The 72,089-nt window shown below is 34.9% G+C and overlaps 4 protein-coding genes across 6 annotated transcripts; 1 reads left to right on the forward strand and 3 right to left on the reverse strand.

Moving 5' to 3' along the window:
• Window positions 1-23,241: 23,241 nt before the first annotated feature.
• LOC112283507 (uncharacterized) lies at window positions 23,242-26,211 on the forward strand. Of its 2 annotated transcripts, XM_024522255.3 has the most exons (4): window positions 23,242-24,056; window positions 24,352-24,557; window positions 24,738-24,882; window positions 25,152-26,211. In XM_024522255.3, the coding sequence occupies exons 1-4, from the start codon at window positions 23,958-23,960 to the stop codon at window positions 25,185-25,187; spliced, it is 486 nt and encodes a 161-aa protein (XP_024378023.1). In that variant the 5' UTR covers window positions 23,242-23,957; the 3' UTR covers window positions 25,188-26,211. The 2 variants fall into 2 exon arrangements, with proteins under 2 accessions (XP_024378023.1, XP_024378022.1); XM_024522254.3 differs by having other exon boundaries at window positions 24,738-25,170.
• An 854-nt stretch (window positions 26,212-27,065) lies between these two features.
• On the reverse strand, window positions 27,066-28,439 carry LOC112283508 (uncharacterized). The gene is made up of 2 exons (XM_024522256.2): window positions 27,551-28,439; window positions 27,066-27,426 (listed from the first exon to the last, which is right to left on the reverse strand). The coding sequence occupies exon 1, from the start codon at window positions 28,100-28,102 to the stop codon at window positions 27,596-27,598; it is 507 nt and encodes a 168-aa protein (XP_024378024.1). The 5' UTR covers window positions 28,103-28,439; the 3' UTR covers window positions 27,066-27,426; window positions 27,551-27,595.
• A 1,572-nt stretch (window positions 28,440-30,011) lies between these two features.
• On the reverse strand, window positions 30,012-35,022 carry LOC112283506 (uncharacterized). Its single transcript, XM_024522252.3, has 10 exons — window positions 34,475-35,022; window positions 33,898-34,086; window positions 33,230-33,283; window positions 32,949-33,059; window positions 32,427-32,489; window positions 31,948-32,202; window positions 31,596-31,742; window positions 30,906-31,004; window positions 30,708-30,767; window positions 30,012-30,557 (listed from the first exon to the last, which is right to left on the reverse strand). The coding sequence occupies exons 1-10, from the start codon at window positions 34,775-34,777 to the stop codon at window positions 30,489-30,491; spliced, it is 1,350 nt and encodes a 449-aa protein (XP_024378020.1). The 5' UTR covers window positions 34,778-35,022; the 3' UTR covers window positions 30,012-30,488.
• A 5,193-nt stretch (window positions 35,023-40,215) lies between these two features.
• On the reverse strand, window positions 40,216-44,372 carry LOC112283138 (syntaxin-22). 2 transcript variants are annotated; one of them, XM_024521497.3, is made up of 8 exons: window positions 44,266-44,372; window positions 43,579-43,842; window positions 42,934-43,027; window positions 42,387-42,526; window positions 41,826-41,900; window positions 41,070-41,227; window positions 40,816-40,916; window positions 40,216-40,465 (listed from the first exon to the last, which is right to left on the reverse strand). In XM_024521497.3, exons 2-8 carry the CDS (start codon window positions 43,749-43,751, stop codon window positions 40,400-40,402), a joined length of 807 nt encoding a protein of 268 aa, XP_024377265.1. In that variant the 5' UTR covers window positions 43,752-43,842; window positions 44,266-44,372; the 3' UTR covers window positions 40,216-40,399. The 2 variants fall into 2 exon arrangements, with proteins under 2 accessions (XP_024377265.1, XP_024377266.1); XM_024521498.3 differs by having other exon boundaries at window positions 44,051-44,372.
• Window positions 44,373-72,089: the final 27,717 nt, after the last annotated feature.

The following is a 72,089-nucleotide window of genomic DNA, read 5'->3' on the forward strand; positions in this document are numbered from 1 at the left end:
GCTTTGAAAAAAACCTTTATTTTTGCACCAATCTTGTATTACATCAACTTTTTTAGGCCATTTTTTTTATGAAAAAAGACTCATTAGACTTTTCTTTGAATGATATATTGTCACAAATAGGAACAAATGATAAGCTTCACTTAGTAGCTTTTCATTTAAGAAATGTTTTAGTAGCTGATGTTGAATTATATAAAGTCTTGCTTGAGAATACACTAAGCAGGTAGCTATAGAAGGTAGAAATGAAATTGCAACAACAAGATCTTAAAAAATCTAATGGAATCCTAAATAAAATATAATTAAAGATAAATAATTCTAATTAAGATTTAATCAAATCTTTAAAAAATATAAGAGAAATTACAAAATAAACACAAAAAATCCTAAAAAAATATTAAAAAAATCTTTAAAAATTCTTAAATAAATCCTAATCAAATCTTATTTTTATTCTAATTGAAATCTTAATAAATCTTAAGTAAATCCTAAATTTTAAATCTTAAATAAAACCTTAGAAAAATCCTAATACCTAAACAAATTCTAAATCTTAAACCAAATTATAGACAAATTCTAAATTCTAAGTCCTAAACAAATTTTAAATAAATTTTAAGCCCTAAATTGAATCCTAGACAAATTTTAAACTTTAAACTAAATCTTAGACAAATCTTAAGCCTTAAATAAATCCTAAATTTCAAACCAAACTTTAGATAAATTCTTAATTATAAATCAAATCCTAGATAAATTTTAAATCTTAAACAAAGTCAATCTAATCCTACTGTGTCATGTTGTAATATGACTATATGGTGAAAATATAAATGAAAAGGATTTTATTAATATTAAGTCATCTTGGATATTAGAAATAATGGCCAATTCCAGTGCCAATATTCAAAGGCCAGTTAATATCACCCCATTGCAAGCTATACCACCGTACGTGACATCAACAATATGTTCTACCGGTGTCGTGTTGTAACATGAGTATACAGTGAAAAAAAAAAAGAAAGGGGAATTTTATTAATATTCAGTTACCTCGAATATTGGGAGCATCGACCAACTCCAGTGCAAATACTGAGTGGTCAGGTTCAGTCGCTCCGTTACAGTCAGCCGAGCATACTGAAATGTTCCATTCGATTCCAATAACGGGAGTCAGCAGGAAGAGAAGGGCCAATTCACACGACGGGTTCGAAGAGCCAATTGGATCCAATTTCGAGAATCCAATCCGGGTCCTCTTATCCAATATGAGACCTAAATTGGCCGGTCAACCCAATGCAGTTTAATTACGGGAAATCCAGGTCTTACTACGGGTCTTAGCCAATCTGACGCGAGGACCAATTTGACCCAATTACGGGAACATTCAGGTTGCTATGGGCATCTTTTCAAATATGGGACCTGAATTGGTCAGGCGACTCAATGTGGTCCCGATTACGGGGTTCGATTCTGTTTCAGGATGTCCTGTTCTCTATGCCGTTTCAGGGAACGTTGTTTTCGATAATGGATTTTTTAAAGGTAAAAACGGAGGAGAAAGCTCTGACGGCGAGAGCCAATTTTGGATCCAAGCTTGACGGTGGGAGCCAATTCCGGATCTAAGATGGAAGATTGAAGAAATTCAGAGGATAAGGTTAGGGGGGATATAGTTTTGAAGGGGGGGTTTTTTTTTTTCTCTGGGAATCGGAGGGGAGCTAGTTTTCAAGCTTTTGCAAGGTTACTAGTTCGGTTTTTCATTAGAGGGTTTTGAAGATCAAGGAGATTAGATAGGAGAGCTTCATGCTTCGGGTCGGTGAAGGAAAGACATAGAATTTGGATTTTTCTTCTTCGTAGAGTTTTGGGAAGACTGAGGCAATCGTTGCTGAAGTCAGTATTGTAATGGTGAATCGGGATTTTTAATGAAGTGGATTTGAATACTCTTGACTGTTTTGTGAAATCGAGTTACGTCTGTGATTGAAGGATTAAAAGGGCATCTATAGGATTGAGTATGCGGAGTGAATGAAATTTATTGGGTTAATCTAACAAGACAGTCAGTGGATACAAGATCGTAAGTACAAAGCGGTATTGAAGATTAACAGTTTGGGTTGTTCGAGGTTCTCTGTAACGTCTAGGGACCTACCGGCTGGGGCAAAAAGGACTTCGACAAGCAGTCGAAGAGCATCCGTATAGATTTACGATACATTGTTGCAGTCGTTTATATTCCAGCAGACAAAACTGATAGACTGCTTGACTATCGACGAATCTCCATACTACCTTCTACAGCCAGACGCCCGACGCGTTCTCGAGCAGGAAAGCACGTAATATGACAAAAGTGGTGAACCCGACGTGAAAGCTTGAGGTGGAAGGTATTGGATTTTGGTTGATTTTATCTTTATTTTTATAGAAAACGAAAATAAAAATTTTGAAGGATTCTTGGGAGGATTTTCTGGTGGTGAGTCTTCTAAAGGACAAAGTATGCACATGGATCAGTCTATTGCTAGTTTGTTTCAAGCCTTCTCATTGTCAATGCAGCAACAGCAAAGCAATGATCGAAAGGAAGCTTTGGCAACCAAAGCATTGCAAGCAGTGGTCAATAAAATTGATCAATTTGATGGGAGGAATATTTCAAGGTATTTAAGATATTATGTTCGTGAAATGGAATTAAATCGGGTTTCTGAGAAGAAAATGGTTGCACTATTTGGACTTGCCACGATACCGGAGATAAGGGACCACATTACATCGATTACGGATCGTTATGGAAATTCATGGGAGGATTTCTCACATGCATTGAAAGACGAATATTTCTTGCAAGATGCTGATCGCGTTACTAAGAAGCTGTTTCTGGAATGGATTGAACGGCCCAATAAGAATTTGCAAGCAACAGAGCTACTAAGGGAATTTGAGAGGCAGTACTCTCAATTATCGAAGGTAGAAAAATTGACATTGGAGTCGAACAAAGTTGATCTATTTCTTTAAGCTGCTGATGGAGAATTGCAAGAGAAATTAGAACCCCTTCTTGAAGACAAAGAAGAAGATGAAGGATTGACAACGAAGTAGAAGAACGTTGAAGATGCGGTGGGGTTGTTTACAAAAAAAGAAAGGAGGAAGGATAGGAGCAATATTCCGAAAACAGTACAAGCACCCAAAGCTCCAGTGCGTACAACACCACCAACAATGCCTACAGTTCAACCTTCGACATCCTTGTCAAAGAAAGCAGATATGGATATGGAAGAAATTATACGAAGAATGCGAGATCTTCAAATCAAATTGGCAAGACTTGAAGAGAATACTTCTATAAACAATTCGAAGAATGTTTCAAAACAAGGATATGTACAAAGATGCATTTGGTGTGATGATGCTTCACACACTAGAAAAGATTGCAATAAATTTAATAATATGATATGGCAGGGAATTATTTACTGGAAAGATGGAAAGATAGCATTGAAAGATAGGGCTGATCTTCTTCAAACCAATTTTGGCAAGGAAGGAATGAGAGCATTGGTTCAAGATTACCTAAAAGAGCATGAAACAGCAACACGAGAAAGTGCAAGTTATGGTGCTAGAGTAGATGATGAAATTGGTGGAAGTACGGAAACTAGTGAGTTTTGGGCTTCTACCGTTTCTACAATGCAAGAAGGGAAATTACCTCGAGAAGCGTTATTGAGAACTGCAGCTACAATACGAGGTAGAACAGGTTGGGAGGATCCTGTTGAATCTCTTTCAGTTCATGCATATATTGCTAAGAGCCAACATGAAGCTTTGATGGAAGAAAAGAGACGAAGAAATTTTGATGATACGAGAGAAGGAAATTCTTCTAAGAGGCAAACTTGAGGAGACAAGGCTCGAGAGGCAGCTTCACAAGAATTGCCTGTAAACGATACCTCAGCATCATTGGGAGAAAAAACAAAGGAGACAAAAGATAAAGGCAAATCAATTGCTTATAAGCTACTTTCTGACATTGAAGCGGCAACAAATTTGAAAAGGGTGTTGGAAGAATGTATATTAAATGCTAAGGTGGAATTCACATTAAAAGAAGTCTTGGGAATTGCAAAGAAGGAGTTTCATGATGTTATCATTGACAGCATTAAGCGAAAGAGGCAATTAATGGGTGAAACTGGAATGAGTCATGCTATTGATGCAAGAATATGTAGAGATGAAGAAGAGGTTGATATTGGTTACAAGCAACCAACAAATGAAAAAAATGGGTATAATCAGCGAGTACGTTTCGAAGATTCTAGTGACAAGGAAATGGAAACTTTGAGCCATTATACTCGAAAGCATTGGGCAAGGGCAACTACTGAGGTATTGGTGAAGGTAGGAGTTATAGAAGAACCAATAGTTGCTTTGGTCGACCATGGTTCTGAAATAAATCTCATGTCTAAAGATCTTTATAAGAAGCAAAAATAGCCAATTGATATGGAACATGGATGGGTAATACGAGCAGCTAATAACACACGGGGCGAATTATATGGAGCTTGTCCAGATGTCAAAATTCAGATTGAGGATGTTGCGACGGAGCAACATTTCTTTGTTCAAGATACAACGTCTTATCCGTTGATTTTAGGACAACCTTATATCACGGCAACACGGATGGAAACAAAAGTACTTGACGATGGTTCTGCTTATGCAAGGGTATGTAGCGAGGATAGAAGGAAAGCTATACAATTTCTAACAGTACCTCCTAACCATGAACGGAATTGAGATAGGTTGAGGGAGAAACCATTGCCAAAGTTTGTTGAAGGATTTAAGGATTTTGGGGAGGTACCACTGTAAAGCGAGATTATGGAGGTACAAAAGAGGAGGTACTCTCGCGAGATGAAGGTGCCTTTGATGCGAGTTTTATTTGTATATTGGAGAATAGAAATATTATGTATAAGAAAGTTGATGATTTTAAAAGAAAAGAAAGAAAAAGATTATATGATATTGAAGGACAATTACGTAAGTTAGGTACATTGCAAGATGATGAGAGGATTTTGGGTGTTTATGAAGAAAATAGACTGGAAGATTCATTGGAATTGATCACATCTATTGGGTTAGGGGATAATGATAAGATTGTTGAGATTCATTCAAGAGAGGTTTATACCATACTTGAATCTTTTCAAGCACCTGAAGTCACTGTAGAGACGAGATATAAACGGCAAATAAGAAGGTAAAGCCTGTTGCCAGACCATAATCAGAAAATTCTAAAGATCAAATGGGAGAAGCATCAAAAGAAGCAAGTTTAAGAGATCCAATGAGTATTGGACACCAGTTTACTAAAGAGACTTTTGAAGAATTGAAGATTGGTTCTGATGGTTCTTTATTGTCGGAGGAAATTACTTGCTTCAAAAAGATGTTGGCTAAACAAGGTAGATCGTTTGCCTTCGAATCTCATGAAATTGGGTGTGTGGATCCAAATATTATAACACCTATGGTTATCTTCACTGTACCACACGTATCTTAGAATCTAAGACCGATTCCAGTACCGAGGGCACATTTACCTAAATTGATGGAACTATTGAAAGAAAAGATAAAGATGAAAATATTGGAACCTTCATTTGCGCCATATTCTAGTCGATGGTTTACGGTACCTAAGAAGAATGGGTCACTACGGTTTATTCAAGATATGCAGCCGATGAATGCTGTAACTGTCAGGAATGCAAGAATTGGACCTATTGTGGATGAATTTGCTGAGGCGTTTGCTGGAAGGGCGATCTATTCAATGGGTGATTTGTATTCAGGTTATGATCAATTTCAACTTGCCGAAGGAAGTAGAGATATGACAACGATGAGGACACCACTTGGATTGGTTAGAATGTGCACTCTTCCTCAATGCGCGACCAACTCAGTTGCGCATATGATGAATGGGATGAATAAGGTATTGAGAGATTTTATTCCGGAAAAGACTATGCCTTTTTTGGATGATGTTCCTATAAAAGGGTGCAGAGAAGGAGACAAGGATGAAACTTTAGATACGAGGGGGTGTCGCAGATATGTTGTTGATCATATACAAGATTGTGAAAAGATTTTAACTCGGCTTGGAGAAGTTCATCTTACATTATCGGGTATGAAGTCCGTATTTGGAGTACGAGAGGTTGTAATTATTGGATATTTATGTGGATCTTACGGAAGAAAACCAGATCCGACTAAAGTTGATGCAATTGGAAGGATGAAAGAGGATTGTAATTCTTTAACAGAGGTTCGCAGGTTTTTGGGGGCATGTGTATTTTATCGAATCTGGATCCCTCATTTTGCTCACATAGCGGATCCATTATATAAACTGTTATGCAAGGGTTACCGATTTAAATGGGAAGAAAGGCATATTCAGGCAATGCAAAGATTGAAGAATTTATTGATGTCACCTCCAATATTGAGGAAGGTTGATTATAAGTGCAATAGACCAGTGATTCTTACTGTGGACGCTAGTCCAATTGCCATTGGATGGGCTGTGGGTCAAGATGATTCGAATGGGAGTAGATTTGCAGTTCGATTTGGGGCTAAAGTTTTAAGTATTCGTCAGCATGCATATTCGCAAGTCAAAAGAGAACTTTGGGAAGTCATTTCAACTATGAAAGCTGAAAAGGACTATTTGATTGGGATAGTAGTAGTAATTAAAACAGATTGCTTGCCATTGCTTGGAATGATTATTAACTGTTCAACGCCAGATATTGCAATGTTGAGATGGATTGCTTATATTAAGTCACTAAATCTAGAATTTAAGCATATCACTGGGAAGGACAATTTAGTAGCAGACATGCTATCTCGAGCAAGATACGAGAGGGAGGATGAAATGGTTGAAGACATTGATGATGTCGGATTCAAATTCTATTCAATATCAAATCTCAACAAAGAAGACAAGCTATTTCTTGAAGAATCTTATGAAGGAGAATTATTGGATATTGGTCATTATTTGAATACCTTGACTAAGCAGGGGAATTGGTCTATAGAAAAATTCAAACAAATAAGAAAAAAAGCATATGGATTTTTACTTCGAGATGGATTCTTATGGAAGAGACCGAAGAAAAGAATTGGGATGCCACAACGAGTGATAGGCAAAAGGGAAGAAAAACTAAAATTATTAAAGGAGTTTCATGATAGTTTATGGGCAGGGCATAGAGGAATCTGGGCTACTTTTGCTAAACTCAAGGAATGATATTGGTGGAAAAATATGTATCGAGATGTGCTCTCATTTGTAGAGTCATGTGAAATCTGTCAATCGTATTCTAATATCCGACACCGAGATGGTCTTCATCCTACGTATCCTTTAGCTATTCATTTTAAATAGGTTGTTGATTTGGTTATTATGCCGGTTGGGTTATGGCAGATGAGATATTTGGTTTTAGCTCGTGAAGATTTATCAAATCAAGTAGAAGGAAGAGCATTGAGGACAAAATCTACAGTGGAGATTTGTAGGTTTTTGCTTGAAGATGTCATTTGCCGTTACGGGTGCGTAGGAAAAATCACTGCAGATCATGGAGAATTAAATGCACAAGAAGCTCGTAAGTTCTTTGAAAGATGTGGAGTTAAACTATCACTAACTACTGCTTATAATCTAGAAGGGAATGCAAAAAACGAACGTGGTCACCCACCGATTGTGAAAGCATTGGTTAAAGCTTGTAATGGGAAAGTTAAAGAGTGGCCACGGCTTTTGTCATTTGCATTATGGGTTAATCGAAAAACACATAGCTCGGTGATAGGATATATGCCAGTAGAACTTATGACAGGTCGAAAACCAATTATGTCGATTGAAGAAAAGATACTTACTTGGAGTATGCTACCATGGGAAGATGGATTGATAAGAGAAGAACTTCTGGCTATTAGGATTCGACAATTGGAGCAAAGAACGGTAGATGTCCAGATAGCATTGGAAAGGTTAAAAAGAGCAAGGTTACAAAATAAGGCACGATTCGATAAGCAACATCGATTGAGACCAAAAGCAATCGAGGAAGGTGACTGGATACTTGTTTATGACAATAGTCTGGATAATCAACATAGTACTTTGCGGAAATTCTCAAAACGTTGATTTGGACCATATGTGGTAACAACTGTTCATGATAATGCGACTTACTCATTACGGGAGTTAGATGGTACAAAATTGAAAATACCAATTGCAGGGAAGCGAGTAAAAATATTTAAACGAAGACACGCAGAGATGAATATGGAAGATCTTAATGAAGGTATAGAGATTCCGCAGCAAGAAGATGAAAGTGATTTGGATAATGAAGGTGACAAAGACAAACTGGACAAAGACATAGAGGATATATTCTGAATCAAACAGCAATTGGGTAAATTGGTGCATACCGGAGGATGCACAGGTTCAGAGGGGGTGGATGTCGTGTTGTAACACGAGTATACAGTGAAAATAAAAAGAAAGGGGAATTTTATTAATGTTCAGTTACCTCGAATATTGGGAGCATCGACCAACTCCAGTGCAAATACTGAGTGGTCAGGTTCAGTCGCTCCATTACTGTCAGCCGGGGCATACTGAAATATTCCATTCGATTTCAATAACGGGAGTCAGCAGGAAGAGAAGGACCAATTCACACGACGGGTTCGAAGAGCCAATTGGATCCAATTTCGAGAATCCAATCCGGGTCCTCTTATCCAATATGAGTCCTGAATTGGCCGGTCAACCTAATGCAATCTAATTACGGGAAATCCAGGTCTTACTACGGGTCTTAGCCAATCTGACGCGAGGACCAATTTGACCCAATTACGGGAACATCCAGGTTGCTACGGGCATCTTTCCAAATATGGGACTTGAATTGGTCGGGCGACTCAATGTGGTCCCGATTACGGGGTTTGATTCTGTTTCAGGCTGTCTTGTTCTCTGTGCCATTTCAGGAAACGTTGTTTTCGATAAATGGATTTCTTAAAGGTAAAAACGGAGGAGAAAGCTCTGACGGCGAGAGCCAATTTTGGATCCAAGCTTGACGGTGGGAGCCAATTCCAGATCTAAGACGGAAGATTGAAGAAATTCAGAGGATAAGGTTAGGGGGGATATAGTTTTGAAGGGGGGGTTTTTTTTTTTCTCTGGGAATCAGAGGGGAGCTATTTTTCAAGCTTTTGCAAGGTTACTAGTTCGGTTTTTCATTGGAGGGTTTTGAAGATCAAGGGGATTAGATAGGGGAGCTTCATGCTTCGGGTCGGTGAAGGAAAGACATAGAATTTGGGTTTTTCTTCTTCGTAGAGTTTTGGGAAGACTGAGGCAATCGTTGTTGAAGTCAATATTATAATGGTGTATCGAGATTTTTAATGAAGTGGGTTTGAATACTCTTGACTGTTTTGTGAAATCGAGTTATGTCTGTGATTGAAGGATTAAAAGGGTGTCTATAGGATTGAGTATGCGGAGTGAATGAAATTTATTGGGTTAATCTAACAAGACAGTCAGTGGATACAAGATCGTAAGTACAAAGCGGTATTGAAGATTAACAGTTTGGGTTGTTCGGGGTTCTCTGTAACGTCTAGGGACCTACCGGCTGGGGCAAAAAAGACTTCGACAAGCAGTCGAAGAGCATCCGTATAGATTTACGGTAAATTGTAGCAGCCGTTTATATTCCAACAGTCAAAACTGATAGACTACTTGACTATCGACGAATCTCCATACTACCTTCTACAGCCAGACGCCCGACGCGTTCTCGAGCAGGAAAGCACGTAATACGACACCGGCGTCATCGAACCAAATACCCTCCATACCAACGAGACAACCAGGATCATTTTCTAACCCTATATGGAACAAGCTTAGTAGGTATGTATCGATGGACACATCCAATATGCTTGATGGGGGTGCAAGAAGACCACTTCATTGTTTTTGTTGCAAAAGTAGATTGATCATTATGCTAGTGAATGTTCCAATCCCAGAGTCAGTGACAATTACGCCCCAATGTGTGGGAATTGCAAGCAATCGAGGCATACTTAACAGCAATGTAATGCTCCGTTCAATTTCAATAATCAAAATCAGCAAATCTAAAGCCAAGAAAAAAATTGAAGAGATAAATCAAGGTACTCAAGATTCTCCAATAAATTAGGTGGAATGTGTCGAAGCTGTTCTTACTAAGAGTTGGTAAAAGAAGAAAGGACCAATTCAATATTTGGGTAAGCTTGATGCAAAGGGCCAATTTGACCCAATTACGGGGACATCCAATCCAGGTCTTGTTACGGGCCTCTTACCCAGTATGAAACCTGACTCGATTGGGCAATCCAATGAGGTCTCAATTACAGAGGCTTCAATTCTATTTCAAGCCGTTTTGTTCTCTATGTCATTTCGAGGAAACACCTATTCTATGGAAAGATCCTCTTAGAGGTGGAAATTCCATCGAAGCGTAGTCTGCTGTTCCAATTCCAAGTCCAGGACGGAAGAATAAGGGACCTCACGGAGTTAAAGAAAAGAGAGGAAAAGGAAGAGGGCATTCAGAGATCAGGATTTTTGAGGTCGGAGAGCTAGCTTCAAGCTCCTTCAAAAGGTATAAGACTTGGTTTTTATAGGGTTTGGTAGGACTTTTGCAATCGTCGTTCAAAGTCAGTGTTTGTATTGGTGATTTGGATTTTTTGTAATAAAGTTAAAACTAGTACTCTTGACTGTTTTGTGAAATTAGAGAAACATCTGCAGTTGAAATTTTAGAGATGTCTAGATGGTTGAGTATGCTAAGTGCATGCAAAAATTTGTATTAATCTAATAGTACGGATAGAAGATATTTGATCATTAGTGTAAAGAGGTATTAGAAGTTGGCATATTGAGGTTGTTTAGGGTTTCTATAATATCTGAAGATCTATCAACTAAAATAAGGTGAATTTTGACATGGTAAGTTGGGGACTTAAAGGCAGAGCTGCACACAAAGTTGAATGAGAATTAACAGTTGGAGAAGGAGAAATTGCAATTCAAAGTTCATCATCAACTTTTCAGGCGGCGGTCAAGGGACATCAGTGTGGATTTACGACGTTTTCTTGTAATTTGTAAGTTGGATTGGATTGAAACTTCTTGAGCATTTAGAAAACTTACAAAGACACTATTGGTAGAAGTTTTACAACAATCAAATAGTTAGATTGAGAATTACAGCTTGCTGAAGCTTGCTGTCTAGGATTAGGATTTAAAAATTTAAAAATTAAAAATTAAAAAAATAAATGAATAAAAATAAATAAAATAAATAAATAAATAAATAAATAATACTAATAAAAATTAAATTAAATTAAATTAAACTAACAAATAACAAAAAAATTTGTGCTTATAATATCTTGAAGTTATTAAAAATAGTATTTTTAAGCACTTTGTATTGAGATTAAGCTTTTACATTGAAATCCGAAATAGTTTGTATTTAGATGGTTGAAATCCACTAGACTACTTGGATACTTACAAAACATCATTTTATCTTCCACAGCCAGATATGCGGTGTCCTCTTAAACAAAATAATACGTAATATGACAACGACAGATTAGAATTTCAATATCTATTGCTTAAACTATTGATCTTGCTTAAAATTTATACATCTTTTAACCTCTTAATTATAAAAATTATAAAAATTTTAAAATAATCACATTTATCAAATAGAAGAAAAATCCTAAAATTTGCTTGCATATTAGCCAACTTCCTATTCTTATCTGAATGTTGAACTTCTAGTGCCAATATCTTCTATTCAAACCATTGATTTTATTTCAAAATTCATTTAAATTTTTGAAAATCAAGTTTAGTCTTCATAAAAAAAAAACATTTCAATCCAATTAATAGATTATCAAAGATCTTAAAAATATTCACTGATCTTCAAATTTTAATTTCAAAGACCTAAATCCAAAAAAATTTCACACACTTTGATTAATTATTTGATTGGCCTTAAATTCATAATATACATCAAACACAACTATATCCACCAATCTACAAAATTATATCTATAAATCTGCTACAAAACTCTCAAAATTGCCGTAAATATCAACCTTATTTTATTTCACAAAAATCCAAGTCACCCCAAACGACCTTGAATTTGTAAAGCTCTTATAAATTTGTTACAAATCTAAATCATATAATATCAATGCTTATAAAAACCTTATCAAGTCTGCTCTCAAATCCTACTCTCTAATCTACCAAAGAACCTTGGAATCACTATAGGTGCATGGTTTTGTACCTTGAAATCTGATTTGATCCAAGTTGACAACTAGTCCTCTCCAAGTACCAATTATTGGTTTCTTAAGGTAAATTTTACTAAAATCTATTCTTAACTCTCTTCTATGCATGCTTGTAGTATTTTATTTTCCAATCTACTTTGTTTTGCCTTATTTATGGCCCTACAAAGTAAATAGAAGCCTATTTCATAAAAAAGTAGCAATAATATCCTTTAATTTTACTACCTTTTCGACTATCATCTTTATTCTAAGATAATTTTAGGATTTTTCTTCTATAATTTTTAAAAGTAAGATCTTCTACAATATAATATTTTCTTCTCTCTTTCATTTACTAGTCATATTATATCATAACACTAAAATCAACTACAAGCTTTATGACAAAGAACTTTTTATAATTATGTATTCGTTTTAAGAATGACACCATTATCTAAAAGATGCTTCTAATCTAATCATTGTTTGTATAATGTTGTGTGATAATACAACTATATAGTCAAAAATAAAAATAAGAATGTTATTGTAGAAGAACCTAGCAAAAAGATGTAAAAAAATAAACATAAAAAATAAAAAAGTAATTAAAGATTTAGTCTTAATGTTGCTTTTTTTATAGAAGAGGCTTCTATTTACTTTGTAGAAGCTCAAATAAGCCAAATCAAAGTAAATGAGGTAAGAAATTAATATAGACATATTTAAAAGAAAATTAATAATAAGATAAAATAAAACTTATCTCATATTATTAAAAATTGATATCCAAATAGAATTAGTTATCAACCTAGATCAAAATTAGATTCCAAGATATAAAACCATGTCCATATGGCAAATTTGGGATTTTTTGGTAGATCAAAGAGTAGGATTTGAGAAAAAAATTGAAATTTATTGGTATATTAAGTATGAATGTATGTGCAAATTTTAGAATCAATCAAAGTAATAGATCAAAATATATGAAAGTTTTTGTGGATTGAGGTCTTAAAAATTAGAATTTGATGGTTAGTAATTATTTCTAAGAACTTGAGAAATTTATTAATTGGATTGGAATGAAATTTTTTTGTATGGATACTAAATTTGATTTTTAATAATTTAGGTAAAATTTGAGAGTAATTCAATGGTTCAAAACAAAGATATTAGTACTAGAAGTTAAGCATTCAGATTAGAATAGGAGGTCGTCTAACATCGAATTGGATTATCTTACATTTCTTTCAATTAGTAAGTGTAATTGATTTCATCTTTCTTATATCTATTTCTAACTAAGATATTAAGAAGTGTGCAAATTTTGAGTTGATATCAATGGTTTAATTATTAATTGTTGAGATTCCAATTTTTATAAGGTTTTTTAAGAGTTTCTTTAAGATCTAGGATTTGATTAGAATTTGGTTTAGGATTTGGTCTCAAGTATGGTTAAGATTAAGATTTTCTTAGAATTTGGTTTAGAACTTATTTAGGATTTATCTAAAGTTTAAGTTTTCATTAAAATTTCATTAAGATTTGACCTAGGATATGATTAACGTTCCATTAGGATTTCAATTAAGATTATTTGAGAATTTTTATTTTTAATATTTTTTTAGGTTTCTTTTTATTTCTTTTGTAACTTCTTTTAAATTTATTTCAATACGTTAAAGTTTAATTAGATTATTAGGGATTACTTGAAGTTTATTTAAGGCTCCATTAGACATGGTAGAATTATTATTGTATTGTTACTTACCTTCCACAACTAGGTGCCAATGCATTCTTAAGTAAGAATATACATAATAAAATATATTTGGTAAATCCAACATGAAAGCTTGAAGTGGGAGATATTAGATTTACTTATTTTTTATTTTTATTTATTTAATGGATAACAAGAGCAAGAGTTTTGAAGGAGTTGTGTAAGGAGCTTTGAATAGAATTATAAATAGAGTTTCTACTAAAAGACAAGGTATGTATATGGATCCTATTATTTTAAGTATATTTCAAGCTTTTACATTATCTACACAATAATTGTAGAGTAATGATCACAAAGAAGCTTTGGCAAATAATAGTTAATAAAGTTGACCAATTTAATAGAAGAGACATCTCAAAGTATCTAAAATATTATATGTGGAAAATGAAATTAAATCAGAACTCTAAGAAGAAGATATTCAAGCTATTTGGACTTGCTATGATACTAGAGATATAAAAACATGTTATATCAATTATGAAGTATTATGGGAGTTCATAGGAGATAATTTTATATGCATTAAAAGATAAATATTTCTTAAAAGATATTAATTGTATTACTAAAAAATTATGTTTAAAATGAATTGAATAGTCTACTAAGAATTTATAAGTAACAAAGTTATTAAAGAAATTCAAAAGGAAATATTTTCAACTATCAAAGGTAAAGAAGTTGACATTGGAGCCAAAGAAGGTTGATTTATTTTTTCAAGTAGTGGATAGAGAATTACAAGAAAAATTGGAAATACTTCTTCAAGACAAAAAAGAAGATGAAAGATTGACAATGAAGTGAAAAAATTCTAAAGGTGTTGTGGGTTTGCTTGCAAAAGAAGAGAGAAGGAAGGACACAATTAATATTCCAAGAGTAGTATAAGCACTTAAAACTCAAGTATATATATTATAACTAATAATATATGTTATTAAATCTCCAATATCTACATCAAAGAAAGAAGATATGAGAGTTGAAGAAATTATACATGGTATGTAGAATCCTCAAATCAAATTAACAAGACTTAAAAAAGAAGACTTTTACGATCAATTTGAAAGCTATTTTTAAATAAGAGTATATACAAAGATGCATTTAGTATGACAATATTTCTCATATTAGGAAAGATTACAATGAATTTAGTAATATGGAGTTATTTATTGAAAAGTAAGAAAAGTAGCATTAAAAGATATAGAAGACCTCTTTCAAATCAATTTTGGCAAGGAAAATATGAAAGCATTGATTGAAGACTATTTAGTAGCATTTGGAATAGTAATATAAGAAAATATAAGTTGTAATGTTAGGATAGATGATAACTTTGACAAAAATATGAAGATAAGTGGATTTTGGACTTTGACCATTTTTATGATGTAAAAAAGAAAGATGCTTCAAAAAGTATTATTAAGAACTACAGCTATAATATAAGATACAATAATTTGAAAAAAATCATGTAGAGACTCTTTTAGTTTATGCATATATTGTTAAGAAGCAACAAGAAGCCTTGATAGAAGAAAAGAAAAGAAAAGAGGAATTTTTGACAATATAAGAGAAGAAATTTTTTTCAAGAAGCAAACTTGAGGAGACAAATCTCGTGAGGTAGCTTTACAAGAATTGCTTATAAAAGATATTTTAATAATATTGAAAGAAAAAACAAAGGATACAAAAGATAAAGATAAATCAATAGCTAATAAACTAATTTTTGATATTGAAGTAACAATAGATTTAAAAGGAGTGTTGGAAGAACATATACTAAATGCTAAGATGGAATTCACATTAAAAGAGATTTTAGAAATCACAAAGAAGGAATTTTATGATGTTATTTTTGACAACATCTAAAAAATAAAAAATAATAAATAATAAATAAAAATAAGTGAAGCTAGAATGAATCATGCTATTGATACAAAGATATATAAGATGAAATAAAAATATTATTCTACTTTCTATCCTTGTTTGTAGTTTTTGTATATATTGTAGTATTAAGAAGATAGATAATTAATAATTAGTGGATTCAATTCAAGAGCTATCATTTGCTGACTTCTCAAATGAGATATTATAATTGTCTTAATTCTTAAGACAATATAATTGAAATGAAGATCTTCAAAAATGATATCTTCTTTGTCAAATAGATGATAAGATACAACATATTTGATATCACAATCTTAGAAGAGACTTCCAATGTTTGGTGATTTTATTAGAATTATAAATAATTTTTTGACTCTGTTCTAAATATTATATTTGAAAGAAGTTATGAAAGCCTCAACAATGATCAAATAACAGGTGGTCTTCTTATCCTAGTATGAGACATTATTAATGGTTGAAAAAACCTATCAATCATCTTTGGAGAGAATAAAGATTAGAATATGTAGCAAATATAATTTATTGCATCTTAGATTTTTTTAATATATAATGATTGTACCTTATAGAACTCATTTCTAGAAGAAAGAGATAATGTCATGGATATACTTACTTACTCTAATAATTATCTATATGATTAAGTAGAAGTAAATAAAAATAGATTAATTTCATAATATCTTCTAGAATAACTTCATCAAAATTTTATAGACATGATTTTGACTTCATATGTATTTATAGTTGACTTTTAAGTTAGAAATTTGGTCAATGTATCACATGTATAGGTAGCTTGTAGAACAAGTTAACTTTGTAGTGCACACATAGAAAATTTGCATTGTAAGTTAAGACATGTGGCTTACAAAGTCAACACGTGTTAGATGTCCTATAAAATATCACCACGTAGCTCTTAGATGGATAGTATATATAGAGGCATGAATGAAGCTTTCTTCACTCTTATCAACTTCTTTTATGTTCTAATCTAGATTCAATAATCTTTTATTTTCTTATCTTTTGGAAATAGCTATTTTAATTTCTTTTTAATATATATGTTTGCTTACTTTTATTTTGTCATATTTCTTTAAGAAAAGTCTTACTTAGTTATTTTCTTATCCTTCATACAATGAAGTTTGGAGGTAGAAGAATAATGATGTAGAATTGTATGACTTCAAATGGCCTTGATATAATATGTAGGATTGAAGAAATAATAAATCAACAATTATATAAAGAGATTTTAGAGCAAAAATTGATTTATATAGTACATGTATATAACTTAAATCCTATAAGTTTGATATTTCAACAATGTAATGACTTCAAGAATATGTCCAAAAATATATATTATTAGCTAAATTTATAATAATTTATTCTTTTTGAAGTAGTCAATACAATCTCCAAACTTCAATCTATTTGAACACTTGTAGATAATTTTAAAATGTTGATTAAACCAATATATAACACCTCTCAAAAGAACGTTAGAATTATGGGAGCATATTGAGGATTGTTGAGCTTTAATTACTTTTTATGACTGTTAAAATTTATATAGAAATTGCTGAAGCATATTAGAGTTTTTATAGCTACTAAAGACATGTGGACATAGGTTTTAATTTGTTTTAGCTAATGTGAGCAAAAATAAGTTTTAGAATTAATTTTATATTAACTTCTCTTATATATGCATACTTGTGTGTAATAAACTTCAATCATCATAGAAGCATGCTTAATTACAATGGTAATCATGTATAATTTATGGTTTTATTTTTTTTGATATCCAATTTATTTACATTGTTTTTTGAATTTGAAGAAGCTAATTTCATACTCAATTTTGAAAATCACTACATCATTTTATTCAAACAATAAATTATAATAAAACTTAAAGAAGAATTTTATTATTTTTTTTTTTTTTTATCCATTATGTGTATTTATATTTTCTTTTCAACCTTATCAATTAATTTCATCCTTCACTATTTTATCCATATATAATATCATATGATTTTAGAATATTTCTTGCAATAAATCTACAAAGCTCAAGGTCACCTATGAAATTTGAATTGTTATGTGAGGATTTACATTGTAGCTAGTATGTTTGTACTAGAATTGTCATGAGCTCCTCTTCCACTCATATATATATATATATATATATATATATATATATTATTTATCTAAAACCATAAAATAAAATCTTAAAATACATGCTAAATATTGATTTTGATTTTGTATTCACAAATTCTTTGTAAGAAGTTTAAATACAATGCATAGATGCTTATTGTGTTGAAAGTAGTCTAAACTCTAAATAATATATTATTTGTTATCTAAGTTGTATTTAATATTTAGTTGTCAGTTGTAATCAATAATTGCAAGTTAAAACAATCTTTCTTTATAAAAGAAAAAAAATAAAATCAATCCACACATTTCTCCTATTTAATTCAAGAATACTTATACATTTCTTTTTGATTCTATTACAAACCATACTTATAATCCTCAAGCTTACATGAATATCTAATAACTTTTGAAAATCTAATAGATAAAATATGCTTACTTTAATATTATACATTTTAGAATCACCCATAAAATTTGTATTTTTATGCAAAGATTTGTGTTATAGCTAGTATATTTGTGTTAGAATTGTCATGAGCTTTTCTACCAATCATATACATATTTTATTAATATATAACTATAAAATAGAATAAAATCCTAAAATACATGTTGATCATCAATTTTAAAGACCTACTGATAAATTCTTTATGAGAAGCTCAAATACACAAAAGCTTATGATATAGAAAGTGACTCAATTTTCATAGATAAATCTAAGATGTATAAGATGTGTATAGATAAAAAAATCTATAATAAATCTAAAAAACTAAAAATATAAATTTGACTATTTTTATTTTTAATTAACTTTTCAAATGAAATTTTATTGGTCCTTATAACCATGACTTAGTTAGTAAAAAAACCACAAAAATGAACTATAAGCTAATAAAACTTGATAACTTGAAACAACCTTAATTGAATAGTATTTACAAAATATATCTTTTTATTTTTATATATGAATCCATTTATTTTTAAAAGAGATAAAATAATATCAATAAATATAATAATTACTAATGTACATGATAAAATACCATACAAAGTATAATACAAAAGTATATATAATACCAACTTTTAATAGTTTCACTCAAACTTTACAAACAAACATTCAAAACTCCATTAAATAGAATATGCCAAAGAGAGTATCAAAATTGAGTACCTTCATAATGCCATTGTCAAAGTTGTTATTATTGCCAAATAAGCATTTGCATCCTTCGTTGAACTATAGGTCAACATACATTGTTTACTTTTCATTGACTTACTACATGTTATTCAAAAGACATACTTATAATCATCTTTATAAGATTGTAGTCAATTTAATAAAGATTAAGACACAAAATAAATAAAATAAAATTTAAAATGCATGCCAATGATTAGTTTCAAGGATGTACTTACAAATTCTTTGTAAAAAGTTCAAATATAATACACAAATACTTGTGGTACTAAAAGTGGTCTAGAATCCTAACAATGTTATATTTGTCATTTGGATTATATTTCTTGTTTAGCTGTTACTCATAATCAATAACCTCAAATTAGAATAGTATTTTTTATATAAGCAAAAAATAACATCAATTCACATCTTCCTTCTATTTGATTCAAAAATAATTTTACACCTTTTTTTTATCCTATTATAAATTGTACTTATAATCCTTAAGTTTAGATGAATATATGATAATTCATAAGAATCTAATAGATGTTTAGGATGATTGTATATGAGACTTCAATTTATACTCAATATTTTATGCAATTCAGATTCAATTGACTTGAGGAAAGTCTTAAGAATCCAAGTTTTGCATACTTCAAATAGATAAATCTTTAGCCTCAAAAAAAGGAAGAGGGAGGAAAAGGGGGTTTAGCACAACAACCTCTTTCAACCACGATACTCATAGATAACTAATGAATATAGCTTCTTTACTTGCTCTATTTTACTAGGTCCATTACTTGTATTGCTCCCTTTAGCAGTGATCTAGAGATTTTGGTATCTTTTAATCTTATAGATAAAGTGTCTACGTCTAAGTTTATTTCCAATATCACTTGAGATTATTTGACTATGCACTTGCCTTATCTTCTTATAAACCATAGAATCAATAGACATCAAATATATAATCTTCAAAAATAATTCATATACAAGTTGATTACAAACTTTTAAATATGTTAATTTATTTTTAAATAATTAGATTATCAAATATGTAAGAAATATCAAAAATAGTCTCATTTAATACTCATAGAGATATAAAAGTACCTGAAGTGTAATAAATTGAGTATATTTTAAGCTCCTTTTAATACAATCTATTGTAAATAATCTAATATAAAAACCTAGTGAACACAACTTGAATTTTAATCTTACATCACTATGTCTTATTTCTGTAGGATATATTCAACTTGTTAAATTTTGAAAGTATGTATGAATTTTGCAACAATGTTAAATGATCTCAAGTAAAGAATATTTTTTTGAAGAAAACAATACAAACACTGCAACAATGTGGAATAAACTCAAGTTCATAGAAAACTTTTGATGAAAATAATATGAACTCCACAAGAACGTGAAATGATACCAAATATAGAGATCTTCTTTTAAAATAAAAGTAAATAATATGTGCAATTAAAGTATATTATAGCCTCCATGGGCTGAAAAATAATAATAATTTAATATTTTATACTTTAAAAATTAACTAATAAGTATTTTTATTTTTTATTTCTAAATTTATTTACTTAAAATATACACATTTATATTTTATAATTTTTTAAAAATTTTATGTATAAATATAATAATTATAAAAAAAATTATATATTATTATAAGTATAGATAAAATAGTCATATTAAAATATATCAAAAAAATAAAAATTATGAATATTTTAAACAATACTATTGAATCAATTATAATATAAAAAATTATAAAAATAAATTTTATTCTATGTAAAAAATGTATTAAAAAATATTTTTTGTATATTTAGGAAATTGATAAAGTCACATTTTAATGTTGTCTAATCCACACCTTTTATTTTCATCTCATCATTGATTTTGTCCATCCTCCATCTTCATCCTTCTTTCTCAATTTCTTGTCTCTATTCCTTAGTCTCCAATTTTCTAGTCTCCAATTCCTTGCTATGTTCACTATTCTTCAATTCACTGTTTCTATTTTCTAGCCTCCATGTCTTAATCCTTCATTCCTTTTAAAATAATTTATAGAAGATTTGTGCCTATTTTTAAAGAAAAATAATTATAAATATAAAAGACATATATTTTTAGTTAACATAATACTAAAAGACTAATATATATTTATATATATAATTTAGATGTATCATATAATTCACTAGATAAAATCATATTGTTGTCATGGAAATTTTTTGTTGCAGTTCACAATACTTGGAAAACTTCAATAAAATTAGGTTGTTCAAGAATGTTTTTTATAAAATGATATCATATGTATTCTAGATCAAAAAAAAGTAAATGCCATAGGATTTGAATTAAATTCAAAAGTTCCAGTACAAAAATATTGGAAGGATCAATCGTAATAGCAATGATGAATCAATCTTTCTCAAAATATTGGAAGGATCAATCATAATACCTTTTATTTTTGCTTCTTTGTCTTCTTTCTCTTCTTCTTTGTAGAGGAGAGATTAAGAGAGGATCTTCTTCAACTTCTTCACAATTCCTTCAAACCGATACAAAAAAATATATTTTTGCATCCCATATGATAGTTAATCCTCTAATCTGAGCAAACATCTAGCTGAATAGGAAAACTAATAAGGAAAAGAGTTAGGATCACTGATGAAGAATCTTAGGCTTGTTTCTCAAATATTCATAGTAGCCACCTAAAGCTTTTGTCTTACATGGCTACAAAGCTAATGTAGCTTCCAAACCTTCCTTGGATATTTGAGATTATTGAAAAGAAACCATGTGCTTTGAGAACAATATGAATTCATACCTACAATGAATCCATATTATTCAAATACCTTCATATAAATCATATGAACGGATTGAAGAAGAATCAAGTGCTCTTAGACCTAAGGGAGGTAGTGCCCTGACTAAAATCAAAAAAACATCATAAAAATCAAAGAAAAGAGAGAATCAAATATAGGTGCAACTTATTGTGAAATATGTGGTCGAGATTTCTACTATAGGAGCAAAAATGAGCAAGATGGCATTCACAAGATAATAAACAGTAGTTTTCCTTCCACATCTATGATTATTTGTCAATAGAAAGCTATCCATTTATTCTGAAATTCTCCACTTGGAAGAAAAATAAAAATGTTACATACCAAAAATAGTGACTATCTGTACTAATCTAACAATGAAACATCTAACATTTCCTTGTGAACTTTTCTATCAATGCAAGGAAAGGGAGGGGCCTATTCATCATCAAAGCATTGTCAAATCTCGCCTTCTTCTCAATTTTCACCTCTAATTGCATATTGACTTATTTATTAATGCTTTATGATTGTTGATTGATTTATTTATTGATGTTGTAGCTATTGTGTGCACTGCTACTCTTGCCTCTCTCAATATTAAGCAAATCCCACCTCTCTCCCTTTGTTGCTTTTGGTTGCATTTTCTACTCTTTCTAGAATTCTACTACGCAAATTGTTACAAAAATTGACATCTTTGAATGAGTAATAAAACATTCAAAGGTCAACCAAAGACAAAATAAAAAAAAAAAAAAAAAAAAAAAACTCTATTTATAAAAAAAAATCAAGAAGGCTGTTGGAACAATATTGTACAAGTGAATTACCTACAAAAGCAACCTACAAATTGTACAAGTGAATTACCTACAAAGTGTTTTAAAAAAAACATGTTAAACTGTTTTATGAGACTTATAAATAATACTTTATTGATTATGATCTTATTTAAGCTTTGAATAAAATCAGATAAACATGATTTTTAAAATAATAAAAAAATTATAAAAGTGATAAAAATTAAATATTTGTGAATTTCTTCTTCTTCTATCAAAATATTTCACAAGAATATCTCAAAAGTAAAATAATAATTAATTAAATTTTGTGCATTTCAAATTTTATATTTGAATATGAACTTATAAGAAATTGATTGTTGTATAATTAAATTTTACATTATTTTATTCAAATAATTGTATGTATTAGACTAGAGAATAGAGAGCTGCAGAAAATGGATTTACTAACAATAAGTGAAGAAACTTCACACTGGTATGCACATACATGATATTAAGAACTGAGCTGCTGTTGAAGCACCCAGCCCGTGAAAGGGGCAGGTCAAAGGCCATCCAAATAGGAACGAGAAACATCCATAAAAGCTCACATCCATCCATCCACCCATGCATCCATCCATCCATCCATCCACCCATGCATCCATCCATCCATCCATCCACCCATGCATCCATGCATCCATCCATCCATCCACCCATGCATCCATCCATCCATGCATCCATCCATCCATCCACACATGCATCCAATTATCCACACACGCATCCATCCATCCATGCATGCATCCATCCATCTATCCATGCATCCATATATCCATCTATCCATGCATCCATCCATCCATGCATTCACACGAAGCCCTAATTGGACCTCGGGGGCGAGAAACCCGAAGAGGCCAGGAGAGAGGGGAAATGTGTTTTCGCGTGCAAGCATCGACGACGTCGTTGCAGCATGCGGCGCGACCAATGCTTCGTCCTGGCGCACAATTCTGCACCGGCATCCTTCGATGGCGATCGATTGGACTGCACCTGTCAGTTTGCGGAAGGAATGGCTCGCTTCGTCAGCGCTGGAAGGGGAGGAGTTTCTACGGCGAACGATTTTCCCTGAGCAGTGGGAGAGAGAGAGTGTGTGTGAGAGAGCACTGGATGAATGAGCCCCCCGTCATCATCAATCTTTGTTGCATGAGACGATGCGACGGCAACGCGATGTATCAGAGAATTCCATACAAACGATGATGATGATGACGATTATGACGATGCCGACGACGATGGATTGGCGATACTGGCAGTTGCGGAGGGGGGGCTTCTTACGAGTGGGAGTTTTCAGGCAATGGGTAACTACAGTTGGGTGGTCGACGAGTGCATCTCTTCTGGGAAAGACTGTCAGATTGTTACCTTTTTGCTCTTGCTGTGACGTTGCGCTCGGCATTTATGAGTTGCGTTGGTTGCATTTGGGACCTGCATTGCTGCTGTCGCTCGTTACGAATTGTTTTCGTTCGTGGTGGGCTTGTTGTCCCGTGATTCGGAGCCGACGGGTTTTGGGGTTTATATTTTTTTGATGTAGAGTTCGAGGGAGAGAATTGAGAGAATTGTTTCTGAGGTCTGAAGGATCATTAAATTGGTGCTTTCCTTGAGTCATGGAGGGAGTATTGTCATGGCCCGTGTTAGGCGCAACTTTCTTCTGCGATGTGATCGCCTTTGCGCTAGCATTGGGCGCGATGTACACGCAGAGTAAGGTCAGTTGTTCTTCCCCTTTGCAATTCGCTTTCAGGTATCTGTTGCTGACATTGTATTGTGTGCTGTGATGAACTTGGACATCTTGCAATGCGATCTCCTCTTCGCATGTATTTACATCGTAGCGAGGGGATTAGAACGTGCTTTACATTCCAGCTCGACTCATCATGCACCGTCGATTTTTAGTGTTCTTACACATTGTGAAAATGTGGCTGGTAACTTACATTTTTTCAGAGGTTTTGCAGCTACATATCTCTATTCCTACTGTGTCACCTCACTTGCGCTTTCTTTGTACAGGTCCCACCGATCTATGCTGAATCGGGTTACCTTATTTGTGTTTACCCAAGAGATACTTCAACTGGGCTGGCTGCAGGGTCCATTGTCTCTCTTTTCGTTGCTCAGATATTGATCTCCGTTTACACGAGGTGTTTCTGTTTTGGAAAACCTGATAAGGAAGAGAATTATTGTAAATTTATTGTACTTATCCTCTTTACATCTTCTTGGTGAGCTTCTCTCCATATCTTTGTGCATTATTTTGTGAAATATATTCAAGATAATGTTTTTGCATTTGAAAAATATTTAGAAGGATATCTTTTCCTAAAAGATCTCAATCATTTGAGTATTGTTGTTGTTGTTGTTGTTGTCAGTTTTGTAAGGTCTTAACCTTGACTTGACTGAAGCAGGATTATGTTCCTAGTTGCTGAGACATTTCTAAATGGGGGTGCAATAATGAACAATATTCGATCCAAAGTGCACGTAAACAGAGGAGACACAACTCAACATGAGGATTATTGCATGCAATTGAAGAAACTCATTTCCACTTGGGGGGCAATGTTCACATTTTTTACTATGTTTTTCAACATTCTATATTATGTTCTGAAAATTGCGGTTGAAAAGAAAGAAAAACGTTATAATGCATGGCTAGAAGGAACTGACATGTAGGCATGTAGGCATGTAGGTATGCTTCAATTACAAAAAAAACATATCATGAATTATCAGCGGCATGAGATGCAATCATAGCCTGTTTTTCATCGACTTAAAAATTCAGGAGGGAACGAACCTCTGCACTGTAATTAACTAACTACATGTATCTGCAGAACGCCTTGCTTTACTGCTGGACATGCTGGCCCTAGCTCTTTCGTCGTCTTCATCCAAGAAACTCTCCACCCATCTGGCCAAAAGTAGAGCGTGGTAAAAGCGGAAGACGCCAACTGATGATCCTAAAAAATGAAGCTGAAATCTGATCTGCCTCTTCATCATTCCATGCATGCAGAGCAATTTAATTTATGTCTGGACTGAAATCCAAATGTATGAGTTCCACCCACGGATACAACTAGCAATGTTACGATCTAAACCATACCTGTCGGTCCCGGGAGTGGGGGTTATCAGTAATGTTGCTTTCTCCTGCAGTTCTTTCTGCAGATCCAATGCTGCAGCATCTACGGCAGTGATGTAAGGTCGAAGATTCACCATTTTCATTTCTGACACGCATTCTCCCATAGCTTCTAATACCTGACGGTAATGTGGATACAAGTTGGAGAAACATTCATCAGAGACTCAACATTCACTTTCAGAATACAAGGTTCAGGAGAAGCCCATTTGCCAACCTTGTAAACTACATTCATCAGTTCTGTACTCGAACAAGGTCTGCATATCATCGTGCGGAATGCAATACATACCTTGATCGCTTCTCCAGCAGGGCGAGTCATAGGGCGAGTCGTAGGGCGAGATGGAAGTTGACGTATATTAACAGGGCACTGAATCTCTGATCGAAGACAGCCATCCATGGCCAACACTACATACACATTTTGATGTTTCGTAGCTTTTCCAAAATTGGTCTTTGCACTTAGGGCAGCATGGGAGTATAATTGAGAGGATTGTGGCGTTGCGCTTGTGGCGCTTAGATTTCTGGAGAAACTGGACGATTGAATTGTGGTTAAGATCGAGGAGAGGATTGGAGTGCAATTTTTGGAACTTAGTAGGATTCAGGGATTACATGCACACGCATGGCGTTCTCCGGGTATCACCAGTGCAAGTGGCTAGCAGGGATGTACTTCTTTCAGATTATCGAAGAGCGTAGCCAACAGTATCATGTTTATGTACAGTTTGTCATTAATACGGGTCAGTTATTTTGGACTTTTCAAGTTTACCAACTAACCACGTCATTGCAGTGTAAATCTCCTTAATTGTGGAAGTTAATTAACAAACGACTAGAATTATCCCATATGGCGATTTCACCTACGTTCATTACCATTAATACATTAAAAAAGCGTCCTCCCATCCAGAATTGCATCCTGATTAACGCCTAGCGTGTTGAGAGTCCCTCTGTGAATTTGAAGTTACGAAATAGGAGGAACTCACACCAATGTGGTCATCTAATACAAAAGCGCCACAAAGCACAACACCACAACTAAGAGCCATTAAGGAATGTGGCATTGCGCTTGTGGCGCTTAGTTGTTCGGACTCCAATCCAAACTAGACTGATCACTGATACCTTACTGGAGTGCCGCTTGTGATGTTGGGTTTCTAATACACTGTCCCAGATCAAATTGTGTGCACACGTTGTGACGAGCGCTAGGATCTTCATGTGGGATGAAACCATCTCACAGATATTTCGAACTCCGAAGACTCCGAACTCCCTCGAGTGGTGTTCTCTTCCCAGTTTTTGGACATGCTCGTCCCACTGAATTCCAACTTTTTAAACCAGAATTTTCAAGTATTTGGAATTCAGTGGAATTACTTCATGCCGCCAGATCACGCACGACCAACCTCTAGAGAATGTGGCTTGGTAATGTTGACGTCTTGATTACATACTGTGAAAATTCCATGTCACAAATTCAACTACACACAACTTGATTCTATGAAGACATCATCACATCTGCATTTATAGCAGCACTTCGCAATTTCAACCGGCAACGTCCAGTGCCTGTTTAGATGAAACGTAAATTTCAATCAACTCCAACGTTCTGAGAAATTCAATTCAAGCATAGTTGAAGGTTTGTTCAATAATATTGCATAAATCAGATTTATTGATGGATCAAATGCGGCTCCTAATTACAGTGTACCGTTCTCCAACTTGCAGCGAACGGCTTTCGTTACAGAGGCTAACCGGCACCGAATGCAATATCTCGAACCAAGCTACACTCCACTTTGTGCTTATTTTGATATGCAGCAGCCAATGCAGTTAAATGCACAGCCTCACACTCCACCTATCTCTCACAAAAATACAAGACTATATACTAGCACATCAACATTCGGGGCACATCCATCGTTTGTCCACGAAGCAACTGTCATTGTTCACGCCCACAGATAAACTCTTGCAATTCAGAGTCATCGCCCATCCGATTTCCTCAAAGCCTCAGCACTGAAAACCTGGCAAGCCAACACAAAATTATGCGTTAAATGCGAAGCCCTGGATTACAACTGATGGCTTCATCACAACCTCCACTCACTCGTGAAAGGTGTACAGACGAAATTCTGCAATGGCTGCGATTACCTGAGTTGGATCGCGCGAGCTCCTTCTCATTGCGGTAATGAGCTCTTAGTAAGGGGGAGGAGACTTGTAGACAGGGGAGGGAGAGTAAGGAGGTGAAGTGTACACTGGGGAAGGAGAGTAAGGAGGAGAAGTGTAGACAGGAGAAGCTGGAGGTGGAGGGCACTTCTTCCCGAAGCTCGGCAGCTTGGGCTGCGGCGGCAATGTGAGCTTGGGCTTGGGAGGCAAAGTGGGCAGCGGCGGCAATTTGGGCTTCTCGGTTGGCGATGGACCCTTGAACTTCATCTGGGATGCTGCACGATTCTCTTCCACTAAAATTCTGGCAGCTGAGCAGCTGCAAGCGACGAGCATGAGAGTTCCGATCAGCACCAGTGCTTGGAATCCCTTCATCTTGAGCTGCAGCAGTGAGTCGATCAGCACAAGCGGTGGAATGGTGGCAGTGGCTGCAGGATGATTGTAACAGCAGAGCGTAGGTTGGGGTAATATAGGGCTAGGGTCCAAAACCAGAAGATTGCAAGAGTCCAAAATCAACAACTGGAAGTGTCGATTTCGCATGTACAGGTGGTGATGGGACGAGATAGAGTGTGCTACTCACGGTCTAGAGCAATGTCTACGAACTGTGGATCTGCCATTGAATCGGAGTCGCATCTGCATGGCGCAAGCGCACTTTCGACGACAGTTCTTGTCGGTAGCATCAGCGTTGATTTGCTGCTCAATTTCACTTCATACGCAATGAGCCCCAACTCGAATTACTTCGAGTAACTCAAACGAGAAAGGATAACCAGATCGGTAAGCAAAGTTGTGAGGTGGGTTTAGCTTCAACCGCAGAAACACGACGCCTCCAAGTGAGGAGTTTACAACGCTGATGTTCTGGGCGGTCAGAAGCAAACTGAAATATTGCACATAGACTGAAAGGATCATGGAGATCTAGCGTCTGTCCGGAATATTGTTGGGAATTTTTGTATGCGGAGCAGGATATCCAATTGTTTAGAGATACTCAAATGATTCGACCGCAGACCTCGTTATGGATAGTATCCGAAGCAGAATCAACATGCATCATAGTATATTTAAGCGTTACTTGAGCTTGAACTAGTGATTCTGCCATGATGTGTCTCCCAAGGAAGGAATAATTTTCCAACGCGTTTATATTCAATCTTCGCCAACGCACCAAATAATGTAGGAAAATGATTCGCGAATGCTCTGAAGCCAGTCACTGAGAAGGCAGCGAAAGCCTGAAAAGCCTGCTCAGCAACAGGACATATCAGTTAAGAGCATTAAATAGAATGCGTAACATGTGCAGATCCTACGTAGAGTTACCGCCGCTCAAGCTTGCCCACATTTTGTCCATCATGGGCTTTGCTCATCTGTATCTTCAAGTAACCTTCACCAAATTACGAGAGAGAGAGAGAGAGAGAGAAGAAATTATTTACAGGGCATTCAATGATCCTAGCATTGCACTGCTGGCGACTTCGTGAGTAGCATGATTGGAATCTGGCGGAAGCTCACATGGATCCTGGTGCATGATCAACAGGTTGAATCTTCTTCTCTGTTCAGCAAAATTACACAAGTCACGCTTGCAACGAGTCAGCCATCAAAATATTACCCCGACATTACGAAATGTTTGAATCATATTTCATCGTTATCAATCCAAACTTCTGAGTGGACGTTTGCAAACCCCATTGGTGGTATCAAACAAAAGCACCCTTACAAGTCTCCTATTTGGTTAATGCTGATTCAGAGGACTTATTTGAAGATTTTAACTTGCACCGTAGTGTGAAACTAATACTTCATCGCCCAGCAGATGAGCCCAGGTAATATTAGTACCACCACAATTATATGCGCCGACAGAGCTTACGAACTTGGACGGATGCACTGACGGGATGTGCTTGCCGCGGTGGTACTGGAACCTTTCATGTCACCCAAATCGATTCGCTCATTCCAGTGACGTGCTTATCGCTAGTGAAGCAGCAAGTGGCATATGTTCACATTGAGAGAATTCCATGTGTGGTTTTTCAGATCATCGTAGACATGATGACATTGCATCAGAAAGACCAATGGCATCGGTACTTGCAGAAGAGTTAAAGAAAAGTCCAGCTTGCAGGTACCATGTACAGCTGAAAAACTGAAAATACGCGATTATTTAAAAGTTGACTGGCGCGACTTGAAAGAGACTAGTGACGAGGTGACATAAAGCACTATCAAGTAACACCATCAGTCTCCCATAGTCTTTCCATGTCTCAATCTCACCTATCGAGCGTCCTTACCCAATTGAACACGGGCAAAGGATAAGTTACAGGGTTAATGCAAAACAAGCGACTTGGCAGTCGAAATGCTCTGATTTACATAAAACAATCACGAATTCTCAGCAAGGTTACATTTCAGTTGGATGCCATATGTTTTACTGAAGGTAAGCCCCAGCAGCCCTTGGAAAGCAGGTTCACATAGACTGGGCTTATGCACAATATAATTTCAATTTGTGAAGATCCACGCATTTGATAAATCCCATGATAGGCTCCAAACATCTGCTTGCATAACAAAATGAAGTCTCAATACCTATATTTTTAAGTGATCGTAACTGCTTAATGCTCATAATCAAAGATTTAAGCAATGCTCAACTCATGCCTAGTTCGTTTTATGATAAATATTCTCTATGAATGTGATAGACTGGCTCTCTAAGTTCTGGCTGTTAGATATGAGTGTTCTGGTGTATCGCGCTAAGACTGGAAGACTGCTCTTCGAGGGGCTACAAAACCGTTATGACGACCTATCTTCTCTTGCCTACTGCAAGGTTGAAAGCAGTTGCGCAAGGTACTAAAAATTGCAATAGCAGCAGCTTTGCCTAGTTTGACAAGATGGAATATCCTTCACTACTCTAGAATCACCCGAGAATGAATTGATACGCTATGTAATATGATGAGGAAAAAGTCTTTGCTATGGATGTTTAAACATTGAAACGGAACAGCATGACATCGCCCTCTTTCACAATGTAATCCTTGCCCTCTGCACGCATCTGCACGCATGTAAATGAACAGGTGTTACTTCGACCTTTCCACTAAATAACCCAAGTGATAGTCATCCACCAACCTACTTCTGCTGATAGCTTCCTCTGTATACCTCTGAAGTAGAAAGCTATATATTTCATGTAATAATTGAGGCTTACCAAACCCTTGTCCTTTGCAGCTGGGTATGATCCTGCCTGAACGTAATCGTCGTATGCAATCTGTATGTTCATCCGCGTTAGAATAAAATATAAGCATTAACAACTACATCTTTCAACAATGTGCACAGTAGAAGAACACTGCTAACTTTGCATGATAATAGTATGTAAGTTTCCAATATAAGTTGAGGATAAACTTACAGTCTCGGCACGAATGAAGCCACGCTCAAAGTCCGTGTGGATTACCCCTGCAGCCTGTGGTGCTGTCATTCCAGCTAAGATGGTCCATGCCCTCGTTTCCTGCCATCATCACGAAAAATGAGTCATGATTGTTACAACTGATCAATGTAACAATAAAATACGACATTATACTGGTTTTCACCATAGGACAATCGATACGAGTAGTTAACCGTGTATATGACTGGTAATCAGTGGCTTAGAGACCCAATCTGGTCTTCTGGTATGGAAGGCGTGGAAGCAACTAACTAAGGAACATCAAATAATCAAGTCCAACCAAAATTCTGATAATGGTGTTAATTACGTGGCAAGTACTAGGAAGACAGTCAGTGTTGTCTGGGAAGGCACTATTAAATAAAACGACCCAAGTGCAGACCCATACTTGACCTGGTCAACTTCTCTTGGAATCCAGGATGAGTGCTGGAAACTGTATACAACATGCTTTACCTTGGCTCAATCTAACACTTACTTTCAATAAATACGTTATCCTTGTTTTTATTATGATTATTATTATTACTATTATTATTATTACTAATATTACTAATATAGGTCTTTCATAGGTAATCATAATAGAAGATAGAAACCCCGCTTATTGATAAAAGGCATGCATGCTGAACTAATGCAACTTTGACAAGCCGCCAGTAAATCCGAAACCTTTTCTCCAGAGGTGAAGTATGTCCGCAATCCCAACAGATTGTATGTAGCTCGCACAAGTGAGCCTAGTCCTCCTTCAGTGACGCCAATTGACTGCAAATAGTCTGTCCTCTCTTCTGCGTCAAGTTCTGTCAGTTCCGCCTCTACCTGCACCGAGCAGTCTTTCTTTTAGTATCACATAGTAAATGTTATTGACTGGAAAATACTGATGGCTAGGACCATGGAATTCAAGCATAGCATCCGGACGATGTCCCCAAAACACCACAAAGATACTAGTGTGCAAGGATCCACATATAATTGAAATGTTACAACGTGAAACGTAATTCCAAATGGTAAAGACTCTGGAGTGCACCTGAGCTGATACCACCACAACCTCTGCATTAAGATCAGCAGCACACTTCTTAACCTTATCAACATGAGGGTTTCCTGATGCATCCGCAAGGTCTGCCTCTGACACGTTGGCAGCAAAAATCACAGGCTTCATAGTTAGTAAACAAAGTTGTAACACAGCTTTGTTTTCCTCCTCTGATAAAGGTACCATCCTTGCTGGCTTCCCGTTCAACAGCGCCTCGTTGATTCTTTTCAGAGCTTCTATCTCTATTTCTTCCTGTTCAAGAACATCGTTCCCAAGTCAACCATTTTTTGACTCAACAGAAATACAAAAGAGGTGGCAACAGCAAAATGATAAATTTAGTGATGATATTCCTCACGACACACAGCGCACTTCAGATCCAACTTAACACAAAGAGATATTTCCGAAAATGGCCTTTGCAAGTAGATTTGAAAGATCTGATATAGCCAGCATTAAGTTATTTAAAGAAGAATTTTTACCTTCGCTTTGACCTGAGGGTCCTTCGCCCTTCCTTTCTTGAGCCTCTCCAACCTCTTCTCAATCTGAAAATTTTTAAAATTTTACGATTTGAGTACAGGACATTATATGACCTCAAGCTAAACAGAGGAACTAAAAGGATAAGAAGGGAAGTAAAGTATTTCAAGTAAAGTATTTCGAAACATTCTAAAAGTCTTGTGTTTTAAATATACTTTTAAAAGATAATAAAAAAGAAAAAAGAAAAGAGGGGGGGGGGATTAGGAGATTTCTCAACAGACATATCACAAATGAGTTGAAACTGCTATACATTATTTGACATCAGCTGGTGAGAAGTAAATGCACCATAATGATTCATTGCAAAGCTAAACAAGACCAAAGACACAATGTGACTCGCTGGACAACCAAAACTTTCAACACGATCTCAACGTGAGTCCATACGGCTAAAGTTCATTGCAAGCATATCAGGTCAAACTGGCAAGCAACTGTGAAGAACTACAATCAATTTTGTTGAGATGCATATTCACCTGGGACATATCTGCAAATGCCAATTCTAGGTTGATGATGTCAATATCCACCTCAGGGTCCACTTTCCCGTTGACGTGTACAATGTCATCATCCTCGAAGCACCGAACTACCTTCGTTCCCACATTTTCAAACACTTTAACTTCTAGGAATGAAGCTTCTTATACATAATTCAATCAGGTTAAAAGTAAAATAATAAATAACTAACTAAATAAATAAACTAATAAAAGGACATCACAAAGACATGATATAGACCAAGGTTACGGATGCACTAGTTCTTCACCTGGACAATACAGTCAACTTCACGAATATGCGACAGAAACTTGTTCCCGAGACCCTGCATGATCCGTGCACATCGTCAGAGCACCATCAAGGAAATAGTATCAAATAGTACATTTAATTACTGTGTAGACTTGGAAGGACACAAACTGAGTTCCAAATCACCCATAACAATTAGAACTACAGAAACTGAGTCAAACAATCTAACCATCGTTCCAGTACTGACCAGCACAACGCAGCAAACAAGTATTGTTTTAGCAGTAGAAATAGTTTTATGAGATATCTTTGAGAGAAACTACCGTTATTCATTTAGATCTTCGAAGTGTGCCTATTACATGTAATTTTACAGCAATTCGATATAACGAATCTTCATTGCACATTGAAATATGAACTGAAAGTAGACGTCCTACAGTTTTGTAAGAGCTCTAATATCCTGCACATAGTAGGACTCGAGTGTTTCAAACGAGTATTCAGTGATAAACAGACTCAAAGCTTCCAATAAAACTTCTCAAAATTCAAACTGGCTCACTTAATGGCCAATTACCACTCAAACAATTATTGTCACACTCAATTAGTTACCGTTAGCTGTTCAATGGCACAACAGTAGCCATGCTACCAGATCAAAACACAGAGCACATAAGATCTTCGGAACACAATGTAGCAGAACCATACCTCCCCCTGGCTGGCGCCCTTGACAAGGCCAGCAATATCCACGAACTCAACAGACGTGGGCACAGTCTTCTGAGACTTGCTAAGTTGAGAAAGCACACCCAACCGCGGGTCAGGCACAGCTACCACACCAACATTGGGCTCTATCGTGCAAAAGGGGAAATTCGCTGCTTGGGCTTTACCGTTCTCCACCTGACTCAACATTTTCAATTTTCATAAGTCGATACCTTTCCAGGCATAACCTAAAAGAAGCGTGACGTAACGAGTACAAAAGAGGCTCCAATTTGTAAATTACTTGTCGGATCTCGAAGTACGATCATCAAACTGAACTGCTTAAACTCGAATGACAACTCATAATTGAAATTCATCAACGTTTATGAGGTTTGTTCCCAATTGTCAAAATACTGATTAAAAAATGAAATGAGGCGCAGGTGGTTCTGCAAAAAAACTCCACAACGCTCAGAAGCCCCCTAAATTTCAAACACCCTCAAATAATTTCTAAATTGCCTCTTCATAACCAATTAGGTCGTTCAACTAGAGCATTGAAACAAATGCAAATTCCAGAATCAGGGATCCTTACAAGAGCGTTAAACAACGTGGACTTTCCCACGTTGGGAAGACCGACAATGCCACTCTTCAGCGCCATGCTCACTCTACCACAGGAAAATGGTCGCGTCTGCTGGAACGACAACAACCTCTGCCCCACCAAGCTCGAATAAGCCGAAGAAAACCCGCCCAACCCCACAGTGAAACTGGAAATGGGCACGATTCTAATGCTGCGACTGGTGAAGAAAACACCGTGGTGGGTAACCACGGATGCTGCTGCAAGCAACGGAACCCTTGTGCGGCACAGCGCTGCTACATTGTGCGTCGCCATTGCCATCGCCGAATGGTTGCGAGGTTCCCACAAGTTGGGTGGCGACAAAATTAGTTTCCAAAGGCAAGGATTGAGGTGTGTCTACAAGGTGGAGGAACGCAAGGCAGCGGCAGCGGAGGAATAGGAGGAGTGGCGCAAGATTAGTGGCATTGGTGAGGCCATGTCCGATTGCATTGCCGGCATTCTTCTCCTCCTCTTCCCCTGAGGAAAAAGCATCGCAGCAGGGCTTTAGCTTATCTTCTCCTCCGTCTTCGTCCCTTCCTTCCTTCCTTTGTAGGGTTTTGCTGACGATTTTTGGCTCCAGTCTACGACGAAGGATTTTATCGTTCGTTGACGGTGACGAGAAGTGGGCAACGAATGACTTCCGCTGGAGCGTCGTGGATGTGCTTTTGTGTGGAATTTGTAACGAAAGACGTTCATTCGGTGATGCACTTTGTCGTCCAAGTGGGTCTCAGTGCAATAAAGCGATTAGGGAGGTATATATACTATATATATAGTATGGCTAACTCCAATGCAGTTTTTGCTGCTGTCATCCATTTCGTGTCACTTATATCCTTTGCATATGTTAAATATAAAATTAAATATATATATATATATATATATATATATATGTGTGTGTGTGTGTGTGTGTGTTATAAAATATTTTTTTAAATAAGAATATGTTTTTTTTTTAAACTAAAAATTTCAGTACAAAGAAACTTATTCTTATTAACTTTTTAGTTTTTTTTTTATTAAGATTAACTTAATTTTATTATCATTTTGAATAAAAAAAACATATTAAACATATTTTTTACTAGAAGAAAGAGAATTAAAAAAAATATGTCAAGTGGGTGGTGGTGGCAATAGCAAAAAATGTGGTGGCATTAACAGTAGCTTACACATATATTTTGCCTAATGAAAATGACTTGATTTAGATTCCAATAAGTCATGACTATGCAACAAGTTACAATGGGTTTTCAATTTTTTGTAGTGCATACCCAAAATATTAGAAGGTGCAAAAAAAAAAAAAAAAAAAAAAAAAAACTTTATTAAATGGTGCACACTATGCATCATATGTCCTTTGAGTCATTCAAAGTTTTAATTTGGAAAATCTTATATTAACCACCAATTCTATTGCAACTATAATAATCTTAAATACTAAGTGATATGTTATTTTAAAGAAAATTATATATATGTATATTTAAATATATACAGTCATACAACAAATGTATACTATATATGAATGTAATTATTTTTAAATACATTTTTTAGTAAATTATTGTTGCTTAATTTACACACAAATGTGTATGAATGAAAGATTTATCTATTACTGCAAAAATAAAAATAAAAATTGGCCTTTCATAATTGCCATTACAACAAATTCAAAAACCAACAAACTATACATATATACATAAATAGTAAAAATGACAAAGTTATAAAAGTGTATGATAAGTTAGTTATATTGTTTGAGTTTTGTGCATGTAAAAAGTCATGTATAATATAATTAGATTTAAAAATATATATATGATCAATTAATCAATCATTCAATCATATGGTTTATTTGTTACCTTTATAAGACAGAACTCTTATACCATTATTTATTTTCATTTATATAATTAATATTTGACAAAAATAATGTTGTTAATCTTAAAAGCAAAAAAAATCTGCCCAAGTGAAAATGACATACCTACAATATTAGTGGTGCAAATTTTCTTTCTACCCTCAACAATGATTGCCCATACATTCTAAATCATTTTTTCAAAATATAATATGTAATAGCTATACACTATTCTGCCAGTAAGTTATGCAAACATGCAAGTCATTGATTCTTTGTGTAACAAGTAAAAACCCCTTTATGCATTTCAAGTAAAACATTTATTGTTCTTCAAGGTCTTCATGTTATAAAACACCATTTTGTTTATTTTTCACTCCACATTGAAGGCTCTTTTTTCATTAAATCTCATAAAATAAGCATAAGCACGTCTCCAAATCAGGTGGTATATAAATTTTGTAACCAGACAAGCTAGAATACATGTTATTTTTAAGTGTACATATTGTTAGTTATGTAGCCCAGCAATGCTAATATGCATAAATAACCTTCTTGTATGAATAGCATCAGATAGTTGTAGCTGGTTGACTCAATAATTATGCAATTTAAGACACAAATGTTTTTCAAGACTAATATAAAGATATTTTAACATACCAGGAGCAATTAGGATGTTGCTTGTTATCATAAAATGCTCGTAGATAGACCAGCAAGGACAAGCAAGGATCCTTAATCATTGGCGCGTGCCATATTTGTTTTATAAACTGCAGAGAAAGTCTTCAAGATTGTGCAAAGGTTGCAAGTAGACCTTCCACTACATTTTAAAGCCATACACAATTTTTTAGTATTTTATGTCAAAAACGGCTTACAAGAGGAAGAGTTTCACATAGTTCTTCATAAAATCTAGGAAAGTTCGTAACCTTTGTGTTTTTGGACAAAATTTAGCACTCTCATTACAACCAGCTTCGGCATTGTTTCGATGACTACCTCAGGTTGAGAAATTGAGGTTCCAAGGGTCTCTTAAGAATGACTTATCCACCTCGTGGCATCAAAGAACAATTCCAAGGATTCGCAAGATTAGTTCATTAAATGGTACGGCAAAAGTAATTCGTCGAAACGTTTCCACAGTTTAGAACTCCTGATTTGGTGTCTAACCCTAAATCTTTTGAGGACGATGGTTGGAGTACCTCATCAAATGTTTTCAATGGTGCCGATGCTAGGTTGATGGATCGTACACACCACTGTGCGATTCACGGCACTTTCATTGCATCCATCGGCTTTGTGAACATGACCACAAAGTGAGGTGTGGTTTGAAAGGAACTAGACTCAAGCATGAAGACTTACAGCAGGCATGTCGATGTATTACTGGAGGTCATCGAAGGTGATGGGCAAAGGTTAAAAAGATAAAACCACGCAGCACTTGCGTTCCAACGCTATCACTGTGGGAGTTGCCACGAGTGCCCAGAGCAGCTTCAGCTTTATCAGTTTAAAGATTTTTCTGCTTGCCATCGCATGCACCTCCTCTGAATCCAACGTTGCGATTCACAAGGTTGAGCCACAAGTTTCGTGCATCTTGAAGACAAAATCATGCAGATCTATGATGAATCAACTTTCATCAAGGGACAGAGACCAGTAAAGGAAGCAAAAACCGAACCTTATTCAGTTGTGCAGAAATAATAAACAAAGTCTCGCAATCTCTTGCCTTTAGCATAGGTTGAGGGTTGTTTCTAGCAGAGTTTGTGGGCACGTCATGGATTGTCTTCACCCCATTTCTGAATCTCGCAGGAGTGAACTAACTTCATAGCCTTCCAACATATACACAATGAGCAACAGAAAGAAACCTCCAGTGCAGACCATGATCATCGTCTTATAGTGTAGTCCAAGGACCGAAGAGCCGGCACGGCATGTGATGCACTGCAACTGCAACAGAAATTCCCTCAAGAATCTGCACGATCCACTTCTATTGCTCTGATCAGTGTGCACAATAATGATATCTTCGCTTTAAATTACATCGCAATGAAATAGAATGTTGGGCAGCATTTTTGTTTAATTCTTAACGAATTGCAGAAATTAATTTGAATCATTCTGTTTTGCTTCATGCTGCAGTCATTTTTTAAATCTGGAAATATATGAACAAAATTATACAATCTATATACACCTTCTAGTGTTGCAGATAATGTCTTTTAACTCTTTTTTTCTTGTAATAAATACTTGACTTAAAATCTAAAACATTTTGTTTAGAATCAAAAACGAATTTGAACAAGGTTGAACAAGGATGATATTATTATACACTGAAATGGACTTCAAAATTATTATTTTTTAATATTTATCTTGGTCCAATTAAAATAAACATATCATGTATGAGTGTTTTTTCACTTTTAATTCAAAAGACTTTATAGTTTTTTAAAAAAATATTCAAAATTACATTTGAAACTCATTTTAAAATTTTCTTCAAAATTATAATTTTAAATTATTTTAAAACTGTTTTAAGATTTTGTTTAGGATATTTTACAAGATTCTATAAATAATATATATAAGAAACTTAAATTTAGATTTTTTAATATATATATATATATATATATTCTAAAACTTTAGATTATAAATAATTATTTCAAAAATTAAAGTAGTAGAAAGTAAGCTATTATTAAATATAAAGAATCTAAAAAGTCTTAAAGCAAGACTAAAGTACAAGAAAGATGTTGAGAAGATAAAAGGATAGCATTGGTCTTTCATCCAGATATTATATAACATTGTGAATTATCAAGTACAACAACTTTTTTCTTTAGTTAATATAATAAGTTTCTTCAATATATTAATGGAGTGAAAAGAGGCCATAGTTTCTTAAATATATTAACTGAAGAACATAATTAAACAACTTTGTTCTTTAGTTAATTTACTTTATGGCCTCTTTTCCCTTCATTCTATATATACAAGCCAAGGCTTCTAAAGACAGACTTTTCCTCACCATGCAAGGAACCTTGGTGAGGATTTTAACCATGACCTTTTAAAGCAGGCTTCAAAATATTAAGATCTCTCTAGACATTATTAACTTGCCATGATCCTTAAAAACCTTGTGTAGGATTTAATATATCCCAATAAATTCTTTATGGCACACAATTATTCCAAGATGTATGGAGGACTTATGACCTACAAAAGAAAATAAATTCTACGATATATTTTAGTAAATTCATAGGATTTTATAGAAGTACCTTTTTATGGATATTACTTTGCTACAAAATTGGTGAAGCTGAAAAAAATCTCTTTCCTTCAATATTTCTAATGATATTTGTCATTTAAAATTTGCTTTTGCAATACAAAAAATTCCACTTCTATAGAATATCATATTTCAGGTTTTTTTTACATAAAATTTATACTGGTACTGCTCTAAATTAGACATGTCTCCATAGACAACTATTTTAGTATTGTTACATAATTTACTTGATTTATTCGAATAACTACAAAACATTCAAATCTTTAGAAGATTTGAAAAAATTAATTAATTGAATTTAGGCATTTCACAGAACCATAATTGTTAACTCACATTAAAAGGGGATGTATTATTGAAGATTTGAAGGAAAAAGAAAGAAACAATGAATAGATTGGATAGTATACACTTGAAATTCTCCAAGTTTTAGTTATCACCTTTGCATGCCTCTCTCTTGTTTGCGAAGTTATCATCACAGTAGAATTCGAAACAAATCTTCATTGCTTCCAAATTTGAAAAACAAAGTTGCTAACTTTGTATAAGAATGAAATCCACCATTTACGGTGACGTCCACTCATATGATGAGACCTTATGTGTTGTCAGGCTATAGCACCGGGTGAGGCATTGCCCCTCATGTGAAATAGCTTACACAATCACACAACCTGCATGTAGACTAACGAAAGAGGAAGAAGTTGCACAAGATTGATAGACGTATAGTTGCAACATCGCAAGGGAGAGTTAACTTGGATTGCAATACCCTCGGAATAAGAGATAAAAATACATGGTTTATCGGTTTCTGACATTATTTAGACCGAATATGCTTAACTAAGGCAGTGAAGATACAACAGTGCATCTGCGGAGATGCCCCCAAACGTAAGCCAAAATCAGGAGAACATTATCATCGAGTCAAGAAGAGAAGCAACACGAGAACTGCCATTGCGACAATTACCAAAATCAAACAAGTCTGCAAAAAACACCAACGATAGAATTTAAAAATTAAAATTAGTCGAACCACAAATGCCAACGAACACATCAAAACCAGCAAGGACAATTGAGGCTTCACTATCACCCCAAAATGTACAGTAACTTTCAAGAAAAAGGAAATAAACTGTTGTTAGACTTATATTTTTGAACTGCTGTTGCTAACATAATCAACTCGGTTACAAACATATTCAAACGGCTGTCAACATTGGCATTAACAAGTAGTACAAGAATTCAAAGCAAGACAGAAATGTGGATAATGGGTGACGAGAGTGACCAGGGTAATTTTTTCAAAAAACATGATAACATCATCTAAAGAGTACAATTAATTACCATTGTTGTTCCAGACTTTTGGCTCTTGGCTGCTTTAGCAAGCTGACGGTTCGCTTGCTCAGTCGCAGCTTCAGCACCCTGTACGTTGGCATCAATGTCCTCTACACCAAAGACAGACAGTGGTAATCATCATTGATGTGATATTCGAATTATTTTCAGATCAAAATGAGAACGGATACCTTTGAGATCTGTTCACAAGAAATAGAGTATACAATAACGGAAATTACATAGACTACGTCGAATGAATTACATACCAATCATGTAGCCTTGGTCGTGCACGAGAACAGCTAAATCTTTGAAGATTTCATTTACTTCACCTATTTGTTGGTGTATTTCTCGGATGCCTTGTTCTCTTTCTTCGATCACTGCCTCGTTGAAAACTGTTTCGTTCTCTAATTGGATAAAGTCTTGCCTGCACAACCATGACTAACTCATCAACCATATCAACTGCAGGGAAGGGTCTTCGAATGATTGTGTTCTGCGTCTCGCATGTACGAGATAGAAAACGCTCGACTCCAACCCGAACTGCAGTAGGTCACAATTTTGCCCAGTTGTAGTGCAGGAGAGCCAAGAATCTAACAGGGCTGCAGGGTGATACTGAAAACATAATCAGTGATACAAGCACGTTCTATTTTTCAGGAAATAAGTAGTCTATTGGTTGTAATTATACACTTCAACAACAATAGAAATAGGGGAACTAAGTTTCTACTGGATAAAATAATGATCCCTAGCAGCAGGAAGGGATTATACCCTAAAAGAGGATGCCCTCTGCCGTTCACGACAATCCAAAGCTCTATTCTACTTGCTTAATGCGCAATTGAAGGCTCATTGGTTTGGTTTTTTTATATTTGGGTCATCTTATCCTCAAGTATATGCTGAAATCAGTGATTGCTTTCAATTATGTACCCTTCCCTATGAAAAAGATTCGCGGCACATATTAATGAAGACAGGTTTACACAAAATACAGAGCACAAAAGAAGCCTCTTCAAGAGTACAAGTCGAGCGCTTACGATCTTTGTGCAGCATAGAATGCTCTCTGATCTTGATTTTCTTCTGGCGCTGATTTCATCTCACCTGAATATTGACTGCACAAAAACATGCATCTCATGAGACTTCAAAAAGCCATCAAACACGCATTATGAAGGTCAAGACACCGATACATGTCGCGCTTACTACGATACTCTTTATTTTTTAAATATATATGTATATATATATATATATATTAAAATGAGCTGAAAAGCGGAGTGCATGAAACGAAACATTTCCTAGAAGTAGAATGTTTGAGGGACCAACACTAACTTTCCAACTCAAAAGAGCTTGCTAGTACATATTGAATGAAGTATATGCTAAAAATAGAATTCATGACGAACATGAAACTCTAATGTCAGAATGAAAAGAAAAGCACGAAGTAAACCACTCCGACATAGTGACCCAGCCGCACTAAGATTGTCGAGAGACATCCACCTGGTCAGCTACATTGCAGGAATCTTAATGCGTTGATGACAATTAGGCAATACCAAATCAAAGAAAAGTAGGAGTTTCTCTCAAAGAAAACGGAAGGAAGACTAGACCTTGTTGGCAGTGCAGCTTCAGGAACAAATGGTGCATATAATTTTTCTCGTTCCTGAGCGATTTTCTGAGCATTTTGAAATTCTACGAGCACAGCCTGGAAGTCTTTCGCGAGTTTAGCATCGCTCAATTTCTTATTACCCTGCGCAGAAGAGGGTTCTGTACTTCAATTATAAGTTATGCAGATCGAATATCTACATAAGAAAGCTGGTAGTATAATTTCCGTCCATTAACTTAAACAGCGATTGCGAAGACCACCAGTTACGGTCGTGCTTTTAAAGATGATCACTACTTGGTAGTTACCCTGTCGCATCACTGTACTTCCCAAAATATCGAAAGAACATACATCTACCACCGAGACAAGAACAACTGCCGAGATCCACTAGTTTGAAAATCGTCAATGAAGTCAACAAATAATGGGAAGCTCCAAAAGAACAAGCAATTCTGACAAAATCAGATGTAGACAACTTCGCCCCGAATATAGACTGTATTGTCTTAGATCATTGAAAAAGCGTCCAGAATTTGAGGAAAAAGGTCACAAGAGCTCACATGAACAGGTCTATTGTGATCATGTTCACTAGCCGTTTTCAACTTTGCGCCTGTTTCTTTTGCCAATTGTCCTATGTGCTGCCGCGTTTTGTGCCTGCAAGAGCATACACGTTGTAAAGTTAATGGTAGGCAGAAGTTCAATAGGTGTCTTGAAACGATGGCACTGATCCACTGATCCTTTTACAACAATCTCAAATATTTTAGTAAGATTATGAGATCGTTGGCACTGATCCACTGATCCTTTTACAACAATCTCAAATATTTTAGTAAGATTATGAGATCGTTGGCACATCTCCCTGATAGATCAAGTGACACTACAGCTTTTTTGTGTAATCTTGCAAATAAAAAGTGGAAGGCCTTCGTTAGAGAAGCTGAAACCAATAGTCGAAGGATTCATCACACATCACGACAAACCCAAACCCTTGTAAATAACTTCAGAGGGTTCGACTGCCAAAATCCATCATCAAGTTGACCAAATATGAATGTCCTCCATGACAGGATCGAATGACATGCAAATTAAGAAGAGTGACTCGATCACTGAGAAACGTAATCCACTTACTTATCTAGCACATTACAACACAATGTTTGAAAAACTCATACATGCAGTTGTGCAGGTGTCAGAAATTGAAGAATAGAAATGCTTACAGCTTGTCACGAAGGGCAGGAGTGTCCTTTGCAGTGCCCAACGAACTAACGAGACGCTTGAATGAGGATACAGCGGTGTTGATCTGAAACACGCCTGATGCGAGCGCTTGCGTCGAATCTTGTTGCCTGCGACCGGGGGGCATACCCCCGGCCTCTATATCTAAAAAACTCATTTTCGTCCAACAATCTCCTTCCTCTTACTCTCCAAGTGCAACACTAAGGATCTCCACAACCCCAACCCTAATTCACTCCGCCAAACAGATACTGCACCAATCCCACTTATTAGACTTAATCCACGAAAGCATCGCACCGCTGCACCGATCACATTGTCATTTGCGTCTCCAAGAAAAAACAAAAAAACCAGATACACAACGTAAGACAACTAAAGAACAGAAATCAACACACGGTGAACAAAAAAAGGGCACCAAAAAGATTCATTCCACCCCCACTATATCTGGCCAACCACTTATACCTGCTAGCCGATCGATCACTCATAACACCGGCAGCACAAAGCCAACACTCCATCAACCCAATAACGCTGGACTAAAACCAAGACGAAACAACAGCTGCCTCCCCGCATCCACGTTCACAACGGCGCAACAGCCAGAACCACGCTGAAGTGCGAAGCTACGAAAGCCAACGACCACGAAAAGAGCCGAAATAACTCGCGGTTAGAGAGAAACCCACCTTGGCAGCAACTGCAGATTCCTCGTCACTCCCTGAGGTCAATCGCATGAGACCCCGAGCGCCCTCCTGCCGCTGCTGCTGCGCTCGAGCCGATGCCATCCAGCAGCAAAACGCCCCATAGCTTTAGTGACAAGGCATGTACCAGTAAACACTGGAGGCCGTCCTGCACAAGGAGATAGACGACGCTTGGGCCGTCCATTCCACAATCTAACGGCGATTATCATCCCACGCCTTTAGGGTTTCATACGTGGACGCGGTTCGCGGTGAAGGGGTATTGGTATTGGGAGACGTGCTTGAAGCCATCGATCTGCTCGATGGGTTATCGTCGTGGCGCCACGGTGGAAATTGGGTGAGGCATTTTAAATTTTTGCAATAGACGTTGGATGACGTGGTAGAGCTGCCAACTGGAGTACTGCATCATTGCGCCACGTGGAATATGCGAAAGCGTTGTAGCGTGACGTGTCGTGTCGTATGAATGTCGAGTGCAGTAGAATACGTTTCATCTTGGGAATTTGTGGCTTCGGTGGAATCTTGGGGTATGGTGGATTTGGTGGAATCGGAGAGCAGTTTTCCTACTGCGAGTGGTTAGAGAAGCGATTAATTCTTATTCCACATCCTTGAGTCGTTGGATGAAACTCGGATGAAGAAGGATATTTTCGTAGATGCAGATTTTCGGGTAATTGTTAGTATGATGGGGGATTTGAGGTCCTCACTTTGTACATTTGTAAACAAGGAAATTATTTATTAGATTTTCGTTTATAAGGACAAACATTTTTAATAGATAAACAAAAAAAAATTGACCAATAATTAGGTGTTTTGTTATCTTCAATTTACTTTCACACAAAACCTAGTTACATACTTCAATCTATAAGAATGGATATTTAAACCATTTATGATGCATATTTGAGAATGCATACACATATATATATATATATATATATATATAGATAGATATATTATTAATAATAAAAAAATATATATATCATACATTTCTTACATTTTCAAAGTCAAATATTGGACTTTTGAAGAATTTTTGATGGGACAGAATTTAAATTGTGAAGGATTAAGAATTAATCTTGATTAAGAAGTAAAAAACCATATTTAATATTATCTTTTTTTACAAAAATATCTTCTCTATAGTTTATTTTATTTTATTGTATTTATATAAAAAACCAAATCAAAAATAAAATGCACTATAGGTAAAGGATAATATTATTGTATCAAAAAAACGACATTATTTATAGTATTTAAGAAAACTTATTTTCTATTGTCTTTTCTTTTACTGTGCATCCATGTACAACAACTTTAATAATTGGCTATTCATGTGAGATAAGATATTGATATGTGTATCAAAAAATAAATTTAAGGATAAAAGGATAAAATGTAAAAATCTGCTTTTGAATTGCATAATCATGAAATATGAAGGCCTTTATCCCTGTAATGAATGTAATAATAATATTATAATTTTTTTATTTAAAAATTGCACAAGTTCAATTTAACAATTTATCAACTATAATATTTCAAATTATAAAGCACAAAGGTATTTATTGCAAAAAAAAAAAGAAAGAAAAAAAAAGAAAAAAGGGATAAATATTAATAAAGAATAATCAATAATTCTAAATTTTAATTTTAATCATAAAAATGATCTACAGATTTATAATTTAAAATTAAGTTATTTTTAACATGTACTAAATAAAAACACTTATATAATTATCTATACATATGAATTTAGTTATTTCATATCATAAATCAATTAAATTATCTTTGATTGCATTTTTAGAATATGTGTTAGGGACATAGTCCTTAGACCTTTCTAGAGATAAGTTTCTAGAACCTTCTAGAAAGAAGTCTCTAGAAACTTCCAGAAGATTCCTTGAATATTTTCTTAGAATATTCTTCAAAGATTTCCTAAAGATTCTTTGAAGATTCTCTAAAGATTCCTTTAGAAGGCTCTAGAAGATTCTTAGAATATTCTAGTAGATTCTAGGAAGTTACTTGAGAAGCTTCCTAGCTCTTGGGTAGTTGCTCGAGAAGCTTCATAGTTCTTGGGAAGCTTCTTGATGCGCTTCCTTAGAACCATAGGCCAGTAGTATATATAGGAGTTGAGGCTGAAGAGTTCTTCAGTCTCGACAACACATCTCTTGGAGTTCTAGCTCACCTTTCTGGTGTTGTTCTTGTACTCATCTGTTTAATCTAGTTCTGCCACTTCTTCTTGAACTTCTTGTTAGATTTCAAGTCTGTATTTTGTGTCCGTGACAGTTTGTCGAGACTACCTTTATCTTAATATCAGAGCTGAATCCTTCTTGTTTGAGAGCGGATTACCCCTCTTCTTGAAGGTATTCTAGCGCTTTAGGGGTTGCGGATTACCTTCCTCTAAACTGATATTTTCTCAATCACAATATCAGAGCTTAGTTCTTTGAGGCAGAGAGTGGACTACCCCTTTCCTTGGAGATACTTGAGCGTTCTAAGGGTTGCGGATTACCCTCTCTTAGACTGATAATAATTCCTTCTTTTTGTTTAGCATAGCTAGTAGAAAAGACTGTTAACATCGATTTCAGAGCTTTGCCTTCTTGATAGAGTGCGGATTACCCCTCTTCTCGAAAGCATTGAGGCATTTTTAGAGGTTGCGGATTACCCTCCTCTAAAACTGAAATCGTTTAGTGTTTTTTTTTCCTTTTCTCCGAGTAGGTTTTAGTGACAGGTATTGCTACAATTCTCTCCAAGAGACTTAGCAATTTCTTCTTCTCTCAAAATCTTAATCCATCTATTTTCTAAATATGGAAGTAGACCAGGTCATAGACAGTGCATCTCCACAAGTAGACAATAGAGTGGCAACTCTTGCAGATCTTCAAGCTCTTATGAATAGTGTACGAAAGGAGATTGCATTTCTTCGCAATCCAAGTAAAGAACCTCAAATTGATCTAGTGATCGAAGAAGCTAGACGCGAAATTCATAGCCTACAACAAGAGATTATTCGACTGAGAGAAGCAAGACATGTGTCACATATGACCCCTATAGATACTTCAAGGATTAGTACGAAAGAACCAAAAGCGAGTATGCCAGACAAGTTTGACGGAACAAGAGCCAACTTCCGAGGTTTTGTGCAACAAGTACGGCTTTACCTACGCCTATACCCTTCTCGTTATCCGAATGGATTTACCCAGGTTGCTTTCATAGGTACTCTTCTATCAGGAAATGCTCGCTCTAGGTTTGCTCCACTATTGGAGAAGGATTCTCCAATATTGTACGACCTAGAGGCTTTCATAGAGAGACTTACTGCTGCGTTTGGAGATAGCGATGGAGAAAGAGTGGCTGAAAGAAAGATACAAAATCTGCGACAAGGATCACGTTCTGCTGCAATCTATGCTGCAGAATTTCAACAGCTTACATGTGATCTTGATTGGAATGATAAGGCGTTCATGACACGATTTCGATATGGACTGAGAGATGATGTCAAGAACTTATTGATCACCATGCCTAAGGCGGATACTTTAGAAGAACTTATATCTCAGGCAATTATTTGTAACAACCGCCTCTTTGAATTACGACAAGAAAGACGATCAGGCTGGAGAAATGATGGAGCATTTGCTACATTTTCAAAAGGTCCAGAGAATCACTCCACAGATCCTGAATCCATGCAAATTGATGCGGTACGTTTCAAACCCCTCACAGCTGAGGAAAAGAAGTGACGGTTTGAACAAAACTTGTGTTTATATTGTGGAGAAGCGGGCCATAAAGCTGTAGATTGTCGAAAGAAACAGAAGCCTCAAACAACAAGACTCAGGAGTACAAGCATGCAGGAAAACAAGGACGCCCAGCCACAATAGGGACCGTGCGGCTGGACATCTCAACATCCAAAATTAATCAAGGTCCCTTTCTCTCAGCTCAATCTTCAGATTGTTTTATGGTACCTTTACATCTAGGTATTCAAGAACTACAAGTCGATGCTTTATTAGACTCGGGTGCATCCGCTTGCTTTATAGATGAAGAGTTTGCCAAGCTTCACAATATTTCTCTTATAAAGAAACTTAAGCCTGTCCATGTAGAAGTCATAGACGGACGACCATTGTCTTCGGGCAATGTTATCCATGAAACTAAACCATTGAAGGTACGTCTTGAAAACCATGAGAGCAATATTGTGTTTAATGTTATCAAGACCCCTTCATCTCATATCATTTTGGGACTATCTTGGCTTGATAGATATAATCCATTGATAGATTGGAAGTTGCGAAAAGTGACATTTCTAACAAACTCCTTGAAGGTAGAATGTGCTAAGACAATGTCTAGAAACAAATCCTTGTTTATAGGTGCAAGGACTTTCATGAAGGAAGCCAAGCAAAATACACCTCTTGTCATCTTCGCAACTCCGACTCGAGAAGATGCAACTCCGACTTTGGTTATTCCAAAGCAGTATGAAGAATTCAAAGATGTCTTTGAAAAGAAGAATGTTGATATGCTGCCAGAGCATCGACCCTATGATTGTGCCATTGAATTGTAAGAAGGAGCACAACCACCTTTTGGACCAATCTACAATTTGTCGCAGACGGAGTTGACTGAGTTGCGGAAGTACATTGATGAGAATCTAGCCAAGAACTTCATCCGTCATTCAAAGTCACCAGCTGGGGCACCAATCTTATTTGTGAAGAAGAAGGATAGCTCACTATGGATGTGCGTGGACTATCGAGGTCTCAACAAGGTGACAAAAAAGAATCGCTACCCACTGCCTTTGATCTCTGGTCTTCTAGAACAACTTCGGCGTGCAAGGATCTTTACAAAGATTGACCTAAGGGGAGCTTACAACCTTGTGCGAATTAAGGAAGGAGATGAATGGAAGACATCGTTCCCAACAAGGTATGGCCATTTTGAATACAATGTCATGCCATTTGGTGTTACTAATGCTCGAGCAGTCTTTCAACACGTGATGAATGACATCTTTCGAGAGCATCTAGACGATTTTGTTGTCATCTATCTAGATGATATTTTGATATTTTCTAAGAACGAGGAAGAACATGAGAAGTACGTTCGTCTGGTACTCAAAAAACTACGGGAGCGAGGACTCTATGCCAAATTGGAGAAGTGCTTATTTCACCAAACTGAGATGGAGTTTTTGGGATTCATCGCGACTACGAAAGGCTTGAAGATGGATCCAAAGAAGGTGGAAGCAATCATGTCTTGGGAAGTTTCGAAGACGGTTAGGGACGTACAATGTTTTCTTGGATTTGCTAACTACTATCGGATCTTCATCAAGAATTATTCTCAAGTTGCTGCCCCCCTCACTCGGTTAACGTGTAAGGACAAGCTCGAATGGGGACCTATCGCAGAAAAAGCATTTCAAGATTTGAAGATGGTATTTACTACAGCTCCAATCTTGGTACATCCGGACTTTACAAAGGCCTTTTATTTGGAGACAGATGCTTCGGATTTTGCTTTGGGAGTTGTACTTTCATAGATGGACGTAGATGAGAAGCTCCATCCAGTTGCGTTCTATTCTCGAAAATTCTCTGCTGCTGAGATCAACTATGAGATCCACGATAAGGAACTCCTTGCTATAGTAGATTCTTTCCAAGAGTGGCGCCACTTTCTCGAAGGAACTGCACATCCAGTGACCGTATATACGGATCACAAGAATTTGGAGTATTTTATGTCGGCTCGGGTTTTGAATCGGCGTCAAGCTCGGTGGAGTATGTCGCTATCCAGGTTCGACTTTGTTATTACTTATCGGCCTGGGAAGCAACAAGGGTTGTCCGATGCATTATCAAGGAGATCATATCTCGCGCCAAAGGCTAAAGATGCAGCATTTGATCAACAGTGCACGACATTGTTGAAGCCAGAGAAATTTCGGCTCAACGCAGCTATTGTACCAATTGATGCTGACTTCCTCGACCAGGTACGAGCCGCAACCATTGAAGATTCTCTAGCCCTTGATATCAAGCAACATGCTAGTGATGATAAATTCAAGATGGAAGGAGATCTAGTATATTTCGAAGAGCGGTTGTATATCCCAAAAGGGCCAACACTACTCCGAGTTCTTCAATCTCGTCATGACTTCCCAGCTGCGGGACATTTTGGATTCAATAAGACCTTGAAACTTATTTCTCGCGATTTCTGGTGGCCTCAAATGTGGAAGGATGTGAAAGATTTTGTTGTATCTTGTGACATTTGTTCAAGATCCAAAAACCCTCGACATCGGCCTTATGGACTTCTACAGCCATTGCCTATTCCGCGCCGACCATGGTCTTCGGTTTCCATGGACTTTATTACGGATCTACCACCATCGAATTCATTTGACAGCATTTTTGTTGTCGTAGACCGGCTTACAAAGATGGCACATTTTGTCCCTTGCAAGAAGACATCGTCAAGCAAAGACACAGCAAGACTCTTTCTTGATAATGTGTATCGATATCATGGTCTACCAGATGATATCGTATCGGATCGAGGAACCCAGTTTGTGTCAAAGTTTTGGAAATCTCTTTTTGAGATATTGAAGGTGGATATCAAGCTTTCTTCGGCATTTCATCCTCAAATGGACGGCCAAACAGAACGGGTGAATCAAGTTTTAGAGCAATATTTATGTTACACCATCAACTATCAACAAGTTGATTGGGTCGCATATCTACCGCTAGCTGAGTTCGCATATAACAACACCCTTCATGCGTCAACTCAACAAACGCCATTCTTTTCTAATTATGGATACCATCCGAAGCTTGACTTATGGAGTTTATCAACGATTAACAATTCGGTAGCTGAAGGATTGATGAAGGAGCTTTCGCAGCTTCAAACTACATTGAAGCTTCAATTGCAAACTGCCCAAGAATCTTACAAGGCGTCCGCGGACAAATTTCGGAATCAGGCACCTAAATTCACGATTGGAGACAAAGTTTGGCTGCTTCGACGAAATATTAAGACCAAGCGGCCATGTGACAAATTGGACTATCGGAGATTGAGACCATTTGTTATCCAGAAGCAGATCAATCCTGTAGCGTATCGTCTGGAGTTACCAGCTACTATGAAGGTACATCCTGTCTTTCATGTTTCTTTGTTGGAGCCTTATCGAGAATCGTCTTTTCCTGGAAGAGTACAATGTCCACCACCTAGCATAGAAATAGAGAACCACGAAGAATACGATGTGGAAAAGGTCCTGGATTCACGGCAAAGACGGGATAAATTAGAATACTTTGTGCATTGGAGCGGTTACGATATTAATGAACGAACATGGGAGCCGGCCGAAAATCTCGTGAATGCGCCGCAAAAGGTACAGGAGTTTCATCGATGATATCCTGAGAAACCCAAGCTGGTTCGACGATAGCTTCTTACTGAAGCTTGCTCATCCAGAAAACAGAAAAGAGGAGAGAGCACCACCAAAATCCATAGTTGATATAGTCATTCTCTCCAAGATAGTGTAGAACTTTGTTAGTAGCCCAAGTTTGTTCTTATTGTTTTAGCCTTTGAATATGAATAGCCAAGATACTACACTTGTCATGTCATCTCAAGCAACTAGCTCACGAAGACGACCGCGAGATGAAGAACCGCTTGTACCACGACGACGTCGAAGGATTCCGAGCAACAGATCGCTGGTGATTGTATTTGAGGTCGAGCATGCCTATAATGGTCAGTCAGAAGGAGTGTTTGCAGGACAATTTCACAATGAAGACACGGAGGTTCATGCTTGGTCAGAAGTTGAAGGCGTGGGCCACTACCGTTGGCTCCAAGGACCATTGAATCACTTGCCTCGTGAACAACAATTGGATTTCATAGCAGAGGTTATGCGACAGATCTTCATTTTCTTGCGTTGGTATTGACTGACGATAACATTGCTTCTCGGAGACCTCGAAGCTAAAGGAGGAGGTGATATTAGGGACATAGTCCTTAGACCTTTCTAGAGACAAGTTTCTAGAACCTTCTAGAAAGAAGTCTCTAGAAACTTCCAGAAGATTCTTTGAATATTCTCTTAGAATATTCTTCAAAGATTTCCTAAAGATTCTTTGAAGATTCTCTAAAGATTCCCTTAGAAGGCTCTAGAAGATTCTTAGAATATTCTAGTAGATTCTAGGAAGTTACTTGAGAAGCTTCCTAGCTCTTGGGTAGTTGCTCGAGAAGCTTCATAGTTCTTGGGAAGCTTCTTGATGCGCTTCCTTAGAATCATAGGCCAGTAGTATATATAGGAGTCGAGGCTGAAGAGTTCTTCAATCTCGACAATACATCTCTTGGAGTTCTAGCTCACCTTTCTGGTGTTGTTCTTGTACTCATCTGTTTAATCTAGTTCTGCCACTTCTTCTTGAACTTCTTGTTAGATTTCAAGTCTGTATTTTGTGTCCGTGACAATATGCTCTAAGGTATAAATTAAAATATTTAAAATCATATTTATAAGATATAAATAAATAAATAATTATTTATTTATTAAATAAAAATATAAATTATTATTTAAAAATTATATATATATATATTATACATATATTCAATTTTATAAAATTTAAAATATATTATTAAGCTACAATTTTTTTATTCTAATAAAAAAATTATATTAGAATTTATAATATGTTTTTCATTCAAATGGTATAAAAATAAAAAATAATTCAAAAATCAAAAAATTATTGCTATTGTAGTAATTATGATACCATTGCTAATAATAATGGTATCATTGCTAATGATTACAATAGTAATCATTGCTATTGTAGTAATAATTAACAACATCATCTTAAAGATAAAAACTCAAAGAATATAAATAAATAAGCAAGATGTATGTCAAAGAAAATTAATAAAAAATAAAAAAATAAAAAAATATGTATATTTAAAAAAAAAAAAAACTATAATGATTATGACAATAAAGAAGAAGACAAAAGACTCTTTAAATTAGACTAGAAGAAATGAAAGCATTGACAAGAGTAAAAAGGACTTTATTCTTGCTTCTATATATACTATATAACAAATAAGCTATGTAGCAATATTCCAAAAGCTATGACAAGTTTCCAACTTACAAAATCCATATCTAACTCAAATAACAAGTTTTTGAAATGGCTTCTTTATAATTAACTTATAATAGAAGTGGCCTATTTATTGGATAATTTTTTAATCTACTAATCACTTATTAATATATATATATATATAAAATCAAATATAAGTCTAAAAAACTTTTGACAAGCTTTATAATAAGATATTAACTTATTTATATCTAATTCTATTTGCTTCTATTTTTTCAACTACATATATTTGTAATGATAGATATCCATGATATTATTCTCTTATTTAGCCAATAAGTTCTATAAAGAATTGTCAAATTATTTCACATAGAGATGAAATCTAAAACATATTAATTAGTATTTGTGTCACAAATATACATATTTATTCTAATATTTATCTATATATTTAAGTAGAAATAGGTAAAAGTAGATTTATTTGATAATATTTTTAAGAAAAGCTTTCTAGAAGCTTCATAGACGTTGCTTTGACTTTACATGTGTTTGTGGTTGATTGATAGATTAGATACTTAGCCAACAAGTTAACTAAGTATGATAGCTTATAAAACAAGCTATCTATGTGGCACATGTATAGAAAACTTATCTTACAAGTTAAGATATCTATCTTGCAAAGTCAACATATTTTGGAAGTCCTGTAGAACATTGTCATGTAGTTCTTAATTAGATAGTATATATGAAGGCAAGAGTGGAGTCTTCTTCATTCTTATGAATGCCTTTCTAGTCCTTAGTCTTCTTTCAAGGCTTTCTAGTTTTTTTGTCTTTGGCAATAGCCATTCTAATTTAATACTTTATCATCTTTGAGTGATTTTTTAGTCTTTTTGAATTAGACTAGAGTGTATTTAGGATTTCTTTTTTCAAGTTTCATGTCCTTGACAATTTGATAAGAATATTTACTCATTATTTTTGTCTGATTTAGAAGTAAATGTATTATTCCACTTCTATTATTGAGTTTTGAAGGTTGCAAATTATCCACCTTTGAATTAATTATTTAGTTTTCTAATACTTATTTTTTCCTTAAAAGAGTTAATTATCTCTATTTATCAGAATTTTCATTTAATATTAGAGTTTGTAGATTATTTTCTTTTAATTTGACTTATAGATTAGTTGAGTCATTTAAAATAGAAGGAAAAATCTTGAATGCTATACTTAATAGAAATAAAAATAGATTTGTAATTATTTCATATCTTCAAGCATTTGACAACATTCTTAGGATAAAAATTTCATACATCACTAATACTAACTACGAAAATACTAATCCTATATCTATAGAGGAATTTTAAAGTCTATGTCAAGAAGTTGTGCAATAAAAGGAAGCAAGTAGATCAACCTCATAACCAAATTTAAGAAGTTTTGCTTCTATAAGTATGACAGAGATAAGGATTAATATGCCTGAGAAGTTTGATAGAATAAGATCAGAATTTTGAGGATTTTTGCAATAAATCAAGCTGTATTTAAGCTTCCATTTCTTCTAATATCTTAATGGATTTACTCAAGTTAGATTTATAGGTAAACCTTTGATGGAAAAAGATTTGTAATACATATATGATTTGAATTCACTCCTTGAAGTATTTATAGTCACATTTAGAGAAAGTGATTAAGAACAAAGAATAGAAATTAAGCTCTTATCTTTACAATAAAATTTATAGTCAACTACTATATATGCTATTGAATTTTAAAACCTCGCTTGCAATATGGACTAGAATAATAAAGTCCTTATCAATCAATTTTGATATGAATTGAAGTATAATATCAAAGATTTATTATTGACAATGTTGAAAGTAAAATCTTTGAAATGATTTATTGCTCAAGCCATTGCATGTGATAATTGATTATTTGAAAGGCATCAAGAATATAGACTTGATTGGAGAGAAACAAGTCAAATTATGATGGCAGCTTCTAAGTTTTTTGAAACTTATTTATCAAGATTGAAACCAATATAAATTGATACAATGTATTTTACATTCTTTACAAAGTATAAAAAGAGGTGACATTGTCAAGAGGGTTTGTACTTATATTATGGAGAAGCTAAGAACAATAATTAATATTATCCAAAGAAGCAATATAATGACAAAATATGGAGCATGATTGCCATAGAAGACAATGTGCGAAATAACAAATTTTTTTAACTACAATAGAAAATGTGCGGCTAAAACTTTATACAATTCCTAGTAAAGGTCTTGTTTTTTCTTCAAATTTCTCACCTTCTTTTATAATAGATAAATATTTAAGACCTAAAATCACAAAATCTTTGGATTATTAGATTTAAGAGTCTCAGCCTATTTTATAGAGAAAGACTTTGTCATAAAACAAGAAATACTTTGAATCAAGAAAACTAAATTCATATATGTAGAAGCCATAGATGGTCGTTTGTTGACTTCTAGAAATATTATCTATAAGATTTTTCTTTTAGATGTAACAATTAAAGATCATAATGGTATAATAATATTTAATGTAATAAAATCTTTCTTTAATTTGGTTATTTTAGAATTAATGTAGTTAAAAAGTATAATTCTTAGATAAATCAGATTTCTTGTAACATTAATTTTTTTGATAGTTTAATCTAAAATTCCATTAGTCAAATAGAAATACATAAGTGTACTACTGTCATGGACATACATTGGAAGATTCTTCGAATATTCTTCTAGAATATTCTCTAAAGATTCTCTAAAGATTCCTTTAGAAGGTTCTAGAAGATTCTTAGAATATTCCCTAAAGATTCTCTTAGAAGGTTCTAGAATATTCTTAGAAGGTTCTAGAATATTCTGATAGATTCTAGGAAGTTGCTCGAGAAGTTTCCTAATTAGTAGAAGTTGTTGGAGAAGCGTCCTAGTTAGCGGAAGTAGCTCGAGAAGCTTCCTATTCAGTAGTATATATAGGAGTCGAGGCTGAAGGGTTCTTCAGTCTCGACAACACATCTCTTGGAGTTCTAGCTCACCTTTCTGGTGTTGTTCTTGTACTCATCTGTTTAATCTAGTTCTGCCACTTCTTCTTGAACTTCTTGTTAGATTTCAAGTCTGTATTTTGTGTCCGTGACAGTTTGTCGAGACTGCATTTTCACTGGTATCAGAGCTAGTTCCTTCTTGTTAGAGAGTGGATTACCCCTCTTCTTGAAGGTGTGCTAGTGTTTTAGAGGTTGCGGATTACCCTCCTCTAAACTGATATCTCTTCTTTCTCAATATTGGAGCCTTATTCTTCTTGGAGAGAGTGGATTACCCCTCATCTTGGAGTCTTAAGGCGTTTTAGAGGTTGCGGAGTACTCTCCTCTGAACCAATATTGTCCTCTTGTCAAAACTCTTTTTTCTTCTTTCTAAAGGTTAGCCGAAGGTTAAGACGTTAAAATGGCTGAAAGTTTGGAATCCAAACTAGACGCCATCATAAATGCTCTTGCCTCGTTGTCACATAGGACAACAGAGATCGAAGGAGTCATGGTAGGACTCCATAACAATGGAGCATCTGGGATAGCGCCATCTAAAGCATATCAGCCTCAAACTTCTGCGCCAGAAGAAGCACTTCTACCTCCATTTCAATAAGATCGAGTAGTCCTACAACGAAAGGAGCCTCGAATTAGTCTTCCGGATAAGTTTGATGGAACTCGTTCCAAGTTTCGAGGTTTTGTCAACCAAATCAGGTTGATAATAATTTTAGAGCCCGAACGTTATCCGACGGAGGAAGCGCGTGTTCGGCTTGTTGGAACCTTGCTTACAGCACAAGCTCTGTCTTGGTTTACTCTCTTGTTCGAGAAGCGATCGCCAATCCTGAGCAACTTTGAAACGTTCTTGGAGGCGTTTGCAGAAGCATTTGGCGAGTATGATAAAGTTCGATGGGCTACAACAAAGATCCGATCGCTACGACAAGGAACACGCTCTGCATCAGTCTATGCCTCGGATTTCAGACAATTGGCAAGTGACATTAATTGGGGTGAAGAGGCGTTGGTGAGTCAGTTTTATTGGGGCTTGAAGGATGATGTGAAGGACTTGCTGTTATCTCTTCCTGATCCTCAAACGCTCAATGAAGCTATTAGCCAAGCTGTAAAGTGTGACAACCGCCTATTCCAGCGTCGCCAAGACCAACGTCCAAGACACCAAATGACTCGTTACGACGTGATTATGTCTGCAAATAGCTTAAACTCACATTCGGAGGCAACAGACATACAAATCGACACGGCGCGTGTCCGATCTCTTACTCCAACAGAGAAGAAACGACGTATGGAGGAAGGGTTATGTTTGTACTGTGGAGAAGAAGGTCACAAGGTTGGAAATTGCCCAAAGAAGCAAAATTGGCACCCTGTCAAGACTAGAAGTGCGATGATTCCGGAAAACGACGACGCCCAGCCACAGTAGGAACCGTGCGACTGGATAATCTAATATCACGACAACAATCAGGTTCCTCCTTCTCTGTCCAACCTGCCCGTTGTTTTACAATTCCTTTGTTTTTAGGCCCTCAAAAACAAAAAACTTTAGCTTTATTGGATTCGGGGGCATCTACTTGTTTTTTAGATGAAGAGTTTGCTAAACGCCATAAGATCCGTTTAGTACAGAAGTCCAAATCTGTTCACGTAGAGGTAATAGATGGACGACCCTTATTGTCAGGCAACATTACCCACGAATCAGAACCTATAGAAGTGGTGTTTAAGGACCATAGTAGTCACGTTATTTTTAATATTATTAGAACCCCATCAAGCCCTGTTATCCTTGGTCTTTCTTGGTTAGAAGATCATAATCCGTCCATTGATTGGAGGCTACGAAGGATAACATTTCCTGAAAAAAATAATAATAAACCTGTTGGTAGAACCTACATGAAGAAATCCATGTTTATTGGAGCGAGAGCGTTCTTAAGATCGTCCAAGGAAGGCGCACCATTTGTCATTTATGCAGCTCCAACTAGCGGCGAGAATATCTCAATATCGAATATACCAGAGCAATATAGGGATTTTGAAGACGTGTTTCAGAAGAAGAACGCCGATATACTGCCAGAACATCGACCATATGATTGCGCCATAGACTTAGAGGAAGGAGCGCAACCACCTTTTGGTCCAATATACAACCTATCGCAGACGGAGTTGGCAGAATTGCGGAAGTACATCGATGAAAATCTAGCCAAGAATTTTATTCGACATTCAAAGTCGCCAGCTGGAGCACCAATCCTATTCGTGAAGAAAAAGGATGGCTCACTGCAGATGTGCGTGGACTACCGAGGACTCAACAAGGTGACCAAGAAAAATCGCTATCCCTTATCTTTGATCTCCGGCCTCTTAGATCAACTTGGACGTGCAAGAATTTTTACAAAGATTGATTTAAGAGGAGCCTACAACCTTGTGCGAATCAAAGAAGGAGATGAATGGAAGACAGCCTTTCGTACAAGGTATGGCCATTTTGAGTACAATGTCATGCCTTTTGGTCTTACCAATGCTCCAGCGGTCTTTCAGCATATGATGAACGACATCTTTCGGGAGTACCACGATGACTTTGTTGTCATCTATCTGGATGATATTTTGATATTTTCCAAGAATGAAGAAGAACATGAGAAGCACGTTTGTTTGGTTCTTGAAAAACTACGCGAACGAGGACTCTACGCCAAGTTGGAGAAGTGTCAATTTCACCAGAATGAGATGGAATTTTTGGGCTTCATTGCGACTACAGAGGGCTTGAAGATGGATCCAAAAAAGGTAGAAGCAATTATATCTTGGGAAGTTCCGAAGACAGTTAGAGATGTTCAGTGTTTTCTTAGATTTGCTAACTTCTATCGGATCTTCATCAAGAATTATTCTCAAATTGCTGCACCACTCACGCGTCTAACAAGCAAAGACAAGCTCGAATGGGGATCACAAGCAGCAAAAGCATTTCAAGATCTCAAGACGGCATTCACTACGGCTCCAATCTTGGTACACCCTGACTTTGCAAAGGCTTTCTATTTAGAGACCGATGCTTCAGATTTTGCTTTGGGAGCTGTGCTTTCACAGATGGGCATAGACAAGAAGCTTCACCCAGTTGCATTCTATTCACGAAAGTTCTCTGCTGCTGAGATCAACTACGAGATCCACGACAAAGAGTTGCTTGCTATAGTGGATGCCTTCCAAGAGTGGCGTCACTTCCTCGAAGGAGCTGCACATCCAGTGACTGTTTATACGGACCACAAGAATTTGGAGTACTTCATGACAGCTCGAATTTTGAATCGTCGTCAAGCTCGATGGAATATGTCTCTATCACGATTTGACTTTATTATCACCTACCGCCCTGGAAAACAGCAAGGATTATCTGACGTATTATCGAGAAGATCGTATCTTGCGCCAAAGGTTGGAGAAGCAGCGTTTGATCAACAATGTACAACATTGTTGAAACCAAAAAAATTCAGGATTTTTGCTACTGTTGCAACTATTGATGACGGCTTCCTCAGCGAGGTACGTACTGCGACCATTGAGGATTCTATAGCTCTTGACATCAAACAACGTGTCGATAATGACAAGTTTAAGGTGGAGGGAGATCTTCTGTATTTTGAGGAGCGGTTGTATATCCCGAAAGGACCAACTCGACTCCGAGTACTTCAATCTCGCCACGACTTTCCAGCTGCGGGACATTTTGGATTCAACAAGACTTTGGAGCTCATTTCACGAGATTTTTGGTGGCCCCAAATGTGGAAGGATGTGAAGGAATTTGTCCTTTCTTGTGATGTTTGTTCAAGATCCAAGATCCCTCGACATCGTCCGTATGGACTTCTCCAGCCATTGCCTATTCCGCACCGACCATGGTCTTCAGTTTCTATGGACTTCATTACGGATCTACCGCCATCGAATTCATTTGACAGCATCTTTGTTGTGGTGGATCGATTTACAAAGATGGCGCATTTCGTGCCTTGCAAGAAAACATTGTCAAGTGAAGACACCGTAAGACTCTTTCTTGATAACATATATCGTTATCAGGGCCTACCAGATGATATCGTGTCGGATCGAGGTACTCTGTTTGTATCCAAGTTTTGGAGGTCCCTCTTTGAGATATTGAAGGTGGATATTAAGCTCTCTTTGGCTTTTCATCCTCAAACTGACAGTCAAACGGAGCGGGTGAATCAAGTTTTGGAGCAATATTTACGATGCAGCATCAACTATCAACAAGATGATTGGACTGCATATCTACCGCTTGCTGGGTTCGCATACAACAACACTCTTCATGCGTCAACTCAACAAACACCATTCTTCTCCAACTACGGATACCACCCCAAGCTCGATTTATTGAGTTCTTTAGCAAATAACAACCCAGCAGCTGAAGGATTTGTGAAGCAACTATCGGAGCTTCAAGCGACGTTGAAGCTTCAATTGCAATCTGCCCAAGAGAGTTACAAGGCATCTGCAGATAAATATCGAAATGAGGCGCCTACTTTTAAAGTTGGAAGTAAAGTATGGCTTCTTCGACGGAATATCAAGACCAAGCGGCCATGTGACAAATTGGACTATCGGAGATTAGGGCCATTTGTTATCGGGAAGCATATCAATCCGGTGGCATATCGTCTGGAGTTACCAGCTACTATGAAGGTACATCCAGTCTTTCACGTGTCTTTGTTGGAACCTTATCGAGAGTCAGCTTTTCTCCAAAGAGTACAAAGTCCGCCACCAAGTATCGAAATTGAAAACCATGAGGAATACGAGGTGGAAAAGGTACTAGATTCACGGCGTAATAGAAGAAAATTGGAGTATTTAGTGCATTGGAGTGGATACGACATCAATGAACGAACGTGGGAGCGTGCCAAAAATCTTACCAATGCGCCAAAAAAGGTACAAGAATTTTATCAACGATATCCTCATAAACCTAAGCCGATTCAACGATAGCTTCTTGCTGAAGCTTGCTCATCAAGTAGCATAAAAAGGGAGGAGGGCACCTCCAAAACCCATAGTTCGATAGTGTAGAACTTTGTTAGCAACTATAGTTTGCTCTCATCATTTTAGTCTTTAGACATGGATAGTCAAGATACTACACTTGTTATGTCATCTCAAGCGACTAGCTCACGAAGACGACCGCGAGATGAAGAACCGCCTGCACCACGACGACGTCGGAGGATACCGAGCAACAGATCGCTAGTAATTGTATTTGAGGTCGAGCCTGCCTACGACGGTCAGCCAGAAGGTGTGTTTGGAGGACAGTTTCACAATGAAGACACAGAAGTCCACGCTTGGTCAGAGGTTGAAGGTGTTGGTCACTACCGTTGGCTCCAAGGGCCGATGAATCATTTGCCTCGCGAACAACAATTGGAATTCATAGCGGATGTGATGCGACAGATTTTCATTTTCTTGCGTTGGTATTGATTGATAACAACATTGCTTCTCGGAGACCTCGAAGTTAGAAGAGGAGGTGATGTCATGGACATACATTGGAAGATTCTTTGAATATTCTTCTAGAATATTCTCTAAAGATTCTCTAAAGATTCTTTTAGAAGGTTCTAGAAGATTCTTAGAATATTCCCTAAAGATTCTCTTAGAAGGTTCTAGAATATTCTTAGAAGGTTCTAGAATATTCTGATAGATTCTAGGAAGTTGCTCGAGAAGTTTCCTAATTAGTAGAAGTTGTTGGAGAAGCGTCCTAGTTAGCGGAAGTAGCTCGAGAAGCTTCCTATTCAGTAGTATATATAGGAGTCGAGGCTGAAGGGTTCTTCAGTCTCGACAACACATCTCTTGGAGTTCTAGCTCACCTTTCTGGTGTTGTTCTTGTACTCATCTGTTTAATCTAGTTCTGCCACTTCTTCTTGAACTTCTTGTTAGATTTCAAGTCTGTATTTTGTGTCCGCGACAAGTACATCCAAACTCTTATTGCCAAATATAAGAGCTTTTATGCAGGCAGCAAAAAAAAAGTCATTTTTTGATATATATGTTAGGTCCATTTTTCATAGTAGAAAGATATCAAGATAGTGATATTCATAGTCAATATCAAGATTTCAAAGATTTCTTTGAAAAGAAAAATAAAAATATTCTTTTAGAATATTGATCTTATGATTGTTCAATTAATTTGTAAGAAAGAGCTTAAGTACTATTTGGATTGATCTATAGCTTATTGCAAAATGAGTTGGTTGCACTAAAGAAATACATTGATGAAAACTTAGCTAAAAACTTCATATGCTATTTAAAATCTACAATGTTAGCTTTTATATTATTTATAAAAAAAATAAAAAATAAAAATAAAAAATCTATGGATGTACATAGATTATTGAAGACTTAAAAAGATCACCATCAAGAATAGATATCTCCTATGTCTGATTTGAAGACTTCATGACCAACTGTATCAAGCAAAGATCTATACAAAAATAGATCTATGAAGAGCTTATAACGTGGTCTACATTAAAGAAAGAGATGAATGGAAGACTAGATTTTAAATAAGGTATGGGCATTTCAAATATAATTTCATGCCTTTTGGACTCATAAATGTACTAAGTGCTTTTGAATATTTAATAAATGATATTTTTCATGAATTTCTTGATGATTTTATTTTTTATTACTTATGTAATATCGTAATCTATTGTCACAAATTCTAAGGCATAAAATTGCATATCTACAACAACTACAAGATATTTTGATAGATTGGAGAACAAAATTTGAGAGCAAACTGATAAAGAGATTTTTGAGCATTAATTTCATGTCAATTAAATTAATATTTAATTTTTGAGAGATTTTCAAAGTTAGTGATGCTCTTGGTTGGATTAGATTTTAAAAAACAAAATTATATTTATAATATTGAGAATTTCTTGAATTTAGTGGTATATATATAGGTGAATTTTGGATAGTGTTTTGGTATTTTAGTTGTTAGTGTGTGTAAAATTTTTGAAGTCATTCAAATAGTTAGATGAAAGTGTGTGAAGGTTTCTGTGGATTGAGGTCTTAGAAATTAGAATTTGAAGGTTAGTGTGTATTTTTAAGATATTTAGCAATTTGTTGATTGGATTGAAGTGATTTTTTTTGTGGAGATTAGACTTGATTTTCTAAAAATTAAGTATATTTTAGAGGCAATTCAATGGTTCAAAAAGGAGATATTGGTATAGGAAGTTCAACATTTAGATTGGAGTAGGAGGTTGGCCAACAACTAAGCAGAATTTAGGATTGATCTTCTATTTGGTATATTCGATCTTTTTCAAATTTTGTGTGCTTGTTGCCAACTTAATTGTTGAAAGGTGTGTAAAATATTAAACAAGATCAATGATATAATTACTACATATTGAGGTTCTAAACTACTCTATGATAAAGATAATTTGATTAAGAATTGATTAGGATTTAGAATCTATTTAAGATTTAATTAAGATTTGACTTAGGATTTAAGTAAAAAATATTATGATTTTAATTAGAATTAAAGTAATATTTGGTTAGAATTTATTTAAGATATACTTTGAATTTTATTTTAATTCTTCCATCAAGTTTCTTTAGGAATTTTTTCATGCTTCTTTTGTAATTTTTTTGAGGTTCTTTAGATTGATTAAAGCTTGATTAGCATTGTTAAGGTTTAATTGGATTTATTTAGGATTCTATTAGAATTAAAATCTTATTATTATAATACTCCTTCTACATTCTACAACTAGGTACTTGGTGCATTCTCAAGCAATGTTTTACGTAATATGAGAAGGTTGCCACATAGCTCTTAGATGGATAGTATATATAGAAGCAGAAGTTAAGGATTCTTCTTTCTTGTCAACTTCTTTTTGCTTCTAGTCTAGTTTCAAGAGTCTTTAATTTTCTTGTCTTTTAGCAGTAGCCAATCTAATTTTCTTTTAATATACTTACTTCCTTAATTCTATTTTGTCAAACATCTTTGAAGAAATTTCACTTGTTTATTTGCTTTTATTGGATTCTTCTTCTAAATATATTAAAAAATATACACTTACAATATGAGAGCCTTGTTTTTTTTTGATTAAGAGTATATTAACTTTTTTCTTGATACAACATAAGCATATTAGAAGTTACAGATTATCTTCTTTCAAACTAATAATTCTTTAGTATTTTCTTTGTTATCAAGTCCTCTCTTATATTTTTTTGAGCAATATTAGACATCTTCTTTTTTCTTAATAGTATCATGATAGCACTTTTTGAAATAAATAGTACAATGTCACAAATGTACAAGCAATTGAGGAAGTTAATACTTGTAATGGATCAACTCAATTTACTACCACAAGAAATAATAAGAATAACAAGAATTAAAGATATAGAAATGATTGAAGTTGCTTCAACATCTGTACAAAAATATGTCCCTTTTTTTATGATAGAACATCCTTTTAAAGTTAGAGAACCAAAGATTATATTATGCAAGAAGTTTAATAGCATAAGATCCAAATTTTGAAGATTTATCTATCAAGTATAATTCATGATTGAACTTCAAGTCCAAAGCCATCTAATTTTGAGGATCACAAGTTAGATTCATTGGTACACTTATTTCAAGTTTATCACTATCATGATTTTTATCGTTTCTTGAACAACAAGATCCAATATTGGATAATCTAGAGGTTTTCTTTAGAAAAATTTTGATCTATATATAAAAAAAATGATACAAATTATATTGCAACTAATAAGATTTATGTTTTGTGACAACACAATCAATTAGTAATGTTATATGCTTCATAATTTTGACACCTTATAATATGTATTTCAAATCTCTTATTGAGCAAGAAAAGACTTGTCATTGTCAAGAAGGACAATACTTATATTGTTAAAAGCCTAAGCACACTACTTAATATTATTTAAAAAAACAACATAACTACAAAATGAGAAGTATGATTGTCAAAGAAGATAACATTTCAAAAAATAAGTTTGTCTTATTACAATAGGAATTGTTGTCATATTGCATGGTTTTCTATCTAGAAATACATTAGGTACCTAGCTGTAGAGAGTTTAGTTTTAACTTATTGGCCAAGTTTCAATAAGTTATTTAACTTTAAAAATAAAGATAAATAAATACTATAATATCAAAAAGATATTGTACTAATAAACCTTTTTATATTTAAGAAGATTTATACATAAGGCTTTCTAAAATATCTAGAAATTTTCTAACATTCTTAACTATACCAAATCATAGCTAACTATTTGCTGATAGATTAGGTTTTCAATAACTTCGAAGGAAATCCACAATCTCCTCTCAAAAGCTTATCTTTATACAAAAATTTAATTATAGCTTTATATATCCATCTTCAATATATATATATATATATATATATATATATATAGTTTTAGCTCCCAAAAAATTCCTTTACTTTTTATAAAATGCTTAAGTTATAATAAAATTTCTTCAAAATATAATATTCTTACAAAGGATTTTTTCTTCTCAAATTTTAGAAATTCATATCTCTTGATCCAACCATTCAGATTTTTCCAAATTTATGAATACTATAGAATTCATCCTTAAACTTTATGTTACAAAAATTCAATTGTAAATTTACTACCAATCGTCTGGTATCTTAAAAATCCTAGCAAATGCTCTAAAATCCTAATTCACAAGCACCTAAGTACTATTTTCTTTATATCTCACAAATCTAAAATCCAAATGTTACAAATCTTATATATAAAATTTAATAATATAGATATATACATTCTTAAATATTTGTAGCCAAAATCTTGTCAAATTACATAAGATATAGCTCAAAACACAACTACTAGCAATTCGGGTCACTTACAACTCGTTAGATTCCAAATACTAACTTCAACTTCCAATAACTCCTTCATCCCAATTTAGAATTCATCAAACAATATACATAAAGTATAGCCAAAAAAGCCCTCTCTTTAATCCTAGTTGTCGATCTTTTGTTGCTTTCTTATACATGCATTATATCTAAAAGAGTGACAGTAGATACAAAATCAATACCTGAACTTTGAGCATCCATATCTCTTTCATATAAACTCTAAAAGACTCAAAATTTGCACCAAATCATAGCCAAGAATCAAAAATTATTGATCGTATCCTCCAAAGCTCAAATGCCTCCAAAAAATTAATTCTAATCTCTAATATGGCCTTAAGAAGCTTCCTTGAAGTCCATTGGTCATGATTTTTGATCAGTAGGAATAGAGATTTTCATCATCTATCTCCATTCATCTATATGAATATCCTAAACTCTCTTTTTGCTGCCAAAATCCCTCTTCAACTCTTTTCTTTACAAGATTTACTCAATATATGTTCTAAACACCAAATTAAAGAACCAAAATAAGACTTCAAGGATCACCAATGTCTAATAAAGGTGATTCTAAATATTTAAAGTTACTATCAATAAAATCAATCTCAAAAGCTACTATCAAAAGAAAATAAAGTTATATAAATTCTAATAGTAATCCTTTTAAATAACCTCCTTTTAAAGTAATAATTTAACCACATTTTACAACCAATTGAAATCTAGAACATTACTTTGGCCATGTTGTTAGGTATATTGTATATTAAATATATAATCATATTATTTTCACATAGTAGGTGAACCACAACAGAACATCACGCAGTTGGAATCTGATATAAAACTGTTAAAGATTGTATATAAGACAAGGATTCAAGTTTAAGAAATAGAGTTTGCTTAACATTAGAATAATAATTACATATAAGGTAAGAAAATCATGGCTAGACCATAAGAAATAAGTTATTGAGATTGAAGATCTCCTAGGCCTCGACTCCTATATATATTAGGTCCTAAGAAGCTTCTTAAAAAGTTTCTGTAAGGCTTCAAAATAAAGCAAGCATAAGATCCTTGTAGCCATCCATAGTATCTCAAGCCTTTTACTTGTGACCAAATATAGACTTTGATATCTTTGTTATGAAATTATCTTGCAAATACTCTTTCTAAGTATCTTTTATAGGTAAGTTCTATTTCAAACACAATAACCAGCAACCTATTACTTGGTATCCTTTGACGTCTTTATGGTTTAGGCAGCTCTTTATCTTGAGGTCGTTTCTATGAGCTCCTTAGTTGAGATGGTATGATCACCAAGATATCTATCTCTTGACTATTCATATTATATAAAGTAGACAAGACCAAAAAAATATAAAGAGGCTTTGATCATGAACTCAAACTACTGACTTATACTATTTTAAATATTTGACAACAATTTCCTCTTCAAAGGTTGCTTCTTCCCCTTCTTAATAAGGCCAAGAACTAAGAATCTTCATAATGAAGCCATCTTACTAAGCTACTATTCTTCATTTTGCCACTTTTGGTCTAGATGAATGTTGTTGATGGAATTTTTGAACCTTCTTTGTGTATTTACAAGGTTACTAGCTGGTTTCCATGTATGATCATTGATATCATATGTGCGCCAATGGACCAGATATTCAAGTCTTCCATATCTTATTCTTGAATCTAATATCTTTTCTACCTCAAATTCAATAAGATCATTGATTTCAATCATAGAAGATAGTGGTTGTCTTTGACCTAGTATGTTTGATTCTTTATATCTTTTCAAAAGTAAAACATGAAAGATTGAATGAATCTTCATAGATGAAGGTAACTCCAAGCAATAAGTTATGTTATTGATTTGTTTCTAAATCACAAATGGTCCCAACATTTGGTAGTCTAACTTATCACATGACCTCTTCATTTTTATATTATACCAAAGAAGCCACACTTTGTTATCAACTTGGAATGGAGAATGTTCCTTCTTGAATTCATTTGCTATTAGCTTATAATGTTATCGAGTCTTTTTTAGATGAGTCTTCATGGTTGCGTGAAGTTTAGCCATCTTCATAGCAATTTTTTTGCTATAAGATTTGCTGACTTTGAAGGCTCTATCATATACAATTTTGGATGATGACCATAGTTTAAATAGAATCGTATTTGTTGCATAGATGCATGAATTGTATTATTATATACAAACCTCACCAATGACATATAGAAAGTCTAGTTGTCTTATTGATAGTTGATGGTACACTTCAAATATTACTCAAAATTTTTATTAACCTACTCCGTTTGGCGATCACTTTGAGGATAGAAGGCAGAAAAAAAGTTGATGTCAACCTTAAGAATCTTAAAAAATACCTTTCATAACCTTGATACAAATTGAGGTCCATAATCTCACACAATATTGTCTGGCAATTTGTGATAATAATAGATATTATCAATAAAGAGTCTTGTCATCTCTTTACAAGTAATTGACTTCTTGCAAGGTATAAAATGTACCATCTTGGTCAATTGATCAACAACTACAAAGATAGTATCAAATGACCTTGATGGTTGATGATTTGTAATGAAATTGATGGAAATAGATGATCATAGTTGTCTTAGAATAGGAAAGAATTGAAGTAGTTCATATCGTTGATGTCAAGGGTTTTTTGATCTTGAATAAGTATCATATGATAGTACAAATTTTTTAACATCCTTCCACATTTTAGGCCACTAAAAGTTTTTAGTCACAAGTTCTAAGATCTTATTAAATCTAAAATATCCAGCTGCAGGAAAGTCATGGCATGTTTGAAGAACGCGCAAGCAAGTTGGTCCTTTAAAAATAAATAAACATTCTTCCAAGAATAAGAGGTTGTCTTCATACTTGAATTTAGAAGACTCTTCAAGAAGATTGTTGGCAAGGTGCTTGATATTAAGAATAAGAGAATCTGTAGTTGAGGCTTTATGAACCTCACCAAGAAGTAATAAATCCTCAGGCATTGATACATTGGTTGTTTGAAGATGAAATTGCTCAAGCTTTAAAAAGGTTGCCCATTACTGATTATATACAGCCTTGCATTCTTTTGGTTTAAGATAGGAACATCTTGATAATGTATCTGATAATCTTTGTTGGCTCTCGAGTTGATATATGATACAAAAATCAAATCGTGATAAAGATATACCTCAATACACTTAGCAATAATTCAAGACATGGATTGACATGAAATATTCAAGATTCTTGTGATCTATATATATAGTCACATGATGAAAGGTGCTTTCAAGAAAGTGGCACTATTCTTGGAAAGAATCTACAATGGCAAGTAATTCTTTATTATATATTTTGGAATTAATTTCTACTACTCAAAATTTTCTAGAATGGAATACAATTGAATGAAGTTTGTCATCTTTTTCATATTGCAATAAGACTACATTCAATGCAAAGATTGAGACATCAGTCTCTATAAAGTAGGGCTTCTTGAAATCTGGATGTATCAAAATTGGAGCTATTGTGTAAGCATCTTTTAAGCTTTGAAAAGCTTTCTCTGCTTCAAGGCTCTAGTCCAGCTTATCCTTGCATGTCAACTGCATAAGTGGAGCAGCAAACTTGGAGAATTTTTTAACAAAAATCCTATAGAAATTTACAAATCCAAAAAAGCATTGAACATCTTGTATAGTTTTTGGTTTTACCTAATCGATGACTGCTTGTACTTTCTTTGGATCCATAAAAAGGCCTTTGTTGGAAATAATATATTCAACAAGTTTGACTTGAGGTACATGAAATACACACTTCTCCAATTTTTCATATAGTCTAACATTTTATAGCTTTTTCAATACAAGGTCGATATGTTATTTGTGGACTTCTAGATTCTTGAAAAAGATTAGAATATCATTCAAATAAATCATAAAAAAGTTGTCCAAAAGCACGCAAAATATGTCATTTATTAAGTGATGGAATATGGTTGGTGCATTGATAAGTCTAAACGGTATAATATTGTATTCCAAATGTCCATATATGGTAGAAAATGTTGTCTTTTATTCATCTTTCTCCTTCATGTATACCAAATTATATGCACCTTGTAGATCAATCTTCATAAAGATCTTTGCTTGGCTAAGTTGATAAAGAAGTTTGGATATCAATGGTAATGGATATCAATTCTTTACTAAGATTTTATTAAGACCACGATAATTGACACATATTTATAAAGATCCATCTTTCTTCTTCATAAATAATATCAGAGCATCAACTAGCGATTTTGAATATCAAATAAAATTCTTAGTGAGATTTTTATCAATATACTCTTTGAAAGTCGCAAGCTCATTTTGAGATAAATTATAGATGGATCCAAAAAGTAGTTGAGTACCTTCTTGAAGGTCAATTGCACAATCGTAAGGGTGATGCTTATATATGATGTCTGTATTTTTTTTTTTCAAATATATTTACAAAATTCTTATACACCTTTAGAATTGTTGTTGTAGCAACTACAGATTTTGATCATGGATTTGTGTAGATAGCAAATATAATGCCCTATTTGACCACCCTCACAAATGCTCTAGCTCCAATAAATAAATATTATTTAAGTTTTGGCTTATCAGGTGTTAGAAGCTTTTTTAAAGATCTAGAGGTTTTATGATTTATTAGAAGAAATTTTAGCATTTGGAATACCAAATTTATTTGTGGATTGTACTTTTCAAGCCATAAGAGTCCTAAAATAAATAGACTTAATTGTGATTTAATGACGTTGAATACTACATGGCTGCTATGATTGTAGAAGGTTATTTCTAATAGAATCATGTCATGAGTGATATTTCTAGAGAATAAAGGTTGACCATCTATTATTTCTACATATACGGATTTAGATTTTTTGACCATTGTTGTTCTCGTTGCATTCAAGCTTCAATATACCAAAGCAATTGAGTTAATAGAGGTGGATTCGAATACGGAAAAAGATTGGTTATATAAATTATGTCTGTTAGTGTCACAATTGACTATACTCTCACTATCTAAAATCAATTATCAAACTACAAAATACCAAGGCTTACTACTTTCGTCTAGATTGAACACACAATCCATTCTACGACTATCAATTCAACAATACTTCTCTCAATCATAATTCTTCATAAGTAAATAATAAAAGTAAAGAAAATAAAGAGGTAGCACGAAGCTTACCCTAATTTACAACTCTCACAGTCTAGCTCCAATCTCTCTTTCTTCAATCTCTTTATTCTACCAAAAAGATGATTCGTCGGCCAGCGGATTCTAAAGGTTATGATCCTTTGAATTCTTAACTATTTATTCCACTAACAACCTACTATTATCAATTAAACTGCCTAGTCATCAGTCTAATTCTCAAGGTTATCAATAACCAACCAATAACTTACCACAAAGTTGATTTATCTATTCTATATAGCCCCACTCCTAATTATGCAGCGTCGTCGCAAACATTATTTAGCCTCAACTTATAAAGACATAGCAATGTTGGCTTCTTTAGTCAATGGCATTAGCTTATTACCCTTTGAATTCGTGACCTTCTCTTCTTTATATCTTCATCATCTGCCTCAGTGTTTGGAGGTTCTCTATCCAAACGCGTCATCAGATCTTCATTCAAAAACCCAATTCCTGTACATGAGACTAACATCGGGTAATTTGGTTGTCACAGTCTTCCAACATCTTGTGCCATTCTTTTATCAATTTCAAAGGTATCTCCGAAGGTGTTGTCGCTGAAACTAGTGTATTGGTCTGCACTAAATTATTGGCCTCCTTTACTAATGTAGCTAATTTAGTCTGCAATATCCAACCTCTACTTGTAGCCATTCTTGTTATTCCTTCCAATCGATCTCCAATCTTGCTTTCTCGAACACCATGTTTGCCATCTTCTCCTTAACCACAAAAGAAAATATGATGCTTGTCAAGAGCCCCCCTCCTACTTCTTATTATGGTCCAATTATTAGATCGATTCTTTCTTTTGTAACAAAAAACCCATCTTGGGTTTATGTATAGTAAAGTTTAAGCCGATTGCCATTGATCCATATCATAAATTTAATATCCATAAAATCTTTCAATTGTATTGAACCATTTGGAAATTTGTCAATAACTCGATATAGTCCATGCCATCGAACTTGAAATTTTTAATTTTTTTTTTTTTTAAATCGACTATCATAAAGAAGTACCAAATTATTTAGCATAAAAGCCTTTGGTCTAAGCTTACTATCATAATAAGGCTTCTTTCATTTTTGTGTAGTTTCCATGATGATTCATGTATT

The sequence above is a fragment of the Physcomitrium patens genome, chromosome 6 (assembly GCF_059467195.1).
Source record: "Physcomitrium patens ecotype Gransden chromosome 6, ASM5946719v1, whole genome shotgun sequence".
In the NCBI taxonomy this organism is placed as follows: Eukaryota; Viridiplantae; Streptophyta; class Bryopsida; order Funariales; family Funariaceae; genus Physcomitrium; species Physcomitrium patens.

Excerpts from the sequence above, each read along its gene's own strand:
- LOC112283507 (XM_024522254.3), top strand. The coding sequence starts at position 23,958 with ATGGAGGGAGTATTGTCATGGCCCGTGTTAGGCGCAACTTTCTTCTGC. Across the intron at positions 24,057-24,351 it reads CGATGTACACGCAGAGTAAG|GTCCCACCGATCTATGCTGA; the intron begins GTCAGTTGTTCT and ends TTCTTTGTACAG. Across the intron at positions 24,558-24,737 it reads ATCCTCTTTACATCTTCTTG|GATTATGTTCCTAGTTGCTG; the intron begins GTGAGCTTCTCT and ends TGACTGAAGCAG.
- LOC112283138 (XM_024521497.3), bottom strand. The coding sequence starts at position 43,751 with ATGAGTTTTTTAGATATAGAGGCCGGGGGTATGCCCCCCGGTCGCAGG. Across the intron at positions 41,901-42,386 it reads GAAGCTGCACTGCCAACAAG|TCAATATTCAGGTGAGATGA; the intron begins GTCTAGTCTTCC and ends GTTTTTGTGCAG. Across the intron at positions 40,917-41,069 it reads CGACCAAGGCTACATGATTG|AGGACATTGATGCCAACGTA; the intron begins GTATGTAATTCA and ends TCTTTGGTGTAG.
- LOC112283506 (XM_024522252.3), bottom strand. The coding sequence starts at position 34,777 with ATGGCAATGGCGACGCACAATGTAGCAGCGCTGTGCCGCACAAGGGTT. Across the intron at positions 34,087-34,474 it reads CCACGTTGTTTAACGCTCTT|GTGGAGAACGGTAAAGCCCA; the intron begins GTAAGGATCCCT and ends ATGTTGAGTCAG. Across the intron at positions 30,558-30,707 it reads CTGCAAAGGACAAGGGTTTG|ATGCGTGCAGAGGGCAAGGA; the intron begins GTAAGCCTCAAT and ends ACATGCGTGCAG.
- LOC112283508 (XM_024522256.2), bottom strand. The coding sequence starts at position 28,102 with ATGCGAAATCGACACTTCCAGTTGTTGATTTTGGACTCTTGCAATCTT.